Source organism: Saccopteryx bilineata, chromosome 10 (assembly GCF_036850765.1).
Source record: "Saccopteryx bilineata isolate mSacBil1 chromosome 10, mSacBil1_pri_phased_curated, whole genome shotgun sequence".
NCBI lineage: Eukaryota > Metazoa > Chordata > Mammalia > Chiroptera > Emballonuridae > Saccopteryx > Saccopteryx bilineata.
The window spans coordinates 73,846,943-73,919,031 of record NC_089499.1 but is presented as its reverse complement, the minus strand read 5'-3'; the positions used below and the strand labels follow the sequence as shown (position 1 = coordinate 73,919,031).

Genomic DNA, 72,089 nt, shown 5'->3' with positions numbered 1-72,089 from the left:
GTAGGTCAGGGCTTCTCAGCAGTGGCATTATTGACATCTGGGGCTAGATATTTCTTTGCTGGGGGTGGGAGTGAGGCTCTCTTGTGCCCTGTAGGATGTTTAGCATCCCTGGCCTTCCCACAGCTAGAGCACTATATCCCTTCCCTCCACTGCCCACCCTCATCATGACAATCACGGTGTCTCCAGACACTCCCACATGTCCTTAGGAGGCAACCTCACTCCGAGTTAAGACCCACGGACCTATGTTGAGGCCTCAGAATAGTGGTAGGCATGCAGGAAGTACTTACTACATCTTATTATAATTGTTTATTCCTCTATCTCTGTTCTTTCTTCTTTAGAAGATGTCTTTTCTTTGACCCTCTTCTATATATCTCCACTTTCATTTCAAACTGCCTCTGAGGAAGGGACTTGACAAATGCATTTATATTGGGAGGGTTTCCATTTTAATCTGGGTGCAGCACTCTAAGCCACAGACCCCCATCTCTAACGACTTAAGTGTAAGCACAGTGACCTGAATGACACAAGTTTTCTTTGTAACTTCTCAGAAGGCCATTGATGCCAGTGGTTATTATATGCCAGCCATGTGTCAGATGTAAATTAATGGTTCCCAAAGTGTGTTATTTGGAATACTAGTTCTCAGTGGGTGAAAATAGATGTTAACATGATAGGGTTCTATGATTAAGTGAATTTAAATTAAACAGATCTCTTTACTGTACTTCACAGGCTTTCACAGAATCCTTAAGGTACAACTCTGCATCATTGATTATTCATAAAAAGATATGGTTTGCAGTTTTTCACAAACTCATTTTTACCTGGCACCAGTTTTTAAAGGTGAGGGATCAGTAAACTATAGCCTTTGACCAAATCTGGTCTACCATCTATTTTTGTAAATAAAATGTTACTGGAATACAACGATTTGCATATTGATTATGACTGCTTTCATATTACAATGGCAGTTTTAGCAGGGACAGAAACCCTATAGCCTGCAAAGCCTAAAATCTTCACTATCAGGATTTTTTTTTTTTTTTTTTGGTGGGGGGAGGCGGCAGGGAGAGAGAGACAGGAACACTGAGCTATTCCTGTATGTGCCCTGACTGGGTAATCCAACCAGCAACCTCTGAACTCTGGGTCGACACTCCAACTAACCAAGCTTTCTGACCAGGATACTGTTGGGCTTTTTACAGAAGTTTGTTGACCTTATTAGAGGCTGAGTGGTCTGTGGAAGAAACTCTGAGGAGCACTGTTTATAGAACCTCAATGTTGGAAAGTGTTTCAAAGGTCACTTAACCCATCTGTGGCAGTGTGACTTCAGAATGACCAGATCCTCCAGAATCACCCAGGGAGTTTGTTAAAAATGTAGATTCATAAGATCGTATCCTGAGCTCTGAACCAGGATGTTGTCTAGGGGGAAAGCCCAGGATTTGGTGTTTAACCAGCCACCCACCAGTTCTTAAGCACAGCTGAATTGAATGCCCCTGATCTAATCTGACTGTCAATCCTTAGCTGCCTTCATACCTTCAATGGTGAGAACTCATTACTTCCCAAACAGATTATTCTACTCTTCATCTGGAATAGCTGTCGGCAGGTTCTGTATGTTGAACATGAAATATCTGCTAGAAATTCTACCCATTGATTTTGATTTCCCTCTACTCCCACTCATTGCTAGCTATATAGTATATTTAAGCAGAAGGGCAGAGGGCAAAGTTACCCACAAAAACCTACCTTTTTTTCTTCCCTGGTTCTAGTATTCCTCAGGGGGAAGTTCCTGACTGCTCCAGGCAGAACCAAGCACCTCTTGCCCCATACTCTCAAAGGGCACGGAGGTTCCTCTGTGAATTCTCCACATTTGTGTCATGTAGTGTTGTAGTGAAAGGCACAGACATCTGACAAAGTCAATAAACCTGGGGCCATTCACTTTTGGCTTATGGGCCTTTGGGAAACTTACTTTACCATATGCCTCCATTTTCTTATCTGTAAAAAGGGTACAATAATAGCATCTACTTGGGGGTAGTTCTGAGGCTTTAGTATCACAGGTACAGGGCTTGGCTTCAAGCTAGTTGACAGGAAGCACTCAATCAATGTCAGCAAGGAGGAGATGAGGTTAATATGTCCCCACTTGGTGCTGAACTTCACTAGGGAATGGACCACTGATAACTTATCTTCCTTTGAATCCCCAGTGCCCATCACACAATAAAAGCCTAAAAAGAGAAGATTTACTTGACCCTGGCTGGTTTGCTCACTGGATGGAGCGTTGGCTTGGCGTGCAGATGTCCTTGGCTCTATTCCCGGTCAGGGCACACAGGAGAAGTGACCATCTGCTTCTCTCCACCCCCTCTCCCCCTTCGCACTTTCTTTTCCTCCTGCAGCCAGTGGCTTGATTTGTTTGAGCATCAGTGCTGAGGATACCTTGGTTGAGTAGAGCATTAGGCCCAGATGAGGATTGCTGGGTGGATCCCGGTCACGGCGCATATGGGAGTCTATCTCCCCTCCTCTCAGTTAAAGAAAAACAAGATTTACTAAAGGAATGCTTAATTACTGAGAGAGAGAGCAGATAAAGCAGTGGCCACAAACAGTGGGACTGGAAGACAGTTGCTTACTTTCAGATCCTTTTAGCCCCTGTGCCTTCATGTGTGGTCTTGAGCTCTAGGTTTGAGTTTACTCCTGGGCAAATGAAGCTCCTCTGAGGGTGGTTGTGAATTTTAAATAAGATGGTGCAGGCAAAGCACTTAGCACATCACAAAAACTCAATAAGGGCTATCATTATAACTACTATTACCATGATGTTCTGCCGGTGCCGAGGCCAGGCAGGCTCACGTTGGATTCCGGCCGACAGTAGAGGAACTACAGACCCAGAAAGCATTGGCTATTCCCATATATTGGACGTTTGCAGAGATGGGTGAGTGAAGAAACAAAGGAAAACCGCTTTTTGCAGTGTAGGGCAACAGATCAGGAACACAGCCCCTCATAGTGGCGGCTGAGGGAATCAGGGAACTGTACCTTGCAGTGGTGGGACAAAAATCTGGGAGAATCACCCCCAAAGGAAAGCACCTGTAGCTTTTTATAGAGACACACATATGGCTTTATGCCATGTGCTCATGCACTAATTTTGCTAAGTGTTTGCAGCTGGGAAACCAGTGAGCAAGGCTAACAAGGCTGTTTTCCCCACATACTACCATTATTATTAATAGTATCCATCAGCATATCCCAGTGGCTTGTCTGGGAAAAGATGTCTTTGCTCATAGATGTCTTATCTCTCTTTCTCTACTTCCTATCCTTAGATGTCTTAGGAAATGCAGAGTTTGAAATTTGGGACCAGGCTACTGGAGGCCCATGCAAATCCATCCTAGAAGTATACATTTAGTAAATCCTGTGGCTGTGCTAAGCTGTGTACAGTTAACATTTCCCCTCAGTGCCATGAACCAGACACCCCTTTTCACACCAACTGTTTGCAGCATGTTAGGTACAGACTTAATTAAACTCCTAGACAAGGAAATGACAGCACGCAAAGGAGATGGAGGAATGTCTTGTGTCCAAACCAAATAAAGGAGAAAACATAAATACCAGGGCTCAAAGATATCAGCATTTACATTCAGAAAGCTCTTGTTACTGCTAAACCTGACTCTTTAATCCTTCAGAAATTAACTCTTGATTACCGCCCTCGGAGTTGAGACTAATGGCCAATCCTGAGCACCTGGAGTTTTTATCACACCTGCTTCTAAACAGGTCAAGTAAGTTGAATGTCCCACTCCCTACTTGATGAGCTGGACACTGTTCCAGGCCCTGGAAGCAGAAGATAGATGCACAATTTTGGTTTTAGGAAGCTCATAGTTCAGTGGGGGAGATGAATATCAACAAAAGAATCCCACTCGTAAGTGTAAAATTAAAAGAAATGTGTTATGAAATAAAGTTTCAGGTCTTTTTGAGAGTATATAATAGTTATTTGTATATAAGGAGGACAGAGAAATCTTCCATTGGGAGCTAATGAAATCAGTAGAAATCTGGTTAATGGGCAAAAGTTATTTAGAAAAATGGAGCAGGGTATATAATTTTGGAGAGCAATGCTGGCAGAATGAATAGCATGTGTGAAGGCCTTGTGACAGGAGGGCAGAAGGCATGTGAGAGGGAAAGTCTGTTTGATTATAAGAGCAAAGAGTACAATACACAATGAGGTTGGAGAAGACAGGGAAGATAGACTATGACAACACATAGCCACCGTAACAAATATGGTCTTTATTGTAGGAGTAAAGAGAAACAATTGAAATTCTATAAGTAATAGGTGATGAAATTTGCATTTCAAAAAAGATCAGAAGAGATTCGATTGAAGAGTCCAGTTAGGAGTCTATTATAGGTAGTCTGGCAAAAGATGGTGGTGGCATGGACAGCTGTGATGAGCAATGCCGGTGAACAGAAGTGGATCATGGACCTAAAAGGTGGACCTGAGATGAAAAAACAGCACTTTAGATCAGAAATGAAGAAATGCATAGCTCTATCCTTCTAAAAAAATTACTTGTTTTCTATTTAAAGGTAGAAAACAGAAGGTTATTCAGTTGTATTGGGCATTTATAAATATATACTGCCATACTGCAGACTTAGTTTAAAAACTGTTTGCATAATTTTTAAAAATTTTTCTTTAGAAAATTAAATTTAACGGGTGACATTGATGAAGAAGAGTACATAGGCTTCAGGTAAATGTTTCTATAGCATTTGAACTGTTGATTATGTTGTATACCATCATCCAAAGTCAAATTATTTTCTGTCACCATATATTTGTCCCTCTTTACACCTTTTCCCCACCCCCTCACACATCCCCCTCCCCGAGTAACCAGTTCACTTTTATCTATGTCCACGAGTCTCATTTTATAACCCACCTATGTGTGAAATCATATAGTTCTTAGCTTTTTCTGATTTACTTATTTCACTCAGTATAATGTTCTCAAGGTCCATCCATGTTGTTGTAAATGGCACCATGTCACCCTTTCTTATGCCTGATAGTATTCCATTGTCAATATGTACCACAGCTTTTTATACAATTCTCTATCAAAGGGTTGTCAAGATCATTTAATGGGGGAAAGGACAGTGTTTTATAACAAAAGCTGATGAGAAAACTGTATATTCTGATACAGTAAATGAATTGAACCCTTACCTAACACTAAAGAAAAATTAATTCAAAATAGATAAAATCCTAAATGTAAGATGGAAGAATAGAAAGCTCTTAGAAGAGAACACAGGGAAAAGCTTCATGACATTGTATTTTTTTTTTCTGTATTTTTCTGAAGCCGGAAACGGGGAGAGACAGTCAGACAGACTCCCGCATGCGCCCGACAGGGATCCACCCGGCACGCCCACCAGGGTCGACGCTCTGCCCACCAGGGGGCGATGCTCTGCCCCTCCGGGGCGTCGCTCTGTTGCAACCAGAGCCACTCTAGCGCCTGGGGCAGAGGCCGAGGAGCCATCCCCAGCACCCGGGCTATCTTTTGCTCCAATGGAGCCTCGGCTGCGGGAGGGGAAGAGAGAGACAGAGAGGAAGGGGGGGGGGTGGAGAAGCAGATGGGCACTTCTCCTGTGTGCCCTGGCTGGGAATTGAACCCGAGACTTCTGCACACCAGGCCGACGCTCTACCACTGAGCCAACCGGCCAGAGCCCATGACACTGTATTTGGTGATAATTTCTTAGATATGACCCCAAAGACCCAGGCAACAAAAGAAAACAGAGACAAATTGGACTTCATGAAAATTCTAAATTTTATGCATCAAAAGATGCTATCAACAGAATAAAAAGGCCATTCACGATATGGGAGGAAATATTTGTAAATCATAAATCTGATAAGGTAAGAGCACACAGTGGAGTAAAGACAGTCTCTTTAACAAATGGTGTTGGGAAAACTGGACAGCTACCTGCAAAAAAATGAAACTAGACCACCAGCTTACACCATGCACAAAAATAAACTCAAAATGGACAAAAGACTTAAATGTAAATCGTGAAACCATAAGTATCCTAGAAGAAAACTTAGGCAGTAAGCTCACCGACATCTATCGCAGCAATATATATATATTTGCTGATTTATCTCCACGGGCAAGTGAAATAAAAGACAGGATAAACAAATGGATCTCTATTAAACTAAAACGCTTTTGCACAGCTAAAGACAATAAGAACAGAATAAAAAGACAAAACACACAATGGGAGAACATATTTGACAATACATCTGATAAGGGATTAATAACCAAAATTTATAAAGAACTTGTAAAACTCAACACCAGGAAGACAAACAATCCAATCAAAAAATGGGCACAAGAAATAAATAGACACTTCTCCAAAGAGGACATACAGATGGCCAATAGGCATATGAAAAAATACTCAACATCACTAATCATTAGAGAAACGCAAATTAAAACCACAATGAGATACCACCTCACACCTGTCAGAATGGTGCTCATTGACAAAACAACACAGGATAGGTGCTGGCGAGGATGTGGAGAAAGGGGAACCCTCCTGCACTGCTGGTGGGAATGCAGACTGGTGCAGCTACTGTGGAAAACAGTATGGAGATTCCTCAAAAAATTAGAAATGGAACTTCCCTTTGACCCAGCCATCCCACTTATAGGAATATATCCCAAGGACACCATACCACCGACTGAAAAAAAGAAATGCACCCCCATGTTTATGGCAGCATTGTTCACAATAGCCAGGATCTGGAAACAGCCCAAGTGTCCATCAGTGGACGAGTGGATTAAAAAGCTTTGGTACATATATACAATGGAATACTATGGGGCTATGAAAAAGAAGGAAATATTACGTTTTGCAACAATATGGAGGGACCTGGAAACTATTATGTTGAGTGAAATAAGTCAGGCAGATAAAGAAAAATATCATATGACCTCACTCATTTGAGGAATCCAAGGAATAATGAGAACTGAGGAACAGAATTGAGGCAGAGGAGAGAGCAAAGGGACCAGAGGGAAAGAGGACAGAGAGAAAGGGGATGACAAGATGGGATAAACCTGAATGGAAGGGGGGAGGGCACTGTAGGGAGGGGGGCAAGGGAGATGTTGAGGGGAATAGGGGGGAGGGGGGAGGCATCAGGGTGACCCTAGAATCTATGCAAACACAATTAATTAAATAAAAGAAAAACTTTAGATTAATCTGATAAAGGATTAAAATGTGGAATGGATAGAGAACTCCTAAAACTCAACAACAAAAACAAGAAAACTCTACAAATAATCTGATTAAAAAATGAACCAAGGACTTAAATAGATGTTTCTCCAAAGAAGATATACAAATGCTTAATAAACACATGAAAAGATGCTCAACAGCACTAATTATTAGGGAAATGCAAATCAAAATTATAATGAGATATTATCTCACTCCCATTAGGATGACTACTATCAAAATAACATTTTAAAGAGGATGTAAAGAAACTGGAACCCTTATGCACTGTTTATGGAAATGACAAATGGAGCAGCTGCGGTAAAAACAGATGATGGTTTCTTACAATAAATGACCGTATGATCCAGCATTTTCACTTCTAGGTATGTACCCAAAAGAACTAAGAGTAGGGTCTCAAGAAATATTTGTACATTCACGTTCGTAGCAATATTATTCATGATAGCTAAACATGGAAGTAACTCAAGTGTTCATTGACAGATGAATGGATAAGCAAATAATGGTATGGACATACAATAAAATATTATTCAGCCTGAAGGAAGGAAATAAATTTTGACATATGCTACAACATGGATGAACCTTGAAGACATTATTTTAAGTGAAATGAACTAGTCACAACAATACAAATCCCTTATGCTTCTATTTATATGAGGTACTTAGAATAGTCAAAGTCACAGAAACAGGAAAGAAGAAATGACTGCTGGGGCCAAAAGGTAGGAGGGATGGGGAGTTATTGTTTAGTAGGTATAGAGTTTCAGTTTTGTAAGATGAAGAATTCTAGAGATGGTAGCACAACATTATGAGTGTATTTAATATCATTGAACTTTATACTTATTGGTTAAAATCATAGATTTTTAATGTGTATCTTGTCACCATAAAAATTTAGAAAAAAAAAATCTGTACAAACTCAAGGTTTCCTTGAAGGGCACAAAATGGAGCTCTACTGCATATACACTGGGTAATTAGAACATATAATTCCACAATAAAAAATTCAAGTTAAAAAAGAAACTATTCACAGTAGCATCAAGGGTTTATCATAGCATCAAAGTCAGAAGAGAGTGGATTCTAATCCCAGCTCAGTCACTTCCTGGCAAGTGACTAGTAAAACCTTGTCCTGACCCTCAGTTTTCTCGTCAGTACAAAGGAAGTGATGAACCATGCCTTGCAGGGTTATTATGAGGCTGGAAGGATATGAGATGAGAATTAAATGTTGATATAATTTGCCTAGTACTGAGTCTGGTCTACATATATGTTAGCTGTTATCTTCATCGATGAGACACTCCTTGTAGGAACAAACACAACAGAATGACTTCTTTGAAGATGGAAAAGTTGTACTATGTCTCCATCCCTAGCAGAATGGAAGGTCATCTCCCACAAGAGCTGGTGGATTTACAACCACAGGGGTGAGCATCCTCTCAGAAACCAAGGATAGGGCAATGTGTTTCAAACACTATGGATCTCAACCCTAAGAAAGAATATTTTTTGCTGTGATCTGGTAATATACTCTGCTATTTTCCATTTGATTTGATTCCATTTCATTTTTTTTTTTTTTAATTCTGGTCATGACTCACTAAAGTAATTTCCTGATCCCTGGGTCATGATCCACAGTTTGAAAAACACTGGGTTAGGCAATTTGCATGCAAGCTCTTTCAGGAGGGCTTCCTGGAAAGCCTTACCCTGTGGCAGCTGTTCCTACACTGACTTTCCTTGGCAAATACAATTTCAGGCTGTGCCTTGCCATGTTTTTATAACTTGTCTCTCACCTCCCTCAGGTACTTCACTGTTGGTCTGTATTTCCCACTCCGACCTTCTAGCCTCCTTCATTACTTTACATCCAAGAGAGTTGATTTAAGAATCTGGGACAATTTAATATTCATTTATGGTGGTGGAGTAGAAACAGGTGGCCAGGGAACCTAGCATCTAGTCAAATTAGCCTGCGCCACTGAGTTGGCTCAGCGCCTTGCCCTGCCTGAGCTGAGGAAGTAGATGGTGCTCTTTCAGATTCCCAGCGCCCTCGAAGCTGGGCACAAGCTCACAGAGTGGGAGCAGAGCACAGGACCTCAGTGTGAAGCCTCTGCGGGCTCCAGAACAGAGATGTGGAATGAGCTGAACTTTGACTTGTGCCGAAGAAGCTTCCTTAGCAATGAAACAAAACTCTATTGTCTCAAGTCAGAAGAAGGCACAGATGTCCTTGCCTGGCTCAACTTTCTGAAATAAGCCTTTTCACTGAAAGTTCACCCTCACATGTGACATTCACAGAGAATCAGGTAGTGACTCTATACAGGTGCTTAATTCCAGCAGTCTGGAAAAGGAACTGACCTTGTTTCTACGTGGTTCATCTGGAGCATTCAGTGAGATGATGCACATAAGGCCCCCAGTATAGTCTCAGGCACATCATAAGCCTTTAATAAATGTGATCCAGAGTTTTCAACACTCAATACAGCATAACTAAGGGGAAAAGACAGTCACCTAAAACAGCTTTTCCTTCATCAAGCCAAAAGAACATAGTTTCCTAGTGAGAAAATGAGGCCCTGACTGCTCCTGGCATGGAAAGAGATTTTATCTGAGGACCCTCTGTGTCATGCTAATGTACAAATCTGATGTAGCTGAGAATCACCTATTAGCACTGCAGATACTGTCTTCTGGCTCCTGGGCCAGCAGCTTTGAAGAGGGTTCCTTTGGTGTCAGCCACCTCCCCTTTGGGGACCTCCCAGGCTCAGAGACTTCAGCCAGCATCAGAACCCTTTAGATAGAAAGTTCTCCTGAGGGCCTTAGGTGTCTGCACCCCCCCACACTCCTCTAGCTTGCCCATGTGAGCCCCAGCTCTACCTGCTTCCTGGGAAAGCACTCCTCTGGGCGACTGGCTGCATGCTCCAACTCTAAGCAGCTCCACAGGCCTTTGCCCCCATGCAGCTGCCCCTGAGGTCTGCAGCCTATGTCTTCAGTCTTTCCAGTGAGGTCTTCCAGAGAAATTTAGCATCTGATAGCAGTGTTTCCAACATAAATATGTAAGTCAGATACGTAAGCTTAGTTTTTCTAGTAGTCACTTTAAAGAAAGTAAAAGAAATAGGTACAATTGACTTAAAAAAAAAATCTATTCTGAAGTCTGGTGTGCGCCTTACACTTACAATGTTTCCCAGTTTGGACTGGCCACATTCCTGTGCTCAGTAGCCACTTGTACCGAGCAGATTTTGAAAACTTAGTGCCAGAAAAAAAAGTAAACTATTTTAATAATATTTTTCATATTGATTAGATGTTGAGATGATAATAATTTGGCTAGATAAAATATATTGTTTCTATTGACTCTTTCTAGCTCTTAGGAGGCACTTTCCTGGTCCTTTTACTAGAAAGCAAAGGCTGGGGCCACCCCCATTCACCTTATGCACTTCCCACAAGGAGCCCGCCTCTGGGGCAGCGGAGAGGGAAAAAGAAACCCCCACAGCGATTTCCCTCCCTTCAAACCACAGTTCCTCAGTTCAGAGAGGCTTCCCCTCCGCAGGGGTTCTCAGCAGGCTGCCTGAACTGCTGCTGTGGCCCCTGACCAGGATTGCTGCTGCTGCCAGGAGTGAGCCCTGCTGTGGGCTGGAGTAGGAGTGGAAAGAAAAACTAAAGGAAAAGCCCAGGGGCTGTCCCCACTCTCTCTGTCCCATGGACCAGGAGCAGGGGCTTCTCTTGGGCTGTCTCCTTCTGCACTCAGGGGCTGTCTCAGGACTCGCATCAGCTTGGGCGCAGACTAGGAGACCTGGGAGTGAAAACCCCAGGAAACTCATGGTCCTGTTAAGCCAAATTCGGAGGGACACAAAACATGAAAGACAGGAACAAGGTCCGTCGTTTACGCATCAAAGCTTTATTGTCTAGCTTGGCAAAGCCGCGCAGCTCCAACAGAAATCTGAGGGAGAGCGCGCCAACCCTTTGTTCTACCTAGTTTTTATAGTTTTGTAAGTGGGAAGTACAGAAGCAAAAATTGTAATTAAGAGCCCTTTACCACTATTGGTTATAGTCATATGCCCTTTAACATGATAAGACCATGTTCAATTTGCAAAGCCATACATCATTTTGGAGAAAACAAAGTTTACAAGCCAACAAAATAGTGGAAAGATGTCTCTTTACATATTAAAGGCATTCCTATATTATCTAGTGTTTATCTGCTATCTCTCTGTCCAGAGTCACACACACATTTACATAGGAGAGGTAGTTTCTGTGCAGACAAATGCCCGCAAATGGCCCATTGCTATGAGAAAAGGTTTATTTTGTTTTTTCTCTTCCTGCACCTGGCTAGCCATTCACCCCTTTCCCCACAGGCGTGGTGGAATATCTGGGGATCCATGTTTTCCTTCCCTTTGCATTTACAACACAATGCCAAGGGCTATCCTGACTATGCCAATCACACAGTACAGAGACTATTGTCACAATTTCTCTGCACACCTTAACCCAAATTAATAAAATGTTCTCCAAGCCTCTTATAATATTAATACTAATTCTGTAGCCTTTGGTACTTTACAACACCTGCGGGTGAAATGGCTCAGTGGCTCCTCAGTCCCACTTACTTTTCAGAGTCCTCCGAGAGAAGTTCTATGCATTTTGTCCAGAGTTTTGAGTTGCTGCATGTTAACCACAACCAGAATCTTTGCGAGATGTTTTGTTTTTCCACATGTTGTACTGCATTCAACCTCTGTGAAGGTTGAACATCTATAAATGGTATCTATAGAAATTTGATTGGCTCAATTAGAATACAGTATACCCAGACCATGCCAAGTATCCCTGATATTCACATATTTAGAATGAGAGAGACCTGCTTTATACGCTGAGAACAAAGGGATTTGAACACTTGTAATGAGTCAGAAAGGAACTAGGAATAGTGGTTGATCTTTTTTCTTCGTGAAATGTTTAAACATCTATTATCCCACATACTAACTCTGTCACATTAGTATTTAATTAGATAATGTACATGACCTCCATCTTTTCAAACTGCATTTTTGTAAACATCTCACTTGATAAGGCAGTGTGGGTTTAATTTACTTGGAACTTCCAATTTTCACTCTTAGTACCCATAAGTTTCCTTTATGGTGACAATAGATTTTAAAGTTAGGTAATTAGGGTGTGTTGCTGAGAAATATATCCATGTATATGGGTCAACTAATTTCCAAAGTATTGTCCTTTTGACCAAAAAGGAAGTAATCTATAACTCTAGAAATCATTAGAGGGCAGTTATTACTTTGGACACAGTATGTGCTCAAATATTCACATAGAACTTATAATGCACTGATAAGGATGAGCTAAATTCCTGAAAATGTTGTGAAATAATCTGGTGATTAAGAACTTCAGAAAACAGCAGTTATTGGAAATGATATTGTGGATATTTGCATAGTTGTCTGTACTCTACAAAATGTTTTTACTCCATTAATTATTCATTCTTATGATCATCATTTATTGTCTATGATGTATCATTGGTTTTGAGTAACCCCAGGTGTACTCTACTTTAACCAACCCTTCTACAAAAAAGTCTGAATTGACAGAACAAATATAGTGTGATCTATACAAAGATAAATTATTAAGGTCTTAAAACAATAAATTTTAAAATGTTTCCATTTATAAATACTAAAACTGTACACATTTGAGGAGACTATAAATTCTAAGTATTAGAAGCAAAAGACATGGGTTTTTGAGTCAGAAACACCTAGCTTCAAGTCTTTGAAATGAACTTAAACCATACTTTGTCATCTGTAGCTTTTAGAATATAACAGTATCTACGCAAAAGGATTGTGGCCAGATATACATGACACAATGCAGCTCAAATTTATAGCACAATCAAGTACATGGTAAGCTCTCAGTATTCATGTATTAGAACTACTGTGTAACATAAGATTTATTTTCTTGTCATATAAAATAAATTATTTCTTAATGGTTGAAATATAGATGTGTATTTTAAATATATGTTTGTTCTATCACCTATGATGTGTATGAAGAATGACCACATTTAGGAATAGGTGTGGGGGTTGCAAGAGGGAAAGGGGGTGGGGCCAGTAGAGGAGGGTAGACAAGGGATAGATGGTGATAGAGAGGAACTTGACTTGTCACAGTCCAGTATATAGATGATGTATTATGGAGTTGTACATCTGAAATCTCTATTATCTTATTAACCAATGGAACCTCAATAAATTCAATATAAAATAAAATTAAGTAAATTGAAAAAAGGAATGCTATTCTTATCATTTCACTAAACATCCAAGTGTTTCATTACACTTAAAAAAAAAAAGAAAGGAGGCCCTGGCTGGTTGGCTCAGTAGTAGAGCGTCAGTCTGGCGTGGAAGGGTTCCCGGGTTCGATTCCAGGCCAGGGCACACAGGAGAAGCGCCCATCTGCTTCTCCACCCCTCCCCCTCTCCTTCTTCTCTGTCTCTCTCTTCCCCTCCCGCAGCCGAGGCTCCATTGGAGCAAAGATGGCCCGGGCGCTGGGGGTGGCTCCTTGGCCTCTGCCCAGGCGTTAGAGTGGCTCTGGTCGCAACAGAGCGATGCCCCGGAGGGGCAGAGCATCGCCCCCTGGTGGACAGAACGTCGCCCCCTGGTGGGCGTGCCGAGTGGATCCTGGTGGGGCGCATGCGGGAGTCTGACTGTCTCTCCCCGTTTCCAGCTTCGGAAAAATACAAAAAAAAAAAAAAAAAAAAAGGAAAAAGTTTGCTAGGAAATATGCCAGCATCAAATATTTAAATTGTCATGTTTTTACAACTCCTATCCCTTAAATGAAATCATTTTAATACTCATCTTATTTTCTGAGCTATTTTTATCTTTATCACTTACTAAGCACCCACAATGTGCTTGAGGAGCTACAGAACCATGTAAGGATCTATAGAATCCCTGCTCTCACCATTTATCTGTCTAGGGAATATAGCCAATAACATTGTGAGAAGTATGTTGCCAGGAAGGTACTAGAATTATCAGGGGGGTATCAGTTTGTAAATGATATAATTGTCTAACCACTATACAGTATACTTGAAGCTAATATAATATAATATTGAATGTAAAATAAATTGATTTTAAAAAGATGTGTTTCAAAAAGGCAATCTTTTGTAATGAAGATTATTTGTGTTGCTAAACTTTGTGCCAGAAAGAAGTCAGGTTCACTCACTCCTCTTTTTATGTGTCCCTCACTGGGCAATGGTTCTAATGAGATAAAAACTGCTTAACCATTTTCTTGCACATTCGAGGTTGAGTCTTTCATTTGAGTGGGCAGAAAGCAAAGATGAAATGTCATCATATGGTGACAGTTTAGGAAGACCATAATCACTATCAGTGATCTTCTAAATATCTGTTATCTACTGAGGGCTGGGTTCTTTGCTAGGTATTTTCACATTTGATCCACACAATAAGAATGCATTATTACTTCTATTTCACCTTTGTGGTCAATGAAGCTTAAAAATGCTTAATAATTTGACCAAAAGCAGAAAGCAAAACCCAGATTTAAACTCAGAATGTCTGTTCTTTTGATATTAGACCTTAGCTCAGCTCAAGAATATATGATGCTATAGAATGTAAATGTCTTCTCCCCTTGACTATTTTCCTTGTCATCCTTTCTTCAACAGGTAAAGCTATAATGATTCATGTGGGCACCTGACCCACAATCCCCTCACTTCCATTTTTGGGAGGCATTGCTAGCTGCCAACAATGCTCTTTTCTGAAGAAACTGGACTGAGCCTCCAAATCCTTCTCCACTTAGCATTACAAAGCAGTCAGTCTCAACCAACTGACCATAATTCACAGTAAAAATCTATTTGACATCTCTTCCTCAACACTTTGTTAATGACTTAATTAATAACATACTATAATTTGTTTCATTTGTTTGCTACCCTTTTAGTTTTAGCTGTAAGACTTCAGTGACAGGACCATTCCACTTCCTAAATGCAGACACATGGATGCAGTCTACCACACAGCACAGTCGGCACCCTGTAAAAGTTTTGTTGGATTGAATTTAACTAACATGTTTAGTGTAAACCTATTTACCAAATGATAAACATGTTATTCGTTAATAATTACAATGACTACCATTTATTAAGCATTTACTATATTAAGCAGTTTACGTATATTAATTTATTTAACTAAACAATGATCCCGTGAGAGGAGAAGAAAGATGGCAGCGGAGTAGGCGGACGCACAGATGCCCAGCTCTCACCACCAAACTGGAATACAAATCATTTTAGGAAAAATCAGCATGAAAAACCAACTCTGAACTAGGAGAACAGCTCTCAAAAACCAAGGAGCAAAGAAGAAGCCACAACAAACCTGGTAGAGAGCACCTGAATCTCCCCTGCTTACAAGAATGGAGGGGGGTGAGGCTGAGAGCCCAGAGGGGATCTCACGCAAAGGAAAAGAGCAGAAACTACTGCTCACAGCCACTTACCTGGCAACCAGGGAGCAAGGTGTGTTGAAAAGAGCAGCTTATCTCCCAAGTGGAAAGGAAAGAGAGAGGGACAGGCTGTGAGGGGCTAAGGAATGAAGGAGACGACCTAAAAAAGCTGACTCATCCGTGCTGGAGGAGGCCATAGCTGGGGGAGGGACTGAAACTTTCAAAAAACAGAGCTGAATTGCTTCCGGATCAGAGATCTCCAGACATCTCTCCAGCTCCAATCAGCGCAACAAGACACAGCTGAAAACAAGAAGTAGAGAGGAGGGGCAGTAACTCAGAGATCTGAGATACACTTCACCCTACTGAAGCTGAGAAAACACCCTGCCCCCAGAAAGATTAGTTGGTGAAAGATGCCTTCAGAGTCTCAGGTAACACCCATCACATTCCTGGATACAGTTTCAAGGAAGCCCCCTGCTGAGATCAGTAAACAAGACTATCACCTGTTAAGAAAACAAACAAATCAAGACTTCAAAGCTGCACAAATACAAAAGTGGATTACAAATAATAGCTGATATCAACCTAAGAAGACCTAGACATAACACAACTGAAAACGGGAGGCAGACAACACCAAGCCTAGACTCAACCAACTCTACAAATAAAACACACAAAAACAGAAAATGAGAAGACAAAGAAGTGCAATCCAAATGAAAGCACAAGAGACACCTTCAGGAGATAAACTGAGTGATATGGAAATAATCAAACTTCCAGCTGCGGAGTTCAAAGTAATGATTGTAAGGATGCTTAGGGATCTTAGAAAAACAATGGATGGTCATTATGAACACCTAAATAAAGAAATAGCAAGTATAAAAAAAGAATCAGTCGGAGATGACAAATACAATATCAAAAATAAAGACAACAATGGAAGGAAATAAAAACAGGATAGATAGAGCTAAGGATCGAATCAGTGAGTTGGAGGACAACTGGAATGAAGGCATGAAAGCAGAGAAGAAAAGAGAAAAGAGACTCAAAAAGTCTGAGGAAACTCTTAAGAGAGCTCTGTGACAACATGAAGAGAAATAACATCCGCATCATAGGGGTTCCTGAAGAAGAAGAAAAAGAACAAGGAATAGAGACTTTGTTCAATCATATCATAGCTGAAAACTTCCCTAAATTAATGCAAGAGAAACTCTCACAAGTCCAAGAAGCACAAAGGACTCCATTAAAGAGAAACCCAAAGAAACCTACACCAAGACACATCATAATTAAAATACCAAAGCTAAGCGATAAAGAGAAAATATTAAAAGCTGCAAGAGAAAAAAAAGTTATCACCTATAAAGGAGCCCCCATAAGGATGACATCTGACTTCTCAACAGAAACACTTGAGGCCAGGAGGGAATGGCAAGAAATATTCAAAGTAATGCAGAACAAGAACGTACAACCAAGACTACTTTATCCAGCAACGCTATCGTTTAAAATCGAAGGAGAAATAAAAAGCTTCCCAGACAAAAAACAACTCAAGGAATTCATTACAACCAAACCAATGCTGCAGGCAATGTTAAGGGGCCTGTTGTAAACAGATCAAAGTGGGAAAAGAATATAGTAAAAGAGAAATACACCTTTAAAGAAAAAAAATGGCAATAAACAACTACATATCAATAATAACCTTAAATGTAAATGGATTAAATGATCCAATCAAAAGACATAGGGTAGCTGCGTGGATAAGAAAACAGGACCCGTACATATGCTGTCTACAAGAGACACACCTTTGAACAAAAGATACACAAAGATTGAAGGTAAAAGGATGGAAAAAAAACATTTCATGCAAATGGAAATGAAAAAAAAGCTGGGGTAGCAATACTTGTATCAGACAAATTGGACTTTAAAACAAAGGATATAGTAAGAGATAAAGAAGGCCACTACATAATGATAAAGGGAGTAATCCAACAGGATGATATAACTATTATAAATATCTATGCACCTAATATAGGAGCACCCAAATATATAAAGCAGACTTTGATGTATTTAAAGGGCAAGATCAATAGCAATACTATAATAGTAGGGGATTTCAATACCCCACTAACATCACTAGATAGATCCTCAAGAAAGAAAATTAACAAAGAAACAGTAGACTTATTGGAAACACTAGATCAACTTGATTTAATAGATATCTTCAGAACCTTTCACCCTAAAACAGCAGAATATACATTCTTTTCAAGTGCTCATGGTACATTCTCTAGGATAGACCACATGATAGGGCACAAAAGTGCTCTCAACAAATTTAAGAAGATGGAAATCATATCAAGCACTTTCTCTGATCACAATGGCATGACACTAGAAATGAACCACAACAGAAAAGCTAAAAATTCTCAAACACATGGAAACTAAATAGCAGGTTGTTAAATAACGAATGCATTAAGAATGAGGTCAAAGAAGAAATAAAAAAATTCCTAGAAACGAATGACAATGAGCATACAACAACTCAAAATTTATGAGACACAGCAAAAGCAGTACTGAGAGGGAGTTCATAGCACTACAGGCACACTTTCAGAAGCTAGAAAAAGCTCAAATAAACAACTTAACACTGCATCTAAAAGAATTAGAAAAAGAACAGCAAGTAAAGCCCAAATGCAGTAGAAGGAAGGAAATAATAAAGATCAGAGAAGAAATAAATGACATAGAGGCTAAAGAAACAATACAGAGGATCAATGAAACTAGGAGCTGGTTCTTTGAAAAGGTAAACAAGATTGATGAACCTTTAACTAGACTCAACAAGAAAAAGAGAGAGAGGACTCAAATAAATAAAATCAGAAATGAGAGAGGAGAAATAACAACTGACACACAGAAATACAAAATATTGTAAGAAAATACTATGAAGAACTGTATACCAAAAAACTAGACAACCTAGATGAAATGGACAAATTCCTTGAAACATACAATCTTTCAAAAATCAATCTGGAAGAATCAGAAAACCTAAACAGACCGATTACACCAAATGAGATCGAAACAGTTATCAAAAAACTCCCAACAAAGAAAAGTCTGGGGCCTGATGGCTTCACAATGGAATTCTACCAAACATTCAAAGAAGAACTAACTTCTATCCTTCTCAAACTATTTCAAAAAATTCAAGAGGGAGGAAGACTTCCAAGCTCCTTTTATGAGGCGAGCATAATTCTGATTCCAAAACCAGGCAAAGACAACACAAAGAAAGAAAATTATAGGCCAATATCTCTGATGAATATAGATGCTAAAATCCTCAACAAAATATTAGCAAACCGGATCCAACAATATGTGGAAAAAATCATACACCATGATCAAGTGGGATTTATTCTGGGGAGGCAAGGCTGGTACAATATTCACAAATCAATCAATGTGATTCATCACATAAACAAAAGGAAGGAGAAAAACCACATGATAATTTCAATAGACGCAGAAAAAGCATTTGATAAAATCCAGCACCCGTTCATGATCAAAACTCTCAGCAAAGTGGGAATACAGGGAACATACCTCAACATGATAAAAGCCATCTATGACAAACCCACAGCCAACATCATACTCAATGGGCAAAAATTAAAACCAATCCCCTTAAGATCAGGAACAAGGCAGGTGTGCCCCCTTTCACCACTCATTTAACATAGTCCTGGAAGTCCTAGCCACAGCAATCAGACAAGAAGAAGAAATAAAAGGCATTCAAGTTGGAAAAGAAGAAGTAAAACTATCATTATTTGAAGATGATATGATATTGTATATAGAAAACCCTAAAGTCTCAGTCAAAAAACTACTGGATCTGATAAATGAATTCAGCAAAGTGGCAGGATATAAAATCAATACTCAGAAATCAGAGGCATTTTTATATGCCAACAATGAACAGTCAGAAAGAGAAATTAAGAAAACAATCCCCTTCACAATTAACACTAAAAAAATAAAGTACCTAGGAGTAAACTTAACCAAGGAGACTAAAGACTTGTACTCGGAAAATTACAAAGCATTGATAAAAGAAATCAAGGAAGATACAAACAAGTGGAAGCATATACCGTGCTCATGGTTAGGAAGAATAAACATCATTAAAATGTCTATATTACCCAAAGCAATCTATAAATTCAATGCAATACCAATTAAAATACCAATGACATACTTCAAAGATATAGACCACATATTCCAAAAATTTATATGGAACCAAAAAAGAACATGAATAGCCTCAGCAATCTTAAAAAAGAAGAATAAAGTGGGAGGTATCACACTTCTTGATATCAAGTTATAGTACAAGGCCTTTGTACTCAAAACAGCCTGGTACTGGCATAAGAACAGGCATATAGATCAATGGAACAGAACTGAGAACCCAGAAATAAACCCAGACTTTTATGGACAACTGATACTTGACAAAGGAGGTAAGGAAATACAATGGAGTAAAGACAGCCTCTTTAACAAATGGTGTTGGGAAAATTGGACAGCTACCTGCAAAAAAATGAAACTAGATCACCAGCTTACACCACTCACAAAAATAAACTCAAAATGTATAAAAGACTTAAAAGTAGGCCGTGAAACCATAAGCATCTTAGAAGAAAACATAGGCAGTAAGCTCTCCGACATCTTTCGGAGCAATATATTTGCTGATTTATCTCCACGGGGAAGTGAAATAAAAGACAGGATAAACAAATGGGACTATATCAAACTAAAAAGCTTTTGCACAGACAAAGACAACAAGAACAGAATAAAAAGACAAACTACACAATGGGAGAACATATTTGACAAAACGTCTAATAAGGGGTTAATAACCAAAATTTATAAAGAACTTGTAAAGCTCAACACCAGGAAGACAAACAATCCAATCCAAAAATGCGCAAAGGAAATGAATCGACATTTCTCCAAAGAGGACATACAGATGGCCAATAGGCATATGAAAAAATGCTCAACATCACTAATCAGTAGAGAAATGCAAATTAAAACCACAATGAGATATCACCTCACACCAGTCAGAATGGCACTTATCAACAAAACAACACAGAATAAGTGCTGGCAAGGATGTGGAGAAAAGGGAACCCTTCTGCACTGCTGGTGGGAATGCAGACTGGTGCAGCCACTGTGGAAAACAGTATGGAGATTCCTCAAAAAATTGAAAATCGAACTGCCTTTTGACCCAGCTATCCCACTTTTAGGAATATACCCCAAGAACACCATAGAACAGCTCCAAAAGGAGAAATGCACCCCCATGTTTGTGGCAGCATTGTTCACAATAGCGAAGATCTGGAAACAGCCCAAGTGTCTGTCAGAGGATGAGTGGATTAAAAAGCTTTGGTACATATATACTATGGAATATTACTCAGCCATAAGAAATGATGACATCGGATCATTTACAATAACATGGATGGACCTTGATAACATTATACGGAGTGAAATAAGTAAATCAGAAAAAAACTAAGAACTATATGAATCCATACATAAAGGGACATAAAAATGAGACTCAGAGACATGAACAAGAATGTGATGGCAACAGGGGTGGTGGTTGAGGGGAGAGGGTATGGGGCAAAGAAGGAGAGAGGGGTTAGGGGAGGGGAGGGGCACAAAGAAAACGAGATAGAAAGTGACAGAAGACAATTTGACTTTCGGGGAGGGGTATACAGTACAATGAAATGTCAAAATAATCTAGAGATATTTTCTCTCAACATATGTACCCTGATTTATCAATGTCACTGCATTAAATTTAATAAAGAAATTAAAAAAAAAAAGAGGGGCTTTGAAAAAGGAGATCCACTTAAAGTGGACCTGTCTTTTTAGCCCTTCCCCCATAAAAAAAAAAAATGATCCCGTGAGATATTGTATCCTCATTTTATAAATGATGATACTGAAATCCAGAGAGATTAATGATATCAATGATTTGTACAAGGTCACAGGTCCCAACTCAAATATTTTGAATCCCAAATCCACCTTCTGGTTTTTTGTTGTTGTTGTTGTTGTTTTTGTATTTTTCTGAAGTTAGAAGTGGAGAGGCAATCAAATAGACTCCCACATGCGCCTGACTGGGATCCACCCAGCATGCCCACCTGGGGGCAATGCTCTGCCCATCTAGGGTATTGCTCTGTTGTGGCCGGAGCCATTCTAGCACCTGAGGCAGAGGCCATGGAGCTGTCAGTGCCCAGGCCAACTTTGCGCCTATGGAGCCATGGCTGTGGGAGGGAAAGAGAGAGATAGAAAGAAAGGAGAGGGGGAAGGGTGGAGAAGCAGATGGGCGCTTCTCCTGTGTGCCCTGGCCGGGAATCAAACCTGGGACTTCTACATGCCATGCCGACGCTCTACTGCTGAGCCAACTGGCCAGGGCCCAAATCCACATTCTCTCTCTCTGTCTCTCTCTGTCTCTCTCTCAGACACACACACACACACACACACACACACACACACACACACACATATACACACACACGCGCGCTTGTGAATTAACAGATGAGAAATGAATAAAGGTCCTGAAGGAGTCTCTCATTACTGGCCAGTGTGACAGGTGCAGTGAGGTCCACAGATGAATAAGCCACATTCCCCATCATCAGGGTGTTGTTCACAGTTTAGTGGGGAGACAGCCACATAATGACAATGAGGCTGTCATTGAGAGAAGCAGGTGATGCCATGGTTGAATTAGAAGGACACACAGCTTTGCTTATTCTAATGTGGTGAGAAGATTTATCTGGGAGCAAGGGAAGGAAAGGAGAACCGTAGGAGAAGAATGTGCCACACTGCGTTCCTAAGTCTAAACCCAGCCATTCCAGGGAATGCTCATGGACTTCAAAGTCCTCAGCATGTACCTTTTATCCCTTTCAAAATGATTTGAGACTTTCCAAATAGAACCCCAGGAGGTCTGCTCTGGAACTCCAGAGTTCCAGGTGCTGAGCCTACCATTATACATACATACTTCCTCCACCAACACATGGAAGTATTCTATTGAGTTATTATTTTAATGCAGTGATTGATCATGGTTGCTGAAGAGGATCATAAGTTTTTGAGGATTTTAGGGTATCTTCTACATACCCTGAGAGTCCAACTTCTGAAATCAATGAATGCTTTGCAAGCATGTTCTTTCAGAACTGAAACCTTTAAAAAGAGGCACATAACTTCCCAGTTTCCTATAAAAGACATTATTCAAGTGTCCTCAAGTGACAAATGGTCTAATAATCTGCAAAAACGTGTTCCTTACACTCTGAGGTCAGCTCTGTTTTCCTTAAGAGTTTTTACTCACACAAGTACCATCTGGAGCCCACATCCTCTATCTTAAGCTTCAAATAAATCCTGATTTACCTCCATAATGTTTGCCAAGAATCTGCTTGCTAGAAAAATGACCAGTTTCTCCTCTTTGAGGCACGCCTTTCCAATCTATGACACCTAAGAGGCCCTTAATAAATGACTGACCAAGGGGATACTCTTTACGATGCTGTAGAAGAGAACTGTTGGGAACAAAGGATGGGGCACTGCAGCTAAATCTGTGTGTGTGTGTGTGTGTGTGCATGTGTGTGGTGTATGCATGTGTGTGTGTGTGTGTGTGTGTGTATGCATGTAGTAGGGGCAGTTTGGCAAGATGACACGGTTTTGATTTAGCTGGAGCATCCTAATCTGAGTTAAAGCTGCATGTGTTAACATTCTGACTTAACACTGCTGAAATTGCTATGCCAAACATCTTTTCAGCTCTCAGGATTTGTAAATCTGGGGTACATTTTGATCTGATGATGTATGTGTACAGAAGAAGAATGGATGGATGCTTAAAGATGGCCTTCAAATCCTGAAGGGATCACGTGCTATGTGTTCCTTGAAAAGCCTGAGAAATGCTTTTGTTGGATCTGCCCCATAGTGTGCCTGTGGCATGTTTGTGGCTAACACCTTGCAAAGTGGAAAGGCGGCTTTGTTGCAAATACTTTCTCTCTGGGATAAAAACCAAGGCGCATATAGGATTTCAATAATACTTCCAAGGTGTTGGGTCCAATGCACTCTGGAAAATGCCTTAACTGTTTGAGTTAAGCCCTTGAGAAAGCAAAGGAAACTAATCCAGCTCCTTTTAAAATATATTTTATTGAATTTATTGGGATGAAATTGGTTTAAAAAATTATATAGGTTTCAAGTATACAATTTTATAACACATCATCTTTATATTGTATAGTGTTCCCCACCCCAAGTCCAGTCTCCTTCCATCACCATTTATCCCTTTCTACCCTCCTCTACCTCCCCCACCCCCTTTCCCTCTGGCAATCACCATATTGTCGTCTGTGTCTATGAGGTTTTTTTTTCTTTTGCTTTGTCCCTTCACCTTTTACATCCAGATCCTCAACCCCCGCCCCTCTGACAGCTGTCAGTCTGTTCTCTATATATGAATCTGTTTCTATTTTGCTTTTTATTAGATTCCACATGTGAATGAATCATATGTTACCTGTCTCTCTCTGCCTTATTTCACTTAGCATAATGCTCTCCAAGTCCATCCATGCTTGCAAAGGGTAAAATTTCCTTATTTTTTGCAGTCAGTAGTATTCCATAGTGTAAATAAATGTCCTACAGCTCTTTCATCCACTCATCTACTGATGGTCACTTGGGCTGCTTCCAAATCTTAGCTATTGTAAATAATGCTGTAGTGAACATAGGGTCTATGTATTTTTTCGAATTAGTGTTTTGGGTTTCTTTGGATATATTCCCAGAAGTAGGATTACTGGGTTGAAAGGCAATTCCATTTTTACATTTTTTTAAGGTGACTCCATACTATTTTCTGCAGTGTCTGTACCAGTATGCATTTTTATCAACAGTGCACAAGGGTTCCCTTTTCTCCAAATTCTTGCCTACACTTGCTTTTTGCTGATTTATTTATAATAGTCATTCTGACAGATGTAAGGTGCTCATTGTGGTTTTAATTTGCATTTCTCTGATGATTAGTGACATTGAGCATCTTTTCATGTCTATTGGCCATCTGTATATCCTCTTTGGAGTGACTATTAAAGCCCTTTGCCCCTTTTTAAATTGGATTGTTTGTTTTTTGTGGTGTTGATTTTTTATGTTCTTTAAAACTTTTGGATATTAACCTCTTATCAGATGGATTATTGGGGAATATGTTTTTCCATTCAATGTTTTGTCTTTTTATTTTGTTGATGATTTTCTTTGCTGTGCATATAATTTTTAGTTTGATGTAGTCCCATTTGTTTATTTTTTCTTGTTTTCCTTACCTTAGGCAATATATCAGAAAAAAATGTTGCTATAATAAATGTCATAGATTTAACTGCCTATGTTTTCTTCCAGAATTTTTATGGTTTTGAGTCTAACATTTAAGTCTTTAATCCATTTTGAGTTTATTTTTGTGTATGGTATAAGAAGGTGATCTAGTTTCATTTTTTTTGCATGTATCTATCCAATTTTCTCAATGCCATTTATTGAATAGACTATCTTTACCACATTATATGTACTTGTCTCCTTTGCCAAACATTAATTGACTATAAAGTCATGGGTTTATTTCTGATGTCTCCATTCTATCTATTGATCTATATGCCTGTTTCTAAGCCAGTGCCATGTTATTTTGATTACTATGACCTTGTAGTATAGTTTGATATCAGGTAACATGATTTCTCCAACTTTGTTCTTCTTTGTCAAGATTACTGTGGCCATTTGGGGTATTTTGTCGTTCCATATAAAGTTTTGGAATATTTGTTTTAGTTCTACGAAATATGCCATTGGTATTTGGATAGGAATTGCACTGAATCTATAGATATCTTTGGGTAGTATGGACATATTAATGATGTTACTTCTTTCTGTGAACACAGTATATGCTTGCACTTAGTTATATCTTCTTCAATTTCTTTCTTCAGTCTTTATGTCTTTGGTTAAATTTATTTCTAGGTATTTTATTTATTTATTTTGATGCAATTGTAAATGGGATTGTTTTCTTAGTTTTCCTTTATGATAGTTCATAATTTCTGTATGAAATGCAATTGATTTCTAGATATTTATTTTGTATCCTGCTATTTTACTGAATTCATTTATCAATTCTAGTAGGTTTTTGGTGGAATCTTTTTTTTTAGTTTATTTATTTATTTATTTATTTATTTTAGAGAGAAGGGAGAGAGAGAGAGAGAGAGAGAGAGAGAGAGAGAGAGAGAAGGGGGGAGGAGCAGGAAGCATCAACTCCCATATGTGCCTTGACCAGGCAAGCCCAGGGTTTTGAACTGGCAACCTCAGCATTCCAGATCGACGCTTTATCCACTGCGCCACCATAGGACAGGCAGTTTTTGGTGGAATCTTGAGGGATCCCTATATACTGTATCATGTTGTCTGCAAATAATGACAGTTTTACTTTATCTTTTCCAATTTAGATGCATTTTATTTTTTCTTCTTTTCTGATTGCTTTGCCTAGGACTTCCAGTACTATGTTGAATTGAATGACAGTGGTGAAAGTAGACATCCCTGTTTTGTTCCCTGTCTTAAGGGAAATGTATGTAGTTTTTTCCCATTGAGTATGATGTTGACTGTGAGTTTGTCATATACGGCTTATATATTATGTTGAGGTGTGTTTCCTCTACTCCCACTCTGCTGAGAGTTTGTAGCATAAGTGAGTGCTGGATTTATTCAAATGAATTTTCTAAATCTATTCATATAATCATATGGTTTTTCTCTTTCATTTTGTTTATGTGCTTTATCATATTTATTGATTTGAGGATATTGTATCCCTGGAATTAGTCCCACTTGATTTTGGTGTATGATCTTTTTAATATGTTGTTGATGAAGTTTGCTAATATTTTGCTGAAAAATTTAGTATCTAAATTTATCAGAATTATTGGCCTATAATTTTTTCATTGTAGTGTCTTTATCTGGTTTTGTAATTAGAAAAATGCTGGGCTTGTAAAGTAAGCTTAAGAGTCTTCCCTCCTCTTGAACTTTTTGGAATAGTTTAAAAGAATAGATATTAGTTCTTCTTTGAATTTTTGGTAAAATTCACCTGTGAAGCCATCTGGTCCAGGATTTTTATTTGCTGGAAGTTTTTAAAAATTTTTTTTTTATTACTGCTTCAGTTTCACTGGGTTGTAATCTATCTTTCCAGATTCTCTGATCCTTCCTGATTTAGTCTTGGAAGATTGTATGTTTCTAGAAATTTATTCATTTTGTCTTGATTGTACAATTTGTTAGAATATAGTTCATAATATTTTCTTTTTCTTTTTTTTAAATTTTATTTATTTTTTTAGAAAGGAGAGAGAGAGGGAGAGAAGAGAGAGACAGAGAGAGAGAAGGGGGAGGAGCAGGAAGCATCAACTCCCATATGTGCCTTGACCAGACAAGCCCAGGGTTTCGAACTGGCGACCTCAGCATTTCCAGATCGATGCTTTATCCACTGCGCCACCACAGGTCAGGCCAGTATTTTCTTAAAATACTTTGTGTTTCTTTGGTATCAGTTGTTACTATTCCTCTTTCATTTCTAATTTTATTTATTTGGGTCCTCTCTCTCTTTCTTTCTCTCTTTTTTTATGAGACTTACTAAAGGTTTGTCAATCTTGTTCATCTTTTCAAAGAACCAGTTCTTGGTTTCATTGATCTTTTGTATTGTTTTTAAACTCTATTTTCTTGATTTCTGCTCTTGTCTTTATTATTTCCTTTTTTCTACACACTTTGGGCTTTGTTTGTTTTCTAGTTTTTTTTTTTTTAGTGTAAAATTAGATTGTTTATTTGAAATTTTTCTTGTTCTTGAGGTAGCCCTGTAATGCAATGAATTTCCTTCTCAGGACTGCTTTCGCTGTGTCCCATAAATTTTAGGGTTGTTGTGTTCTCATTTTCATTTGTTTCAAGATGTCTTTTGATTTCTTCCTTGATCTCATTGTTACCCATTCATTATTTAGTAACATGTTATTTAGTCTCTATGCCCTTATGTGTTTTTCAGTTTTTATCTTGTGATTTATTTCTAGTTTTATACCATTATTGTCAGAGAAGATGCTTGATGAGATTTCAGTCTTTTTAAGTTTATTGATAATTTTTTATGTTCTAACATGTGGTCTATCCTAGAAAATGTTTCATCTACATTTGAAAAGAATGAATATTCTTCTATTTTGCAGTGAAATGATCCAAAGATATCAATTAAATCCATCTCATCTTGTGTGTCATTTAAGGCTGCTGATTACTTTTTGATTTTCTGTCTGGAAGATCTATTCATTGATATCAATGGAGTTTTTAAAGTCTCTTACTATGACTATATTACTGTCTATTTCTTCCTTTATGTTCATCAATATTTGCTTTATATATTTAGATGCTCCCATGTTGGGTGCATACATGTTTATAATGGTCATATCCTCTTGTTGGATTGCTCCCTTTCATCATTATATAGTGTCCTTCTTTGTCTCTTGCTATAGCTTATGTTTTAAAGTCAATATTTTCAGATATAGCCTGACCTGTAGTGGCGCAGTGGATAAAGCATCGACCTGGAAATGCTGAGGTCGCCGGTTCAAAACCCTGGGCTTGCCTGGTCAAGGCACATATGGGAGTTGATGCTTCCAGCTCCTCCCCCCCTTCTCTCTCTCTGTCTCTCCTCTCTCTCTCTCTCTATGTCTCTCCCTCTCCTCTCTAAAAATGAATAAATAAAATTAATTAATTAATTAATTAAAAAATATATTTTCAGATATAAGTATTGCTACTCCAGCTTTTTTCCTTTCTATTTGCATGAAATACCTTTTTCCACCTCTTTACTTTTATTCTATGCATATCTTTAATTCTGAGGTGGGTCTCTTGTAGACAGCATATATATGGGTCTTATTTTGTTATCCATTCAGCTACCCTATGTCTTTTGATTGGAGTATTTAAGTCACTTATATTTAAGTATTTATTGATAAGTATGTATTTAAGGCCATTTTAATATTTTAGTTATGTTCCTCTGTTTCTTGTTCTCCTTCTTCTTCCCTTCTTCTTCTTCTTCTTCTTCTTCATTTTCTTCTGCTTCTCAAAGAAGGCCTTTTAATATTTCTTGTAATACTGTTTTAGTGTAACAAACTTCTCTAGCTTTTTATTGCCTGAGAAGCTCTTTATTTCTCTTCAGTTTTAGATGATAGCCTTGCTGGGTAAAGTAGTGTTGGTTGTAAGTCCTTGCTGTTCAAAACTTTGAACATTTCAAATCCCTTCTGGCCTGAAATGTTTCTGTTGAGAAATCACTTGACAGTCTTATGGTAGCTCCCTATCATATGGCAGCAAGAGAAATACAGAAGGTAACTATCTTTCTATTTCTACATTTAAAATTTTTATATAGGATGATGTCAGAGAAATGGTGCTGTAAGAGGCGATACTGATTAATCTCCCCAAAAATTCAACAAGATCTTCAACCAGAGACAGAAAAATCTATCCTTGGAGCCTCCAGAAGTTCCACACTAAATGCGAAGGTATGATTGAGCGAAAAATTGACTAAATATATAATCAACCCTGAAGGAAATAGGAAGAAGAAACACTTCACCTTCCTCACTAACCTAAATACAGGCTGCTTTCACTGGGAACTGAGAGTATAGGAACTAAGGTGGGCATAGGGTGTGAATAGAACCAAACTACGGCACAAATGTCCAAACCAGGCTGTGGCACGGACATCCAAGCCAAGGAAAAACTGTGCTTGTGGCAACCTAGTCAACACAAACTAACACTTGCGCCAAACCCAGACAAAGAAAGGAACTTGAGACAGCCATCCGCCCCGATCTCCTGGTTGGCGTGCGCAGATAGTGGGTGAGAGGTTCCTCCTAGAGCTCCGGGAGTGGGCGCCCGTGTTCCTGGACAGAGGGGCAGGGTCAGAAGCCTTTCTGTGGGCTGAAAGTGGAATCTTGGGGTTGCCCCTTTGCCCTGAAAAAGCGGTGCACGGGGAGTGAATGGGAGTGAAATTCCCTACGCTCGAACTTCTCTGTGTGGGTGGGGTGCCTCACCTGGAGTGAGAGGCAGCCGGCCTGATATCCTGGTTGGCATGAGCAGGGAGTGGGTGAGAGATTCCCCCGGGAGTGGGTGCCCGTGTTCCCGGACAGAGGGGCAGAGTCAGAGGCCTTTCTGTGGGCTGAAACTAGAGTCTTGACGTCACCCCTGCGCCCCAAAAAGCAGCATGCGGGGAGTGAGTGGGAGCAAAATTTTCTACGCTGGAACTTTACCGTGCGGGCGGGGTGCCTCACCGGGAGTGAGAGGTGGCCGGCCTGATCTCCTGGTCCGCGAGCGCAGATACTGGGTGAGAGATTCCTCCAGGAATAGGCGCCTGTGTTCCTGGACAGAGGGGCAGAGTCAGAGGTCTTTGTGTGGGCCAAAGCCCTGCCTGATTATACTAGCGGCTCTGACTGATTGAGCCTTACCCAGAGCCCTGCACTGAGTGGGAATAGAGTGGGGATTTGCCAGCTCTTTGAGCCTCTTACTCTCCAGGCAGAAGCAGCAGCAACCCCATAGCTGAATGATCAGGCTACTAATTCAGGAAGGAAAGACTAGGAGAGAGGCTCCAGGAATATGGACTCTCTCATTGGTGGAGCCTGCAAATGCTAATGAGCCTCGACTGCCAACAAGACTGAAGCCCAATATATGACATCGCCATAGAGACTTATCAACTGCAAACCTCTACCTAAGTGTGCCACAGGGGCAGAACCCGGGGTACAGAGTCACTGACCAGGAAGAGGGAGAGAAAAGTAAAAGCAAGAAGATAACCTCTAAAAATCAAGAATAATCCACAGACTTTATAACCTATCCCACCTTATATTTGTGCATTTGTTTCTCTTATCTTCTTGTCTTGATTATTTTCTTCCTCTGCCAATTTGGTCGTTTAATTCTCTGCCAGTCTTACTCTCTCCTCTCCTTGAACTACATTACCCATAGTGTTACATCTCCCATTATCTTTTCTTTCTTCTTCCTTTCTCTCTATGAGGGTTGCACTCCAAAACCATTAACTCTCTCTTTCTCTCTCTCCTTTTCTTCTTTTTTTCTTCTTTTTTCTCTCTTTAATTCTTTTTTTCTCCCTCTATATTAGTTTCTTCTTTTGTCCTTTACTTTTCCTCTTATTTATTCCTCAATCATGAACAAATGACTTTATCTGGGACTCAAATTTTTCTTTGTGGCACTTTGGGGTTTTTTTACTTCACTTTTTAAACTCACTAGCAGTGCTCCCAACCCTTGCTCTCTATTTTATCTAGTTCTTGCTCCACTAAATACAATACTAATTTTTAAATTTTCCCCCCATTTTTCCTGTTTCCCTCTTATTCCTCACATCATATCTCTTAGTCAACCATCACCTAAAAGCAAATCATTTTATTCTTGACCCAAATTTTTTCCTTTTTTGCATTTTGTGGGTCCATACCCCCTTTGTTGCCCCTTTATCACTTCTCCCCAACTCAGGCCCTCCCTCCATTATAGGTAGTTTTTGTTCTATTTAGCACAATATAATTCACAGTTACCACAAGATTTTCTCAAGAAGGAGGAGAGAGGAGAGGAGAGGGAAAAAAAAAAGGAGGGGAAGAATAATAATTTTGTTATTTCTTCCTTTTAATTTTTATTTTTAACTTTTTATTCTTTATTAATTCTCATAATACTATCAACAAAACCACCCTCAGCTTCCATTAAGGAAAAAGAAATCGAATATCATGGATACAAAAGACAGAGAGGTAGCACAGATAGGTGAGAAAAATCTATGGAGAAAAAATTTAATATTTTGGAAACCTTGGAGTTAAATGTCAGAGAATTTAAAATAGAAATCCTAAAAATACTCAGAGATATACAAGAAAACACAGAAAGGCAATTTAGGGATCTCAGAAAACAACTCAATAAACACAAAGAATATATGTCCAAGGAAATTGAAACTATAAAAACAAATCAAACAGAGATGAAAATCTCCATTCACAAGCTGAAAAATGAGTGAACAAGTTTAGCTAATAGAACAGGCCAGATAGAATGTAGGATTAGTGAAATAGAAGAGAAGCAACTTGAGGCACAACAGAGAGAAGAATAAAGAGACTCAAAAAATTTAAAAAAAAAAATGAGAAAGCCCTACAGGAATTGTCTGACTCCATCAAAAAGAATAACATAAGAATAATAGGTATATCAGAGGGAGAAGAGAGAGAAAATGGAATGGAGATCATACTCAAACAAATAATAGATGAGAACTTCCTAAGCCTGTGGAAAGAACTAAAGCCTCAAATTCAAGAAGCAAACAGAACTCCGAGTTTTCTTAACCCCAACAAACCTACTCCAAGGCACATCATAATGAAATTGGCACAAACCAACAATAAAGAAAAAATTCTCAAGGCAGCCAGGGAAAAGAAGAATACAACATATAAAGGAAGGCCCATTAGATTATCATCAGATTTCTCAGCAGAAACTCTACAAGCTAGAAGAGAGTGGACCCCAATATTTAAAGTCCTGAAAGAGAGGAACTTTTAGCCACGAGTACTATACCCATCAAAGCTATCCTTCAAATACGAAGGAGAAATAAAAATATTCAGTGATAAAGATGAGGGAATTTATCATCAGAAAACCCTCACTCCAGGAATTACTAAAGGGGGTTTTCCAACCAGATACAAAGAACAAAACAAAACCACAAGTAAAAGCTCGAACAAGAACACAATAAAACCAAATTTAAACTGTGACACCAACAAAAAAAATGGGGGGGGGGAGAGGACAGAGATTAACAGTAGCAAAGGACGATGGAGTGCAAAAGTACTCACAAGATAGTGCACTACAATGAACAGAGTAGGAACCCTTTTCATTACTTAATGGTAACCACCATTGAAAAAACCACCACAGAAACACATATTTAAAAAAGATAGCAACAGAGGAAAGATGTATGAAATACAACCAAACAAAAAAAAAGATAGAAAAACTAAAAAGAAGAATCAAACAAGACACAAAACTAACAGAAAGCAATGTATAAAATAGCAATAGGGAACTCACAAGTGTCAATAATTACACTAAATGTAAACGGATTAAACTCACCAATAAAAACGCACAGAGTAGCAGAATGGATTAAAAAATAAAATCCAACTGTATGCTGCCTACAAGAAACTCATCTAAGCAACAAGGATAAAAACAAATTCAAAGTGAAAGGCTGGAAAACAATACTTCAAGCAAATAACATCCAAAAAAAAGCAGGCATAGCAATACTCATATCTGATAATGCTGACTACAAGACAGCAAAAAGACTCAGAGACAAAAATGGTCATTTCATAATGATTAAGGGGACACTGAATCAAGAAGACACAACAATTTTTAATATATATGCACCAAACCAAGGAGCACCAAAATATATAAGACAGCCACTTATTGACCTTAAAACAAAAACTGACAAAAATACAATCATACTTGGAGACCTCAATACACTGCTGACGGCTCTAGATCGGTCATCCAAACAGAGAATTAATAAAGATATATTGGCCTTAAACAAAACACTAGAGCACCTGGATATGATAGACATCTACAGGACATTTCATCTCAAAGTGAGAGAGTATACATTTTTCTTCAGTGTACATGGAACATTCTCAAGAATTGACCATATGTTGGGCCACAAAAACAACATCAGCAAATTCAGAAAAATTGAAGTTGTACCAAGCATACTTTCTGATCATAAAGCCTTGAAACTAGAATTCAACTGCAAAAAAGAGGAAAAAACACCCACAAAAATGTGGAAACTAAACAACATACTTTTAAAAAATGAATGAGTCAAAGAAGAAATAAGCACAGAGATCAAAAGATATGTACAGACAAATGAAAATGACAATATGACATATCAGAATCTATGGGATGCAGCAAAAGCAGTGATAAGAGGGAAGTTCATATCACTTCAGGCATATATGAACAAACAAGAGAGAGCCCAAGTGAACCACTTAACTTCACACTTAAGAAACTGGAAGAGAAGAACAAAGACAACCCAAAACCAGCCAAAGAAAGGAGATAATAAAAATCAGAGCAGAAATAAATGAAATAGAGAACAGAAAAAGTATAGAAAAAATTAATAGAACAAGGAGCTGGTTCTTTGAAAAGATCAACAAAATTGACAAACCCTTGGCAAGACTTACCAGGAAAGAAGAGAAAGAACTCATATAAACAAAATCCAAAATGAAAGAGGAGAAATCACCACGGACATCATAGATATACAAAGAATTATTGTAGAATACTATGAAAAACTTTATGCCACTAAATTCAACAATCTAGAAGAAATGGATAAATTCCTAGAACAATACGACCTTCCTAGACTGAGTCAAGAAGAAGCAGAAAACCTAAACAGACCAATTAGTAGGTAAGAAATAGAAAAAACTATTAAAAACCTCCCCAAAAGTAAAAGTCCAGGCCCAGACGGTTATACTAACGAATTTAATCAAACATTCAAGAAGACTTGGTTCCTATTCTACTCAAAGTCTTCCAAAAAATTGAAGAAGAAGAAATATTTCTAAACACAGTTTATGAGGCCAACATAACCCTCATACCAAAACCGGGCAAGGACGGCACAAAAAAAGAAAACTACAGACCAATATCTTTAATGAATACAGATGCTAAAATTCTAAACAAAATACTAGCAAATCAAATACAACAACATATTAAAAAAAATAATACATCACGATCAAGTGGGATCCATCCAGAATCTCAAGGATGGTTCAACATACGTAAAATGGTTAACGTAATACACCATATCAACAAAACAAAGAACAAAAACCACATGATCTTATCAATAGACGCAGAAAAGGCTTTTGATAAAAAACAACACAATTTTATGTTTAAGACTCTGAACAAAATGGGTATAGAAGGAAAATATCTCAACATGATAAAGGCCATATATGATAAACTATCAGCTAACATCATATTAAATGTTGGCACAAAATTGAAGGCTTTCCCCTTAAATCATGAACAAGACAGGTTAATCCACTCTCTCCACTCTTATTTAATGTGATGCTAGAGGTTCTAGCCAGAGAGCAATCAGACAAGACAAAGAAATAAAAGGCATCCATATCGAAAAAGAAGAAGTAAAGGTATCAGTTTTTGCAGATGATATGATCCTATACATCGAAAACCCCAAAGAATCTACAGGAAGACTACTAGAAACAATAAGCCAATACAGTAAGGTCGCAGGATACAAAATTAACATACAAAAGTCCATAGCCTTTCTATATGCCAACAATGAAACATTTGAGAACGAACTAAAAAAAATAGTCCCTTCATGATTGCAACCAAAAAAAAAAAAAATACCTAGGAATAAACATAACAAAGAATGTAACGTAATATACCATATCAACAAAACAAAGAACAAAAACCACATGATCTTATCAATAGATGCAGAAAAGGTAGTCGATAAAATACAACACAATTTTATGTTTAAGACTCTGAACAAAATGGGTATAGAAGGAAAATATCTCAACATGAGGACTTATGTAATGAAAACTACAAAGCATTGTTAAGGGAAATCAAAAAAGATACAATGAGATGGAAGAATATTCCTTGTTCTTGGATAGGAAGAATAGATATAATCAAGATGACCATATTACCCAAGCAATATACAAATTGAATGCAATTCCTATCAAAATTCCAATGACATTTTTTAAAGAAATGGAACAAAAAATCATCAGATTCATATGGAACTATAAAAAACCCTGAATAGCCAAAGCAATCCTAAAGAAAAAGAACGAAGCTGGGGGCATTACAATACCTGACTTCAAACTATATTATAGGGCCACGATAATCAAAACAGCATGATATTGGCAGAAAAATAGACACTCAGACCAATGGAACAGAATGGAAAGTCCAGAAATAAAACCACATATATATTGTCAAATAATTTTTGATAAAGAGGCCAACAACACACAATGGAGAAAAGAAAGCCTCTTCAACAAATGGTGCTGGGAAAACTGGAAAGCCACATGCAAAAGAATGAAACTCGACTGCAGTTTGTCTCCATGTACTAAAATTAATTCAAAATGGATCAAAGACCTAAATATAAGACCTGAATCAATAAAGTACATAGAAGAAGACATTGGTTCTAAACTCATGGACCTTGGTTTTAAATTTTAAAGAGCATTTTATGAATTTGACTCCAAAGGCAAGGGAAGTGAAGGCAAAAATAAATGAATGGGACTACATCAGACTAAGAAGTTTTTGCTCAGCAAGAGAAACTGACAACAAAATAAACAGACAGCCAACTAAATGGGAAATGATATTTTCAAACAGCAGCTCAGATAAGGGCCTAATATCCAAAATATACAAAGAACTCATAAAACTCAACAACAAACAAACAATTCAATAAAAAAATGGGAAGAGGACATGAACAAACACTTCTCTCAGGAAGAAATACAAATGGCCAACAGATATATGAAAAGATGTTCATCTTCAGTAGTTATTAGAGAAATGCAAATCAAAACTGCAATGAGATACCACCTCACACCTGTTCGATTAGCTATTATCAACAAGACAGGTAATAGCGAATGTTGGAGAGGCTGTGGAGAAAAAGAAACCCTCATTCACTGTTGGTGGGAATGTAAAGTAGTACAACCATTATGGAAGAAAGTATGGTGGTTCCTCAAAAAACTGAAAATAGAACTACCTTATGACCCAGCAATCCCTCTACTGGATATATACCCCAAAAACTCAGAAACATTGATACGTAAAGACACATGCAGCCCCATGTTCATTGCAGCATTGTTCACAGTGGCCAAGACATGGAAACAACCAAAAAACCCTTCAATAGAAGACTGGATAAAGAAGATGTGACACATATACACTATGGAATACTACTCAGCCATAAGAAATGATGACAATGGATCATTTACAACAAAATGGTGTGATCTTGATAACATTATACGAAGTGAAATAAGTAAATCAGAAAAAAACAAGAACTGCATTATTCCATACATAGGTGGGACATAAAATTGAGACTAAGAGACATTGATAAGAGTGTGGTGGTTACAGGGGGGGGGGAGGGGAGGGAGAGGAAAAGGTGGAGGGGGAGGGGCACAAAGAAAACCAGATAGAAGGTGACGGAGGACAATCTGACTTTGGGTGATGGGTATGCAACGTAATTGATTGACAAGATAACCCGGACATGTTTTCGTTGAATATATGTACCCTGATTTATTGATGTCACATTAGTAAAATTAATAAAATAAAAAATAAAATAAATATTTTATATTTATTTTTTAGTGAGAGAAGGGGAGGCAGAGACAGACTCTTGCATGCACCCCAACCAGATTCCACCCAGCAAGTCCATTAAGGGGTGATGCTCTGCCCATCTGGGGCACGTGCTCCATTACAACTTGAGCCATTTTTTATCACCTGAGATGGAGGTCATGGAGCCATCCTCAGTGCCTGGCGCCATCTCACTCTAATCAAGCCATGAATGAAGGAAAGGAAGAGAAGAGAGAAGAAATAAAGATAGAGAAATAAGCAAGAGGGGCAGGGGTGGAGAAGCAGATGAGTGCTTCTTCTGTGTACCCTGACCAGGAATTGAGCCTGGGACTTCCACACACTAGGCTGATGTTCTACCACTGAACCAATCGGCCAGGGACTTTCTCTTGCTACTTTTAAGATTCTCTCTTTATGCCTGATTAGGCAGTGCTGCAGTAGATGCAGGGTTGGACTGGGATGCCTAGGACCCAGGTTCAGAGCTTCTAGGTCGCTGGCTTGAACACAGGCTCATCCAGTTTGAGAACAGGCCCATAAGCTTAAGCATGAGGTCACTGGCTCAAGTGTGGGATCATAGACATGACCCCATGATCACTAGCTTGAGCCCAAAGTTTGCTGACTTGAAGCCCAAGGTCGCTAGCTTCAGCCCAAGGTCACAGGCTTGATCAAAGGGTCACTCACTCTGCTGTAGCCCCCCAGTCAAGGCACATATGAGAAAGCAATCAATGAACAACTAAGGTGCCGCAATAAAGAACTGATGCTTCTCATCTCTCTCCCTTCTTGTCTGTCTGTCCATATTTGTCCCTCTCTCTGAAACTCTCTCTGTCTCAGTAAAAAAAAAAAAAAAAAAAAAAAAAAAATCTCTTTTTGTCTTTACTCTTTTCCATTTTAACTATGCTATGTCTTCATGTGGGCCTCTTTGGGTTCATATTGTTTGGGACTCCGTATTTTCTCAACATGTGGTTTTTTTTTTTATTTCCTTCACCTGTTATGGAAGTTTTGGTCACTATTTCTTCAAATACTTCTCAAACCCTTGCTCTCTCTCTTCTCCTTCTGATACCCCAGATGCAGGTATTATTATGCTTCAAATTCTCTCAGTTTTCTTAAACTATCCTCATTTTTAAAAATTCTTTTTGTGCCTGAGCTGTGGAGGCACATTGGATAAAGGGTCGACCTGGAACACTGAGTTCACTGGCTAGAAACCCTGGGCTTGCCTGGTCAAGGCACATGTGGGAGTTGATGCTTCTTGCTCCTTCCCCTTCTCTCTCTCTTTCCCTCCCTTCTCTAAAATATAAATTTAAAAGAAAATCTTAATAAAAAAAGGAAAAGAATTCTTTTTGCTGCTCTGTTTTTTTCTACCTTGTCTTCTAACCTGCTGATTCAATCCTAAGCTTCACTTAACCCAGTGATCCCCAACCTTTTTTGGACCACGGACCGGTTTAATGTCAGAAAATATTTTCACGGACCAGCCTTTAGGGTGGAATGGATAAATGCACAAAATAAAATTATGCGATTGGTGTAAAAACTGTGGTTTTTTAAATATAATTGTCGAACTTAAGAGACAAGAGTGAGTCTTAGATGGATGTAACAGAGGGAATCTGGTCATTTTTAAAAAATAAAATATCATTCAGACTTTAATATAAATAAAACGGAAATAATGTAAGTTATTTATTCTTTTTCTGCAGACTGGTACCAAATGGCCCATGGACCAGTACTGGTCCGTGGCTTGGGGGTTGGGGACCACTGATTTAACCTAGTGTTTATTCCTTCTAGTATATTCTTCATTTCAAATACTGCATTCTTTATTTCTGATTTGTCCTTTTTTATGATTTCTATGTCTTTTCTCATACTGTTGAGTATTGTTATAACCATTGCTTTGAACTTTATATCTGATAAACTGTTTGCCTTCATTTTATTTATCTCTTTTTCTGGATAATTCTTTTGCGTTTTCACTTAGGGCATGTTTCTTTGTCTCCCCATTTTGGCTATTTATTTTTGTTTGTTTATGTATTAGATAGGTCTGCTATGACTACCAATCTTGGTGGATGGCCTTATGTATTAGATGCTGGTGTCCAGGAATGTAGTCTACTTGATTACCTGAGCTAGGTGCTCTATGAATGTCCCTTGTGTGGGTTATGTGGGCCTTCCTATTGTAATTGAGTTTTTTGTTTTTATAAATAAATTTTTATTAATTTTAATGGGGTGATATCAATAAGTCAGGGTACATATATTCAAAGAAAACATGTCCAGGTTATCTTGTCCTTCAATTATGTTGCATACCCATCACCCAAAATCAGATTGTCCTCTGTCACCTTCTATCTAGTTTTCTTTGTGCCTCTCCTCCTCCCTTTCCCCTCTCCCTCCTTCCCCCCCCCCATAACCACCACACTTTTGTCCATGTCTCTTAGTCCCACCAATGTATGGAATCATGCAGTTCTTGGTTTTTTCTGATTTACTTAGTTCACTCCGTATAATGTTATCAAGATCCCACCATTTTGCTGTAAATGTTCCGATGTCATCATTTCTTATGGCTGAGTAGCATACCGTAGTGTGTATGTGCCACATCTTCTTTATCCAGTCTTCTATTTTTTTTTTTTACAGTGGTTAAAGCCTTTAAACAAACTCTTGGCCAAATACAACAACAATCCATAAAAGAGTAGTGTCCTTAACATGTTCACCAAGTCCAAGTTGGCACCAACACCATTCCAGATCCCTGCGAATGCAACCCAACCCCAGTTCAGTCCGTTAGGAGCTATCACAAGGAGCAGGTGTCCAGGAAAAGTCCACATCCAGGAAAAGTCTGCATGGCACTGAAATTGGTGTCACAATTCTATACTTTGCAGCTCACATCCAAGTCCCAATGACCGCTGCTTCTAGCTGGTAATGATTCAGGTAGACTGGAAAAGCATCTGCAGCATGCGTGGAGATGGAGCTTCTGTTCTCCTCTGCCTAGAGAGATGAGACCAGGGTGCTTTTCCCTGGAGCTCTGCAACTGTGGCATGGTAAAGAGAACCTTGGGATACACTAAACTGGATGGCAAAGGTAGATTCATAATAGAAGTTGGCAAAAGGGGGAAAGAGAGCTCTAAAGTAGGAGTAGGTCCCAGCCTGAAATATGAGTGGGGCACTGAGGTAGGAGGAATAAAGGAAACACTATATATTAAATAAAGCAGCAGAAAAATGGGACTATCAACACCCACAACAGAGATCTTTGAGGGAAGAATAAAAAACCTGACTATTCAGTCAAGTCATAGTTAAGCGGCCCTTGTGCAAATGAGATCAGTTTACCTGCTTCTTGGAAGAAATACTCTAGGCTCATCGACAGTGTCATAGATGGGGCCGACGGCCCTGGGCACCTTCAGCCTTCAGTGGCAAACCCCAGCATTCTGGGCAAGGTTAGGTCATAGGTGGCTGGAGCAGGGCTGGAAGAGACTGAACCCTCCCTTAAGAAGTGAGGGGGAAGCCTACCTTCCAGTGTCCCTGTTCCCTCACAGCAAAGGCATGTAAGCCTGGCAGGCTTCAGCTCAATGACCTTCCTTTCCACTATTGAAGCAGGACCCAGATGGATTCCTATGAGACCCCTTTGGGGCGTTGGAGGCTTTAAGGGTGTATCTTAAAATCTGGTAGTTTACCTGATCTCTATTGGGCTTTTTCTGCCTTAAAAACCATGCTCAGAATATCTTGCTGAGGGGTTGAGGATCCCCATCGGCCTATGAAACCTTTTCTGTATATATGGAGCTATTTGGAAAAAGACAAAACAGTGTTATTAGCTGCATCAAATAAAAGAAGGTAGAAGTTTGCAGGAGAAAAAAATTAACTGGCCATCCAGGCAGCACCTAAGGCTTAAAAAATCCAAAGTACCTTCTTAATCTTCCCAATGTAAAAAACTAGAACTTTGTTGAGGGGATTTACTCTGCCCTATACCTTGTAATTTTGTGGCTGCTGCATGAGTGGGCCAGGAAGGAGGCCAATGTAGCTTAGCAATAACAGATACATCAGCTCCAGTATCTAAAAGTCCTTTAAATTTATGCCCTTATATTGTTAGTTCCATTTCAGGGCATTCCTGACCTATTTTTTTAGGAGCCAAATCACCAATTTTCTTTGGGCCCTTTTTGCAGGATGTGGCCTGAGAAGTAGAATTAGCATCCTTATACTATTCTTCTAACAGCCTTAATTAGCCCTGAGACAAATTCTTTTTTTTAAAATTAATTTTGTTGAGGTGACATTGATAAATCAGGCTACATATGTTCAGAGAAAACATCTCTAGGTTATTTTGACATTTGATAATGCTGCATTTCCATCACCCAAAGTCCAATTGTCTTCTGTCACCTTCTAACTGGTTTTCTTTGAGTCCCTCCCCTCCTCCAACACCCTCGCTCTCCTCTCCCCCCCTGTAACCCCCACACTCTTGTCCATGTCTCTGAGTCTCATTTTATGTCCCACCTATGTATGGAATCATATAGTTCTTAGTTTTTTTCTGATTTACTTATTTTGCTCAATATAATGTTTTCAAGGTTAATCCATGTTGTTGTAAATGATCCTATGTCATCATTTCTTATGGCTGAGTAGTATTCCATAGTATATATGTACCAAAGCTTTTTAATCCACTCATCCACTGACGGACACTTGGGCTGTTTCCAGATCTTTGCTATTGTGAACAATGCTGCCATAAACATGGGGGTGCATTTCTTCTTTTCAAACAGTGCTATGGTGTTCTTACGTTATATTCCTAACAGTGGTATAGCTGGGTCAAAAGGCAGTTTGATTTTTAATTTCTTAAGGGATCTCCAAACTGTTTTCCACAGTGGCTGCACCAGTCTGCATTCTCACCAGCAGTGCAAGAGGGTTCCCTTTTCTCCACATCCTTGCCAGCACTTATTCTGTGTTGTTTTGTTGATGAGTGCTATTCTGATTGGTGTGAGATGATATCTCATTGTGGTTTTAATTTGCATTTCTCTAATGATTAGTGATGTTGAGCATTTTTTCATATGCCTATTGGCCATCTGTATGTCCTCTTTGGAGAAGTATCTATTCATATATTTTGCCCATTTTTGTATTGGTTTGTTTGTCTTCCTGGTATTAAGTTTTACAAGTTCTTTATAAATTTTGGTTATTAACCCCTTATCAGACGCTTTGTCAAGTATATTCTCCCATTGCGTAGTTTGTCTTTTTATTGTGTTCTATTGTCTTTAGCTGTGTAGAAGCTTTTTAGTTTGATATAGTCCTATTTGTTTATCCTGTCTTTTATTTCCCTTGCCTGTGGAGAATAATCAACAAATATATTGCTGCGAGAGATGTCAGAGAGCTTACTGCCTATGGTTTCTTCTAAGATGCTTATGGTTTTATGGCTTATATTTAAGTCTTTTATCCATTTTGAGTTTATTTTTGTGAGTGGTGTAAGTTGGTGGTCTAGTTTCATTTTTTTGCAGGTAGCTGTCCAGTTTTCCCAACACTATTTGTTGAAGAGGCTGTCTTTGCTCCAATGTATGCTCTTACATCCTTTGTTAAATATCAGTTGTCCATAAAAGTCTGGGTTTATTTCTGGGTTCTCAGTTCTGTTCCATTGATCTATATGCCTGTTCTTATGCCAGTATCAGGCTGTTTTGAGTACAATGGCCTTTATAACTTGATATCCAGAAGTGTGATATCTCCCACTTTATTTTTCCTTTTCTGATTGCTGAGGCTATTTATGTTCTCTTTTGGTTCCATATAAATTTTTGGAATATGTGTTCTATATCTTTGAAGTAAGTCATTGGTTTTTTAATCGGTATTGCATTGAATTTACAAAATTGCTTTGGGTAATATAGACATTTTAATGATGTTTATTCTTTCTAACCATGAGCATGGTATATGTTTCCACTTCTTTGTATCTTCCCTGATTTCTTCTATCAATGTTTTATAATTTTCCGAGTACAAGTCTTTGATCTCCCTGGTTAAATTTATTCCTAGGTACTTTATTTTTTTAGTTGCAATGGTAAAGGAGACTGATTCCTTAATTTCTGTTTCTGACAGTTCATTGTTAGTGTATAAAAATGCCTCTGATTTCTGAGTATTAATTTTATACTCTGCCACCTTGCTGAATTCATTTATCAGGTCTAGTAGTTTTTTGACTGTGATTTTAGGGTTTTCTATATACAATATCATATCATCTGCAAATAATGATAGTTTTACTTCTTTTTTTCCAATTTGGATGCCTTTTATTTCCTCTTCTTATCTGATTGCTGTGGCTAGGACCTCTAGAACTATGTTGAATAAGAGTGGTGAAAGGAGGCACCCCTGCCTTGTTCCTGATCTTAAGGGAATTGCTTTTAATTTTTGCCCATTGAGTATGACGTTGGCTGTGGGTTTGTCATAGATGGCCTTTATCATGTTGAGGTATGTTCCCTGTATTCCCACTTTGCTGAGAGTTTTGATCATGAATGGGTGCTGGACTTTATCAAATGCTTTTTCTGCATCTATGGAAATTATCATGTGGTTTTTCTCCTTCCTTTCATTTATGTGATGAATCACATTGATTGATTTGCCAATATTGTACCAGCTTTGCCTCCCAAGGATAAATCCCACTTGATCATGGTGTATGATTTTTTTCATATATTGCTGGATCCAGTTTGCTAATATTTTGTTGAGGATTTTATCATCTAAATTCATCAGAGATATTGGCCTATAATTTTCTTTCTTTGTGTTGTCTTTGCCTGGTTTTGGAATGAGAATTATGCTTTCCTCAGAAAAGAAGCTTGGAAGTCTTTCTTCCTCTTGGATTTTTTGAAATAGCTTGAGAAGGATAGGAGTTAATTCTTCTTTGAATATTTGATAGAATTCACTTGTGAAGCTATCAGGCCCAGGACTTTTCTTTTTGGGGAGTTTTTTGATAACTGTTTCAATTTCATTTGTTGTAATTTGTCTGTTTAGGTTTTCTGATTCTTCCAGATTAATTTTTGGAAGATTATATGTTTCAAGGAATTTGTCCATTTCATCTAGGTTGTCTAGTTTTTTGTCGTACAGTTCTTCATAGTATTTTCTTTCAATATTTTGTATTTCTGTTGTGTCAGTTGTTATTTTACCACTCTCATTTCTAATTTTATTTATTTGAGTCCTCTCTTTTTTTTTTTTTGGTGAGTCTGGTTAAAGGTTCATCGATCTTGCTTACTCTTTCAAAGAACCAGCTCCTGGTTTCATTGATCTTCTGTATTGTTACTTTAGCCTCTATGTCATTTATTTCTGTTCTGATCTTTATTATTTCCTTCCTTCTACTAGCTCTGGGCTTATCTTGCTGTTCTTTTTCTAGTTCTTTTAGATGCAGGGTCAAGGTGTTTATTTGAGCTTTTTCTAGCTTCTTGAGGTATGCCTGTAATGCTATGAACTTTCCTCTCAGGACTGCTTTTGCTGTGTCCCATAAATTTTGAGTTCATGTATGCTCATTATCATTTGTTTCTAGGAATTTTTTTTTATTTCTTCTTTGATCTCATTGTTTACCCATTTATTATTTAATAACAAGCTATTTAGTTTTCAAGTGTTTGAGTATTTTTCAGTTTTTCTATTGTGGTTGATTTTGAATTTCATGCCATTGTGATCAGAGAAAGTGCTCGATATGATTTCAATCTTCTTAAATTTATTGAGGCCGCTTTTGTGCCCTAACATGTGGTCTATTCTAGAGAATGTATCATGAGCACTTGAAAAGAATGTATATTCTGCTGCTTTAGGGTAAAAGGTTCTGAAGATATCTATTAAGTCGAGTTGATCTAGTATGTCCTTTAAATCTGCTGTTTCTTTGTTAATTTTTCTTCTTGATGATCTATCTAGTGATGTTAGTGGGGTATTGAAATCCCCTACTATTACAGTATTGCTGCTGATCTCTCCCTTTTAATCCATCATTTAGGTGCTCCTATATTAGGTGCGTAGATATTTATAATGGTTATATCTTCCTCTTGGATTGCTCCCTTTATCATTATGTAGTAACCTTCTTTATCTCTTACTGTAGCCTTTGTTTTAAAGTCCATTTTGTCTGATATAAGTATTGCTACCCCAGCTTTTTTTTATTTCCATTTGCATGAAATTTTTTTTTCCATCCTTTTATCTTCAGTCTATGTGCATCTTTTGTTTTAAGGTGTGTCTCTTGTAGACAGCATATGTATGGGTCCTGTTTTCTTATCCACGCAGCTACTCTATGTCTTTTGATCGGATCATTTAATCCATTTACATTTAAGGTTATTATTGATATGTAATTATTTACTGCCATTTTATTCTTTAAAACTGTATTCCTCTTTTGCTATATTTTTTTTCTCCTTTGATCTGTTTACAAAGGGCCTCTTAGTATTTCTTGCAGCCTTGGTTTGGTTGTAGTGAATTTCTTGAGGTTTTTTTTGTCTGTAAAGCTTTTTATTTCTCCTTCAATTTTAAATGATAGCCTTGCTGGATAAAGTAGTCTTGGTTGTAGGCTCTTGTTCTGCATTACTTTGAATATTTTTTGCCATTCCCTTCTGGCTTTAAGTGTTTCTGTTGAGAAGTTGGAAGTCATCCTTATGGGGGCTCCTTTGTAGGTGATAGTCTTTTTTTCTCTGGCAGCTTTTAATATTTTCTCTTTATCACATAGCTTTGGTATTTTAATTATGATGTGGCTTGGTGTTGATTTCTTTGGGTTTCTCCTTAATGGAGTACTCTGTGCTTCTTGAACATGTGAGATGTTTTCCTGCCTTAATTTAGGGAAGTTTTCAGCTATGATGTGCTTGAACATAGTCTCTATCCCTTGTTCTTTCTCTTCTTCTTCAGGAACCCCTATGATGCAGATGTTATTTCTCTTCATGTTGTTACAGAGCTCTCTTAGAGTTTCCTCAGACTTTTTGAGTCTCTTTTCTTTTTTCTTCTCTGCTTCCATGCCTTTATTTATCTTGTTCCCTAACTTGCTGATTCGATTCTCAGCTTCATCCATCCTGCTTTTAGTTCCTTCCATTGTGTTCTTCATTTCTGATATTGTATTTGTCATTTTTGACTGATTCTTTTTTATTATTTCAATGTCCTTTTTTATATTTGCTATCTCTTTATTTAGGTGTTTGTAATGACCATCTATTGTTGTTCTAATATCTTTGAGCATCTTATCAATCATTATTTTAAACTCTACATCTGGTAATTTGGTTATATCTGATTCATTCAGGTCCTTTTTTGGGGATTTCTCTTGATTCATTTGTGTTGCATTTCTCTACCTTCTGATTTTCTCTCTGTAAAGGAAGGTGTCAGCCACTGGAGTCTACTGGGTGTGGCCTCTGTTTTCTATGTATGGTCTGTCTGCAGGCCTGCCACCCCCTCTGCTGTTGCTGCCTAGGCCATTTGGATATCGGCATTGCTGGTGCCTGCCCACTGGGCCTGTTGCTCTGATTTCTGCCTCTCCTTCATGGGAGTGGCTTTGATCACGTGCTTGGGTGTACAAGCCTTGGTTGCCTTGGCCTTTGCCCTGCCTTCATGGGTGGCTTTATGCTCGGCCCTGAGGGCAGTGGTGAGCACCTTTGCCCAGCTGCAGGTCTCCTCCTGTTTCCGGGCTTTTGCCCCACCCTTGCAGGAGGAGCCCGCTTGTGGGACGGCTGCAAGCCTTGGCTCTACAGGCCAGGTGGGACTGTGTGCCCACGCTCAGTAGCAGGACTCTGCCTGTTCTGGGTTTTTGGCTCCACCCCCTACGGGAGGAGCTGGCTTTCAAGTCAAGCCACAAGCCGTGGTTTTGTGGGCGGGGCAAGGCTGTGCTCCTGCACCCTTGCTCAAGGGTGGGTCTCCATCCCTTCTGGGATTCCCATCCTTCCCCTGCAGGCTGGATTACAGATGGCCTGCAGCTGGGCTTGACTACTTTTGCACACCCCTTCTTCCCCAACCGGGCAAGACTGAGCTCACACCTGGGCCCAGTGGTGGCCAGCTGGCTTCCACCCTTGCCGACAGAATTGCGCTTCCACGTCCTGCTGCCGCCCGCTCTCTGGCAAGCCCTCAGCTGTGTTGGTGGGGGCACTGCATCTCAGACCCTAAGACTCACTACTGTAGTCCTGAAAGCTCCCTCCTTCTAAGTGACTCTGCTCTGAGTGCCGCAGGAGAGCTTGTTTGGCTGGTGTCTTGCTTCCCTTTGCTGGTATTGCTGTTTCCAGGGGAAATATTCACTTCAGATTTGGGGATTGACTTGTCCCAGGGGTTAGGGTGGCTGTCTCCCAAAATGTTTCTCCCTGTGCCTCCTAGATTACACTCTCTTCCTTCTACTCCAGTCCTCTCCTCTCTCCCTGTACCTCAGAGCCCTGGGTGAGTTGTGAGAAAGGTGTTCTGTGCAGTCCCTTTAAGAAGAATCCTGTGTCTGAGAAATCAGTCTCTTTTTCACAAACAGTATCCTGTCTTGTTTCCAGCTAAATACTGTCCATATACCTCTTCTAGGCTCTGGGGCTGCAGGCTGGGGCTTTGTTCCTGGGATTCAGGACCGTCCCCTCTCTGCTAAACTCACTTCCCGCCACTCGAGTCTCTCCTGGCTGCCGTTCACTCCGGGGAGCTGGGCAGCCCTCTCCGCATTTCCGCTTTTCCTACCAGTCTCAGTGTGGCTTCTTCAGTGTTCCTTGGTTGAAGAGTCCTCTTAGTTTAGTCCAAAGTTGGTTTTTCCCAATGATAGTTCTTAAAATTAGTTTGTAATCCACTTTGGTTCTGGGAAGTGGAGGTTGTTACGTCCGCCTACTCCATCACCATCTTGTCTTCTCCTGTAATTGAGTTTTGATTCCTATTGGCCCTTTTGTGCATGGGGTTGATCCTCAAGCTGGCTGACTGAGGATCAGTCTCAACCATGGCATGTGAGCTGCTTTTCAGGTGCTGACCACATGAAAAAAATTTGCTTCAACAAGATCTGGTGCCTGTTGGGGTCTCCCTTGGATATGCCACTTGTGAAGCTTACTGTATCTGCTATGGCATTGCCTGAAACTGGTCATTGGATGTGTTGGTTCTGGGTCTTTTGAGGGACTATGGTGCAGGCCAATGTCAGATGCTGCCTATGACTGGCCCTGGGCCACCTGTTTAGATCTACAAACGATCCATAGTTTGTGGCTGCCTTTGCTGGGCTTGGGTGTGTTCGAGAAGGACCACACTGCACACCAAGGCTGGCTTTTATTAGCACTGGGCCCAGGAGCAGGTTATCAAATGTACCCAAGGCACCCTGAGGTACATTTCCACTTTCCTCTGCCTGCTGGTGGCCTGCTAGTCTCAGTCACTGAAATACCTTATTTCTCCATCTATAAGACACATCTTTTTTGGGGAAAATTTGGGGTCTAAAAATTGGGTGCATCTTAAACAGTGATTGTAGTTTTTCTCTTTTTTACTTTCATTTCCCATTTTTTCGTGCTTGTTGTCTTTGTACTCATTGTTTTGCTCTTGTTACAGTTATTCATCATCAGATGCAGATGAGGACAAGGTAATAGATGGGAGTTTTGACAGTAATGAGGAGTTGCATGAATTTTATGATGAATAAAACTTAAGTTCAATATTTATGTAAACCTGACCTGTGGTGGCGCAGTGGATAAAGCGTCAACCTGGAAATGCTGAGGTCGCCGGTTTGAAACCCTGGGCTTGCCTGGTCAAGGCACATATGGGAGTTGATGCTTCCAGCTCCTCCCCACCTTCTCTCTCTGTCTCTCTTTCCTCTCTCTCTCCCTCTCTGTCTCTCTCTCTCCTCTCTAAAATGAATAAATAAAAAAAAATATTTATGTAATACATTTTTTTTTCAAATTTTGGGCCTCAAAATTAAGGTGCATCTTATGCATGGAAAAATATATACTTGAGGAAGAGCAAGTGGGGTTCACCAGATTGATACAGATTCAAACTTGCTGCCAGTGCTAGGTCTGAAACTACTCAGAAAATTTTCCCAGGTATATCAAGTCTAACTCCACCCACTGGGTGCTTGTATACCTCTGTGTTGGTGCAGAGTATCAGAGTCATCAGGGTAAGACTAGCAGAGTTGATCAAGCTCAGACAGACTAAGATTTGGCCATGTGAAGGGAAGCTTCTACTTTAATCTGAGGTGGAAGGGAAAAATAGCCCCTTGTCTAGAGTCACACAATTCAGTTTGTCCTCAGTAGGGTGGAACCACTGGAAGTCAGGAGAATGTGGCTAATGGATCGCCCATGAGGGGGAAGTGCCAATCAGGTTCATAGGAAAGTGGAGAGAATGGCCCCTGCTATGCAACTCAGTCATTGACACCCCCTGAGTCTTCCCAGACCTCCACACCCTAGTCAGTGGAGCTGACTCCTCAGCAAGACATAAGCTCTGCAGAGGGAGTCCAGAATATGGTGCTATTGCTTTGCCCTAGGCTGATGCTGTATGAAGGGGAGTACTCCATCCAAGGAAGAGGGTGTCTCTGGTATGGGAGAATGACTCAGTACAGGGATCCTGGATGCTATCTGGTTAGCTCTCTACCCAGAACCACAAACCACAGACTCTCCTGTCACAACTTTAGTCCTCTCCACTCTCCCTCCGCTGGAGCCCAGAGTAAGTGACTGTGAATAAAATTTTGTGCATTGGCCCTTTAAGAGGATGCTTGTCTCTGTAGTGAACTCCCATCTTTCTCTGGCAGGCAGAATTTCCAGTGACTTTCACAGCCAGATGTTATGTGGGTACCTTTTCTTAGCTCTGGTGTTCTGGGTTGGGGTGCCCAGCTTCAGGTTGAGACTCCACTCTTCTCAGGGGGAACCCCCTGATGCTGAGATATTCCTCTGGAACCTCAGGAGTAGCCCATGGGAGTGGGGCCAGTCTTTTTCATGTCTCTGCCCTTCCTACCAGTCTCAATGTGGCTTATTGTGTAAATTCTTGGTTATAAGATTTCTCTTCAGCTACTTTTCAGTAGGTTATTCAGGATAATTATTCTATAAGTTAGTTGTAATTTTAGTTTGGTCCTGGGAGGAAATGAGTGTGGCTTCCACTGCCATCCTGAATTCTCTAGCTCCTTTTTCTTTCCATGCCAGCCTCACAGATGCTCGGAGCACAGGCTCACTTGCCAGGACTGGAAACGGACCACTCCTGTACTTTTACACTGACGTTCCCTGGAGAGCAGGAAAGCAGCCCTTTCCTCTCTAAAGTAGACCTGGATGTGGAGTCAAAGAGTTTAACCTTTTTCAAATGTGATTAGCAGTATTTTAAGTCAATTCCTGGTATTAGGTGTATCTTAAATATGTAATGTTTTTAAAAATAGGGAAATGAGTAATTTGGACCAGGAAGAAAATTTGAAACTTTGCCAGTTGTTTTTTTTTTTTTAACCTTTTGGGGCAATAATATATTATGTCATTAAGTAGAGATGGCTTCAGTAAGGAAGACTGAGTTCTGAGTCTCCCACTAATCAACTAAATTAGTATGAACAATACATAAGTAATTAATATTATTGCATTTATTGAGCACCTGTTACGTAGCAGTTACTTTGCTAAGGGCCTTCTCTGTATTATTTTTCATTAATCCTAGAATCCCATCAGCTGGCACTATTATTATTCCTATTTTGCAGATGAGGATACAAAGGTAAAGGAATGTTTACTACTTAAGCTCACATAATGAATATGTGAAGTTGATCTGCCCTATTTCCACTTGACCAGATTGAGTTCCTACCTGTCTCCTTCAGCTATTGAAAATATGGTTTCCCTGTCAAGTTTCCCTAATGCCTGGCTAGTTTAGCACCACTCCCAGTATTAGCACCAACTATGACATTCCTCCCTCCTCTTCACCCTTCACACCTCTCCGTAAATGCCAGTTGCTCTTGGAAGTCCTTTGTACCCCATTATATATTCCCTTAGCAACTTACGTTTTTATTTAGAACATTTATGGGGATTAATTCTTTTTAAATTCTGAGTTCAATATCCATCTTCTCTGCTAGACTGAAGCTCCAAGATGCTGTCACATCTGTATCACACCCCACAGTCTGAATAATTGATTCATTAGTGACTTGTCCTTTCCAATTCTTCAACCATCAATATGGTCAGCTCCCATCAGCTCATTTCTAATTGTGTAGCTTTTAGCATGACAAAGAGGAAGGACAAGAGATGAATGAAACTGCTCAGCAAAATTGTAGGACTTCAGGTGAGTAATCTTGGGAAGGAAGGTGTTTTGAAAACCTCATCCAGACTATGCTTCTTTTAGAACAAGAAGCCTGAACAATTTTGCCAAGAGAGTATGTGAATGGCTTGTAAAGGGTCAGGGGAGCTGTTGTACTCACAGGACTTCTTCAGCAACACGAAGCTTTCAGCTCACAGAACTATCACCAATCAAAAATGCCAGGTCTCAGCCATGGGGCTTAGCTTCTCCTACCATGGGGAGTCAGGGTGGAAGAGGAGGGTAAGTGATTCCTAAGCAAAGCTTTACTTCAAAGTTCACAGTATACACTAGCACATGAGAGAAGCCGAGAGGTCCTACAGGAAAAAAAAAAATCTCATTTTGCTCAGTTCCTCAGTTGATTTGGCCATGTTGGGCCATAGGATGCTGTCTTGGATTAGATTGTGGCAGAGACAGATTCTGAGATAAGAATTTAAGTACAAGCACTTTAATTTGGAAGGACAGTTTATAGAAAGCATCAGGAGAGAAAACAGGAAGTGAGATTGGAAAGGAAAAAAAGCCAGTCTAGGACACATTATGAGCAGATTTACCTCTGTGGGCAACTGGGACTCAACAGTGCTAGAGCCAATGGCAAGAATATGCCACAGAAGAGTCCCATCTGAGGAATAAGGAAGCTGGGAATTTATTCACCAGCTCTCATCAATTGAGGGCTGCTTCTGGGTCACTACCTCCCTGGCACTTCCAGTCTGCCCTGCGTGGCATCAGGCAAAAAATAGCAGACGCTTATGAGAGAGCACTCCTGTGGTCTTGCTCCAGGTGGTGAGTGCTGAGGGGAGGTGAATGAAATTACTCTATTTCCCCATGAATAAGATGCACATTTTTTCAAAAAATTTGGGGTCTAAAAACTGGCTGTGTCTTACACAGTGGTTGTAGATTTTTTACTCTCATTTTCCACTTTTTTGTGTTTGTTTTTGCGCTCATTGTTGAAGACAGTGATTCGTCATCAGACACAGATGAGGACAAGCTAATGGGTGGGAGTTTTGATAGTGATGAGGAGTTGTACGAATTTTATGATGAATAAAACTTGAGTTTAATAACTTTATGTAATACATTTTTTTTCTAATTTTGGGCCCCCCAATTAAGGTGCATTTAATACATGGGAGTATCTAATACATGGGGAAATATGGTACAGTGTCTGATACACAGCTGTCCCTTCTACCTTTTTATTTTTTATTCAGGACACCTGGTAGAAGTAGTACTTGCAAAACAAAATTTGGAAAACAGAACACCCATGGCATTCAAGCAGTTTGATAAATTCTGACAAGCTATCACTGAGCTGTATATACAAAGCCAATGTTATGCTATAGCTGATAAAACTCCAAAGGGAATTCCCATAAATGCCACCAGATACCAAACATATAAATCTCAAGGCTCAGCAGAAATAGCCTTGGGAAATCATAACCATGGGATGCTACATCAAAGGACCTTCTCGGGACTCCAACTTAGAATCAGGTTCTAACTTGCTTGTCTGTGAAAATAAAGCCATCTTTCCCACAGCCATGGGAACAGAGGATGGCATACCAACCCTATCCTGTGGATGCAGCGACAGGCTCCATCCACAATAAGCTCGGCTGCTGTATAGAGACATAGGCATAGACGTAGTCAAAGACATAGAGGCTCATGGATTCCACTCTTATGGAATAGGATAGTGTCACTAAGGCTCACTTCTTGTTTGAAGGAAGTCTCCTGACTCTACCCTATCTGACCTCACTGGTTGCCTCAACCCAGTCACTCCAGGCTGCCCCCAGGTCCTCTTCTGGACTGCCATTCAGTGACTCTAGACTGCAAAGGTTCCTAGTAGTGCAACCGCAAGGCTCAGCCAAGCGCGGCCCCTGAGGACGATGTTGGAGGGTCTGTCAAAGGAATGCACTTAGCCTTGATAGTAAAAGGCTGATTCCTTACTTTCTTCACGCTCTGGCAATACGAGGGTCGGGAGAAAAATAAGGACAGGACCTTTGGGGATAAGCACATCACAGCCGATGGCTCTGTCATCCAGCAGAGCATCATCTGGGAGCCTGGACAAGCCTCGATTCTATTTCACAATGGTTATTGGGCACCTGGCAGAGGCTGAGAAGTGTGTTCCTACAGAAGCCAGTGAAGCTCGGGCCCTCCCCTCTTGGTGTGATCTTCTAGAGACTCACACTCCTAGGAATAGCAGCCAGAATGCAGTCAGTGTCAAAAGAGACATTTGAACAGAGAACTTCAGGAGAGTGGAGGGGGAAGAGAAATTAACGAGAGCACTTGCTTTCTCTGGCTTGATGATGGTTAATTGGATGGACCAAGTATGTGTGGAGTTACATGTTTCCTTTGTCACACCTGTGAGTGAGGCTGTTTCAGGCTCCGGAAGAGGCAGCACTATGTCGGGCAATGAAGCACTATTATCAGGAGACATAGGGAAGTGAGCAAAACAGGAAGAGAGCTCACAAAGAGCTGACACAAAGGTCCCGGTCCCTTGGCAGATGGCAGCTCTGAGGGCTGGGTATTGGGATGTTCTCTGAGAAGAGCTTTCTCACTCCCTCATTTTCACTGCCTTCACCTTTTGTTTATTCCATTCCCTGTACATCTGGGTCTTTCTGTCAGGATCGTGCTTTCAAATGCCCCTCAACAGACACTGTTTGAGTGTGAAGATGAACTCTTAATACTTGACTCGAGCAGATTTTTTCACTTCTGTGTGCTTCAGTTTCCTTATCTGTAACAGGTAGATATTAATAATACCTACCCTATATGGAATTATTGAGGATTCAATGACTTACTACACATAAACAGGACAATGTTATTTCTATTGTTATGCTGGGGTGATTATATCTGGTCCCCTAAGTGTAGCCTAGGTAGCAGGCTTTTGTGGACAAACTGGCTACTTCCCAGTGTCTATTTAGTTGGAAGGCAGCTAGGGGTATTAGATGCAAGGGCTCCTGGGTGCTTAGAATCGCTGATTCCTTTCCTGTATATCATAGTATGATTCAAAATAACTTTTTACATTTTAAATGTTATAAAACAATGTAGCTTCATTCGAAATTATTTACAAAGAAAAGGTCTAACAGAAAGTAGGTGAAAATCACAGAGTAGAGATTTTTTTCTATCTGCATCCTTCCCTTTGGGAACCACTCTCCAGATTGCATGGCAATTTTGTTCAATCTGTGCGCTCTGCATGGAGCTATCCCTGCAGCAGACCAGGCGGGGGGGCCAAGCCACTGACAGACTTCTGTTGGCGCTGCTGACAGATGCTTCTTTCTGAGACACGATTAATATGTTTGAAGCTTCTGATGGTGACAAATAGAAATGAAAGCAGATTCTGGCTTTCTGGATAGAAAGACAGAAGGACAGGACTGAGAGATACCCAATGACTGTTTGGAGATCTGGGCCCAGTGGTACCTGAAACTACCTCTTCTATAGATGGGCCAAAATGTTATACAAGCCAATATGTTTCTTTTTATATTTTTATATTCTTTCACTTCAACTAGTTTCAGCTGAGATTCTGTTACTTATAAGTGAAATACTTTTGACCCACTATCCAGAAATGAGCCCGGTTCCATTTGTGTATATATCCTTCCAGTCTTTTTCCCCTTCTCATTCTCTCTGCATAGTTTTCTAAAAATGAAAGTGGGTCTTTATCTACAAATTTTAATACTTCTTTTCTTTCTAATTCTGTACAAATTTCCCTGCCTGTGGTCAGCATCTAAGTCTTTCTGAGAGCTGGTAGAGTAGCTTCTGCAGCCCTGACCCTACCCCTGTTGCCCTTCTGCTTCCGGGAAGGTATTTCAGAGGGCAAGGGGCTAGCCCATGACAACTAGGACCTGGCAGTTTTTCCCACGCTCAGTTCTGTACTGCTGGGCTGCAGACCATCAGCTTCCATAGAGACTTGGGTCTTAGGTCAGCTTGGACTCCTGCCTGGTCTTTCAAAGCACTTTCTTTTTAAAGTCTCCAAACCCAGCATTTTCCATAAACATCTGCCATTTTTTATAAAGAGGAAAGAAATCCAAGGAGAACATACTGTATATTAACAATGGTCTAGAAAAATGCAGCACAGATAATAGTTTCAGGAATCCACAGAGATGCACAGAATGTGTTTGACTGCCAAGTAACCATTTGATGTGTAATTGAAAATTAAGAATGCTGTAATAACAGAGTGGGAATTATATCTGTGATTCCCTCAGAAAATCTGAGGTGCCTTTGCTTTATAACTAGCACGAGGAGATAATAGAGGCTGAAGAACGTTTGCTAGCAATTATGGCGTTTGCTTGCTCTGCTTATAGCTCAAAAATAACAGCAAAGTTTGTTTTGCTAATTTCTCCTCTGGATTTGTGAATTATTTGTTTCATTATCTTTAAGATAAACTGGAAAGAAAAATCCAATGCAGGGGGAGTTTTTATATGACAGAAGAGTCAAGTTGTCTTTGGATGAGGACACCACATTTAATTTAATAAAAACCAAGACAGACCAAGACCAGACTGGAAGCTGCAATGGAGGAATGTGTGTTTACAACAAGGGAAAAGCCACAGGTCAGAAAACAAGCATGAGCTTTGAAACCAAAGGGACGGTCATGCCGCTGCTACTCCTTATTCTGCTGGGTGATTCCAGGCAAGTCATTTCACCTTCCAGGATTCTAACTTCCCACCTCTACCTAACAGTGGTGATCATACCTGCTCTGCCTACCTCAGAGCCTATGAAAAACACAAAGGAGATAATATGCTTTCAACTATTTATATTTTTAAAAATAAATACAAGTAATAAACTATAGCATAATTGCAATATTCAGATAACACTCTTTAGAATGTATAGGATGCTCATGCATCTAATGAATGGTGTGACTGTTATAATTCTTAACCTTCCTCCATCTCTGTCCATTACAGATCTCAGCTGTTGGTAGTGCAAAACCAGATTTCAGTTGAGAATCAGACAGTGAGAACAAAATCTTAGCTCTGGTTATGTGATCTTGGGCACGTTAGCAATCTCTCTGGTCTTACATACATCCTCTGTGCAGTGGGGATGAGGCAACACCTGCCTAGCTGCCAGAACCTTTCTGGGAGGTAGGAGATCTGCATGCTTTTGTTACAATAAGCAATAATACTCAAATATTATTTCAATCCAATAGATTGATAGATGAGTATAGCACTGAATACAACATCATAAGAGTTGTTGTTTTTGGACCACTTTCTTTGCTTTAAGTGCCACTCTAAAACCTTCAGAAGGTTTAGCACCTTTGAGAAAGTGTAAAGCTGAGCCTGCCCCTCAGTTTTATTTTACTCCACAAGCTAGTCTTATGACAAATAGCTGATACACTTGCTAGCGTGCTCTTTCCCACACCCACTGTGGACATTACTAGTCATGGTGCTCTTTCCTCTGAGCCTGGAAATGACCAGTGGATCCTTCTATACAAATTCTCTTGCAGCCACTACTGGTCAATAGCAGCTAACATTCAATACCAGCTGACATGCAATGTCCTATCTATTAGCTACTCCTGCTACAACCTTCTGATGAACACCTTTGTCTTAATGGTGATAGTAAAAAAATAAGTAATAGTCAACTCTGCTTGCTGTGAGATAAATGCTCCTTTCAAAGACTGGTAACTCCCAGAAATGGAATGCATCTTAGATGTGATGGTTCAGAGGCCACAGCCCAACCGCTACTTGTAAAGAGAAAGATGATGCCATGTGAAGAGCTCCGGGCTCTCTGCCACCAAGCCAGTTGAGAAGCCACCATTTCCAAAGTCTTGATGTTGTTGTGATGGTCTGTTGCTTCCCACAAGAGGAAAGCTGTACTCCACACCGTGCCAGCAGCGAGGCTAGAACCCGGCCTCCCCGGGAGGGGTTAGGGTTCACTATCAGGCAGTGCGCACTCACAAGCGAAGGCCCGTGGAGCCTGGGAGTGCCCTGGGGTCGTGACAGTGCACAACATTAGAGAGCAACAGGTCATCTCCCTGGTCCTCAGCCCGTAAACCAAGCCTAACTGTTTCCTTTCCTTGTGCCCCCAGCCTCTCACCATTTACCTTCCAGCTCATAGATAATGATGCTTTTTTTATTTTCCTTTCTAGGGAGAAGGATTTAAGGCCGCACGGACACACCCAAGGCCCTGTTAGTGAAAGTTCAGGAAGAGACCAGGACTTAGTTAGGAATGAGCCGAATCAAAATTAGAGTAAGAAGGGGAGGAGGAGGAAACATTATGCTTTAAACATGCCTATTTCTAAAATAATAGAACTTGTAGACCTCACACATAGGATCCCAAAATGTATTAAACACCAACATTTCCCCATCCTTGTCAGACCCAGCACAGAACCAGATTATCAAGGTCAAATCAACCTGAAGAGAAGGAAAATGCTACTCAGAGTGCATAAACAAAGCAGGGATGTGACAAGCTTGGATATGGAAATTAGAGGGGTGACACATAGGAGGAAAGGGAAACAAGTGACAGTCTGGAGCAGATGGCCTGCAGGAGGGAGGCAGGTTGAAAGGCATTAGTGTCATGTGCCATTATGAAGAATGGAAACTGGATTTCTAAACACTGATAAGGGTAGTAGCTAAGAGTTTAGACTCCAAAGCCCAACTGTGAATACTGCATTTGAACTCACCTCCTGCTAGCTGTGTGGTCTTAGGCAAGTCACTTATAATCTCTAAGTCTCAAACTCTCCGTCTTTAAATGGGAACATTAATAGCACACGTCTTATAGAATTCTGTTAGATAATTCATGTAAAGTGCTTAGCACAGAGTCTGGCACCTAAATAATTTAATACATGTGAGTCATCCCTATTATCTAAATATGTCCATAATATATTGCTGAGATTTTTAAAAGGTACATAATACTATTTATTAAATGATATATATATATACTTGCTTACAAATAAAAAAATAAACACCAAAGTTTCAAAAACTGCTAACCATAAGTGACAGAATGATTTTTTTCTGCTTTACATATTTCTATATCATTTGGTATATATCTTTATAATGACAATATTATTTTTATAATAAAATAAAGATAAAATTATAAAAAAAGAAAATTATATGGCTTCTGACCATGAAACTAGGATATAATGTGATGTCTAAAGGACCAGAGTAAGCACATGCTGCCCCGCCAAGACCAGCCTGAATGACAAGAAAGAAAGACTACTTGGTAAAGAGAATGAAAAGAAGGATAGAAGCACTTGGTGATACAAAGTGGAACAAAATGTACAAGATGTGAAATGGCCACACTACACCTAGTATTTTTCATGCTGAGAGTAGATGTCTTCTGGCCCAGGCCAGTTGGCTCAGTGGTAGAGTGTCAGCCCAGCATGTGGAAGTCCTTGAGTTCAATTCCCTGTCAGGGCACACAGGGGAAGCGACCATCTGCTTCTCCACCCCTCCTCCCCTTTTCTATCTCTTCCCCTCCCACAGTCATGGCTCAAATGGTTTGAGTGAATTGGCCCTGGGCGCTGAGGATGGCTCCATGGCCTCACCTCTGGTGCTAAAATAGCTTCGTTGCTGAGCCACAGTGCAGTAGCCCCAGAGGTGCAGAGCATCCCCCAGTAGGGGCTTCCCGGGTGAATCCTACTCAGGGCGCATGCGGGAGTCTCTCTCTCTGCCCTCCCTCCTCTCACTTAAAAAAAAAAAAAAAGAGTAGATATCTTCCACTTTCCACACTTTTACCGAATAAGTATTTCATGTTGTCTTCCATCAAGATAAAGTTTATTCCTTTGTTCATGCCTGTGTCTGGACTCCATATCAGGTGCTTGAAGTTTGAAAAAGTAGGAGTGCATCTTGAAGGGAAATGTCAGAGCTTTTTGCCAAGTGAAGATAGATTGATATACCTGCCTTTGACTGAATTATTCTAAGCACTAGAAAATAATTGTTAAAAGTGTGAGCCTGTTGATTGGGCTGAGGTTTTTGACATTAGCAATTAATCCAAGAGCTGATTTTTTTTTTTTTTTTTTTTTTACAGAGACAGAGAGAGTCAGAGAGAGGGATAGACAGGGACAAACAGGAATGGAGAGATGAGAAGCATCAATCATCAGTTTTTCATTGCAACACCTTAGTTGTTCATTGATTGCTTTCTCATATGTGCCTTGACTGTGGGCCTTCAGCAGACCGAGTAACCCCTTGCTTGAGCCAGCCACCCTGGGTCCAAGCTGGTGAGATTTTTTGCTCAAACCAGATGAGCTCACGCTCAAACTGGCGACCTTGGGGTCTTGAACCTGGGTCCTTGGCATCCAAGTCCAGCGCTCTATCCACTGCGCCACCGCCTGGTCAGGCCCAAGAGCTGATTTTAATTGAATGGAGAAGGAGTAAGGATTTTTTTGCATTATTCTCATTGCAATAAGTATTCAAAGTATGATTTTTCAACCAACATTTGATGAGTGAAAATAACTTTCTGCTTTTCTAATGTTTGAAGAAGATGTTGACAAGGTATAAAGTATCTAAAAGCTTCTCCATTGTATTTCAGCTTCTGCCTGGTCAGTGGAGCCGTGAATATAGTGCTTTTGACTAACTGGCTGGATGATCCACTTCCCACATGACTAGTGCACATGGCTACTTGATGGTGCTGGCAGAGGCCAGTCCCTTCTCATGTGGGTCCTGCCACAGAGCTGCTTGTGCATCCTCCAGCATGGTGGTTGGATTCAGCCAAAACAACTTTTCCATGGAATTAAGGCAGGAACTTTAATGCCTATTATGACAGCCTAAAAGTTACACATAAGCCACCCTTGATTCAATGTAAAGACAAATATACAAAGGACTAAATAAGAGGAGGCAAGGATTATTAGGGGCCATCTTAAAGTCTCACTATTGTAGGCACCAACACATTCTGACGGTTTTTAGAGCCCATTGGGAACAATGTTGGATAGAGATGACACTCTTGGCAGAGGTTATCAAAGCCTGGGTTAAGTGTTGGATGTTTTTAATAAACACAAGGCCAGATTATGAGTCAGGGGATAGACAATTTGGCCTCAAAATTATATTTGTGCTCTACGTTGAACCCATTTTGTAGTTAGTTCTAAGCTTGAGACCCTCTGCCGAGGATCAAATGGAACATCAGTGAATGATTGATTTCTTCAGCAGAATATCTATGTCAGACCCAGTGCTAGGCCTGGAGACGCTGCCTCTCTCTAACAGTGCCTGGCCCAGTGAGGACTGTAAATACTTCACCTGATTAGTGAATTATAATCTATTCCACAAGGAAAGTATCACAGGATGCCATGAGGACTAACATTAGCCAATCTGTATAAGGGAAGTGGTATTAAACTGAGAAATGATGAGCAGGAGATATCCAGAGCTGTGGAAGTGGGAGGGGGCATGGTTTCAGGTAAAGGAACAGCATGTGCAGAGGCTGTGAAGTGTGAACACGATCATGTACTCCGAGTCCTGAGCTGCCAGCTTATACTTAGGAAGTTACTGATAACTGCAATTCACTTGACTCAGTGCTTGATTGGGAGAGAAAGCTTTATCATTAACTATGAAATGATTTCTTCTTTCAGTACAGGACAAAGACATGTAAGTTGCTCCCCAGATACCCAGAGAAAGCATCAGGGCAAAGTTGTATAGTATGTCTTGGGATAAAAAAAACTTCTCTTACATCTCATAGAATAAGGAAAATATCTGAATTAGAATGGAAAATATAACTGAATCTTCTATTGCTAAAAGCTGTGGTTGCTTCCAGTACCTGAAAGTAAACTGAACAGTTCAAGAATTATGGTAAAGTGGGTATTAAATCTCATGACCATTGACATCATAGCTATCAATTTACACAAGCAAATCATTCGAAGGGGATACTCTGCTATTTGAATGGATGACCAACTTTATGCTCTGAAATAACCTCAGATATAAAAATCATAAATGAACAAAAGTAAAACCATGTAATGGCCTCTTTAGGATAAAACTGGCAGTGTTTAACTAGAAATTACTGTCCCAGAAATGACATTCTGTGTTCTGCAACAAGGAGAGCATTTTGTGTCTTCTTCCCTCCCATTCAGTTACAACAAATGAGTCACCACTCCCTGCAAAGCTAGACATGTAGATTCACCTCTTGTGCCAGAAAGGTAAGACACTAGTTGGCTGGGATTTAAAATGAGAAGGGTAAAAATGTTTAATTTACAGATTTAATTAAACATGAAAGCTTCCAGGGAAGAAAACATGTCCCCAACCCCCAATAAAAGGGAAGCCATTTAAAAATGCCTCTACTGATCTTCATTCCAAAGAGCCTACATACATTAGAGACTAATTTTTAATGATGAGTGTAAAGCATCAATGTGCCCCAAATCAGAAGGCCTATGTAATGAGGACTGGTAGAGACAAAATGCTTCAGTTTAGTCTGACCAAACCACGCCTCTGAAGGACACTTATTTAAACTTGCTTGTATAAAGGCTGTCTCTGTGCCCACCTGTTTTTGGCCTCCATGAGGCACAGGGAAGGTGAGGTAGTGGAAACTCAAGCTCAGAGATTTTCTAAGTATATGGTGATTATGTACAATGTACTCCAGGCCTGAATTACTGCCTAAGACAACCCCTCTCCCCAACCCTCTTCCCTCAAACCAGGTCTTTCCAGCCAAGAAACCTGATTCTTATTTTCATAATGCTTCAGGCATGCAGAGCAAAGAGCGACTCTTTGGGCTCTTAGAGTTTAAACAAGACCTTTCCATTTGAGCTGAAAATTTAGAGTTTCCCCTCTTTGTCTTTGTGAAACTGAGCAGTCAGAAAGAAAACAAGAGGGTAAACTTATCCTACATTTTCCAAAAATAAAGGAAAAGTGAATAATGAATGTAAGCACATACTTTTAAAAGTATACCTTTAAGAAGCAAATGTGGACATGTAGTTCAAGAAATCCATTGAGTTCTCTGGGCACGGATGGACTGCCTTATTCTCCTGTCTCTTTAGTGCCTGCATATTCAACTCTAATGATGTTTCAAGTCCTGAGGCCAAATTTTCTCAGTTTTAATGAAATGTGTTCAAACGTGACTCACATGGCTAAGGGGTGGTGGTAAGATGATGATACTCTGACTGCTGCCATGAGCTGAACAGAGGGGGATGTAAACCCCAAGTGAAGAGGAAGCACATTTTTTGTAAGAACCAATGAATCTCTTTTCTAAGAACAAGAGAAACTGTAAGTGGGATATTTTTTAGTTTTAGTTTCTCTAAAGGGATTTTTCAGGGGCATGTCATTTTGCAGAAAATATTACCTAGATGAGATCTTTTTAAATTCTGTGTTTTGCACTATTGATACTTAACAAATGTGCAGCCATATTCCAACAATGATAAGTACATTCATTATTCCAGTATCTCTGCATTCAGGGTTGCCGTTTGGACACAGAGAGTCATAATGGCCAAAGGCTGGCACTTTAAAAGAGGTATTTGTGTTTGAGTCTGCTTATACAGTATATTTCTTTCATAGCAGCTGCAGAAAGATTCCTATTCTTTTTTTGAATTTTCTGTTAAATTTCTCTAATATCTTGGAGCTTCCTTATCAGCTGTTCATCATTATTTTTACAGAGATTATTATGTATTTCTCAAATTCATTCCCAGAGAGAAGACTTTAGAACTAGAAAGACACTATGATTTTGTCATTCTCTCTGTTTAGCATGCCTCCCTTTATCAAAAAAGAATCCCCTTTAATTTGGGAAACATTCCTTCCTCAGATTTTGGTTCTAATGGAGGTTGCCAATCAGTTTAACCCACCTACCCATTTACAGGATAAGCATGTGACCAAGCTTAGCCAGTCATCATTCCCACTTGTGATTGGCCCCAGAGAGCCCCATGTGATCAATGTAAGCCAATGAGGGTCTTCCTATTTGGAGTTGATAACAGAGGTGCCCCTGTGACTCTGGGAAGAAATGAGTCCAGAAGCTACCATCCAACCTGCTTTTGTCCATGGGGGAAGCTGATTAAGGAAATGAGGCCAATACTCAGAGAGAGGTAGAACCAAGAGAGGGAGAGTATAAATTTTGAGGCCCATCTCTGACGTTGTACATTCAGTTCTTCAAATATGAGAGCTACCCAAGATGCTTCCTGGTGGTGACCTTTCACTCCTCTGGCAGCTCAGGTTGGGTTTCTGTCACTTTCGGATGAAGGCCGGTCCTAATGGCATGAAGCACCTTGCACAGTGCCCTGCACAGAGCGGTACCTACTGTAAGTGGGTAAATTAAAAGGCAATTTCTTAAAACAAACGAATGAGAAAGCAAAGAAGGAATTTTTAGCTGGACAGCTATCTGCATTTCATTGTTATTATTAGCACTGTTACTATGTCAGGCCTTTCAGGTCTTACTGAAATGTCAGGGCACCTGACAGTTGAATCAGTTGAAGTTATTTAATCTATCAAAGTGATTAAAAATATGGATCAATGAGGTCCAATGGAATTATAACTTGAGCTACATATATAATTTTAAATCTTCTAGTATCCACATTTTAAAAACGAAAAAGAAACAAGAAAAATTAATCTTAATATTTTATTTCATTTAATCCAATATATTAAAAACTTTTTGTCATATAACTAATATAAAATTATTAATGGGATATTTTAACATTTTTCTTTGTACTATGTCTCCAACCCGGTACGCATTGTACACTTATAATATTTAGTTCGGGTCCACCACAGTGCAAGTGCTATACAGCCAGTGTGGCCGGGGCTGCCGCACGGACGGCACAGCCGTGTCCCTGACTGGGACTCTCACGTGCGGCACAGCAGTGTGGCCGGGGCTGCCGCACGGACGGCACAGCCGTGTCCCTGACTGAGACTCTCACGTGCGGCACAGCAGTGTGGCCGGGGCTGCCGCACGGACGGCACAGTCGTGTCCCTGACTGGGACTCTCACGTGCGGCACAGCAGTGTGGCCGGGGCTGCCGCACGGACGGCACAGTCGTGTCCCTGACTGGGACTCTCACGTGCGGCACAGCAGTGTGGCCGGGGCTGCCGCACGGACGGCACAGTCGTGTCCCTGACTGGGACTCTCACGTGCGGCACAGCAGTGTGGCCGGGGCTGCCGCACGGACGGCACAGTCGTGTCCCTGACTGGGACTCTCACTCCATCACTAACTAGTGCTATCACCTTGAGAGACCTATCTGATTTATTTTAGCCTTAGTTTCTTTGTCTGTACTATGGTGATGATAATAATCATCCCTTCATCGTTTTGTGGGTAAAAATCCAGGTAAGTGGTTGAATAAACTTCATGAGCACACTGAGCTGTGTCCTAGTGTAGAGTATGGACACTTCCTGTTATAAAAATAGGTAAACAGGATGTCTGGTTGTGCTAAATGTAACAGGTTATTGAGATAACAAGTAACATTCAGGGGATGGAGAGAAAGGGGCTTATTAGAGAGGGCAATCAAGGTGGGCCCCTCTAAGAAGGTGATCAGTTAGTTACCTGTGTGTTCAACAGTAAAACAGAGCCAGGCACATCACTGTCAAAGGCAGGAAGCCAGGATCTATGTTCCAGTGAACCCTCAAATTTTCTTCTGAAAAGAAAACAGAAATAAGCATCAAACCAAAAACTCCTGAACTGTAACCCTCATACCAGCTGTCAGGCCCAAGTCACTTCCTAAGTTTCAATGCGGTGAAATGCTGGTAACAGCTGGTGGGAGTCCTGCCCGCTCTTCTCAGGCAGCCGCTGCATCAGTTCACCCCCCTTGAGAGAGAATTAAAGGGAGAAAACAAGAAGGTGATGTGGGCCGTGGTAATTTCAGGCCACTGTGGGTTTAGAATAGGCTGGTGCAGGCGCCCTGAGGCAACCCCAGCAGATCTTCCGCATGAGCCCAGGGTTTCAGGACGGTCCTGAACTTGTGAGGTCCTGTACAGACACACTCTCCGGGCGGTGCACCTCAGCCCTCACTGCTGCCAAGTGCCAAATTGTCCTGGCTCAGGGCTGGGCCCGCTGCTGGCTGTCTTGTTTTTATTCTCTCTGCCTGTTTCTCTTTGAAAGCAAATTGTCTCCCTAGGCTGTTTATGACATGTCTCAAGCAGCTGGCCTAGCAGCCCCAGAGTGGTTTTGGATTTACTGTACAGGTAAGAAAGCTTGAGGTGGTTACTGGCCTCTCACAGCAGTGGGGGGTGGGGGGCTGGGGTTCAGAAAAGGCTTTGTGCCAAGCCTTTGCTCAGTGCCTTATATATATCAACAATATCAAGAGAGAGGTTGTACTACCCACATTTTACAGTAAAGAAAACTGAGGCTCAGAGAGGTTAGGTTATTTCCTCAAAACCACATGGCAATTAAGTGGTGCCTTCAAACTCAAACACTTCCCCTGCTCTGTGCTGAATGGGAGAAATTTAAGCTGCAGATAGGGTAAGGACATGGAGTGTCAAGTGACAATCTATGAGTTCTTCACAGCTAAGAAACTCAAACAAGGGAAGGACTTGAACTTGATTCTACCCAGACTCTGACTTCACACGCCCAGGTCACTGTGTGTTGACTTTTTATTTTGTTCCCAAGTCTACTCCAAAGACAACAGATAACGTGTGGAAAAGGCACACTTTAAGGGCAGAGGGAGTGCACATCACTGGGAACAAAATCCAGAGAAAGGGAAGGAGGAATTTGGACCAGCACTCCAAAGCCAGATGCTAAATTCATTAATAGATGCCTTTAGGAGTTTTTAGAAGCACAGGATCATAAAATTGCAACCAAAAATCAAACGAGAAGTAAAAAGTAAAAAACAGATTGTGCTATTCATCCTCGAGAGGTCAAAACTTCCCACCTGCAGCAGTAATTGCAGTTTAAATTTAGTTGCATCATCTGCACACATACACCCATTGAAGCCTCGATGCCTCCCCCCCACCTCTCCCCCACCCCACTCAGCCTACTCATCCTGCTCCTTTCCATGTTTGCTTTTTCCTTGTCATCCTTGGTTGTATTTGATCTCCCTGCCGCATCTATCATTGCTTGTCACTCCCCTATCTCAATGCTGTGTCCTCTCTTGCCTTCTGTGACATCACATAATAGTCTCTTTGTTCCATGCTGCTATGTAACAAATTAGTCCAAAACTGAGTGGCTTAAAACAACATACATTTCTTAGACTATTTTTAGGGTCAGGTAGCCAGAAACAGGTTCACGGAGTCTTCTGTGTCAGAGTTTTTCACAGGCTACAATCAAGGTACCAGCGGAAGCCAGGGCTGGATCTGTTTCCAAGCTCAGCGGTTGGTGGCAGGCTGCAGTTCCTGTAGGTGGTGGGGTGGAAGCCTTCAGTCATTGTTGGCTGATCACTGGAGGCAGCTCTCAGTTCTTTGCTGTGTGAGCCCTCCATAGGGAGCTTCAGGAGAACAAGGGAGAGAGCAACAGCAGGATAGAGCCATGCTCCTGTAACAGAGTCATGGAAGTGACATCTCATTACTTTTGCTGTATTCTGTTTGTTAGAAAGAAGTCATCAGATCTAGCCCACACTCAAGGGGTGAGGGTCCATAGGGGTATAAATATCAGGAGGTGGGAACCATCGGGGGTTGTCTAGGAAACCTGCCATCACAAAAATCATGCGCGATGACTCTATTTAGTACCATACCTGAGACGTTGAATGCCTGGTAAATGATGGCCATGTCTGACATTACATTCTCCCACTGCCCTTGGGTTCACCTCAACAAGATGGCACAATCATTGTGACATAAGAAAACTTAAATATATCTGTCCCCACCCATTCCACACACACATACTTTCCCCCTACACTCTGGGAAGCTAGAGTAATCTTTCTAAAACCCAAATCTGATCATGTCACCTCCATCTCAAAACCTTTCAGTGGGTCCCCAACATCTTTAACATGGCTTTGTCATGGCTTTGGAGGCCCTGCCTGTTAGACCCATATTTACCCTTTCAATCTCATTTCTGTCCACATCTTCACTCTTTTTATGTTTCAGCCGTATTAACTTTTTAAAAACTCTTTAAACATGTTGTTTTCTCTCCTCTTCCTAAGCGTTTACCAGATGTACCCCCTCACTTCAAGCCTTTGCACCCTAAGCAAAGGAGGAGTCCCTTCTCTAATCTAGAGCCTCCATGAGGGCAGAGATTATACTGATGAGGTGGTCACCCCATCTTTGGTGGTCAGCACAGCATGAATGGCAGAGAATGGCTATGGGGGGGGGAGACTGTACCTTATGGAAGATAGTGGCAGTGATTTAGTTTGCCTTGACACCACCCTGTAGACAGAGAGGCTATAGGACTTGCTGGGTAAAGGATTTGCTTTGCAATACCTGCCTCCTGGACTCTACCTCACCCCTGATGCCCTCAAAGAGCAGTGACACCATAGCTTCAGGGTACTGTGCTTTTAGGAGAGCAAAATGCATAAGGCAGCATTTATATCATGTTCTTTATGAGGGTTCCTGACATATGTTTTTGAGTGAATGAATAACTTAAGAGATCCAAATGCAAATAACATCCACCAATCTTGCAAATGATAGTAGCCAGCATTCATTAAATACTTAAGATATTTCGAGCACAGCTCTAGGTGGTTTACATGTAGTAGTCCCTCATTTAATATTTATAATAACATCGTGACTTGACATAGCTATTCTTATTTCACAGATGAGGAAATGAGGCTCAGAGAGGCACAGTTACCTGCCCACAGTAAGCTGAACTTGGACAACATAATGGTACCTACTATTTACTAAGCCTTTACTATAAGCCAACCTTTTACCAGTACTTGATATGAGTTCTCTTACTAACAACCGATTCCAATGGGCACTGTTGTTATCCCTGAATGAGAGATAGAAAAACTAAGGTTTAGGAAATTTATGAATATTTTCCCTGATTATACAGCTAGAAAGAGGCAGCACTGGGATTTACTTTTTTCAGCACACATTTTATTGCAGTGATATATATATATATATATATATATATATATATATATATCTATCTATCTAGAGAGAGAGAGAGAAAGATATATCTTGATATATATATCTTGATATATATATCTTGATATATATATCTTGATATATATATATCTTGATATATATATCTTGATATATATATCTTGATATATATATCTTGATATATATATATCTAGATATATATATCTTGATATATATATCTTGATATATATATATCTTGATATATCTTGCAAGACAGAGACAGACAGGCAGGAATAAGAGAGATGAGAAGCATCAATTCTTTGTTGCAGCACCTTAGTTGTTCATTGATTGCTTTCTCATATGTGCCTTGATTGGGGGCTACAGCAGAGCCAGTGACCCCTTGCTCAAGCCAGTGACCTTGGGCTCAAGTTAGCAATGTTGGGCTTCAAGCCAGTGACATTTGGGCTCAAGCCAGCTACCATGAGGTCATGTCCATGATCACACACTCAAGCCAGCAACCCCATACTCTGGCTGGTGAACCTGCGCTCAAACTGGCGACCTTGGGGTTTCAAACCTGGGTCCTCTGTGTCCCAGTCCGATGCTCTATCCACCGTGTCACTGCCTGGTTAGGCTGCAGTGATATTTTAACAAAGAATTTTATTTCCAAATATGAAATATATCGGTAAGTATGTTAAAACTCTAAGATGATAACAATAGCCAAGATAGCCTTTTTCTTCCTCTAAGAAAAAAAGGCTGGTATAAATATTCAAGAGACTTGATATCATCACTTTAGGAAAGACATAAAATATATCTTATGGTGAGTTTTAGGTCTACTTGATAAGTGAAATTGAGATTAATTTATAGCCAGATATTAACATGTTCTCTCACCGGCATGTTATTCAAGAAAATAAAAATATATTAATAAACAAGAATACTAATGTGTTTTACACCCTGTTGTCCTGAAAACAATTACTAAAATGTAATTCAGGATGTTACTTCTCCAACCTGGCTTCTCACGTGTACCCTGAAGCTGAGGGCACAGACCCGAACTGTTCAGGATGTCATGACGCATTGTTTGCAGCTATCCAGTGTCCTGGCGGGCCCCTCCCCAGCACTGGGATTGCAGCCAGGCCTGCTCGGTGCCCAGACTGATGCAATGATCACCACACAAATCAACTAACCAGGCCACTTTACCAAGTGCAAGGCATGGGGAAAATGTGTCCTTCAAATGCCAAGTTGTTTGAAAGCTGATGGGTGCTTTCACAAGGAAAGGCCACAGACTCTAGTTTCCAGAAGTAATTACAGCAGGCTCTCCGCTGAGTCCCCGGGAGAGTTTCCCCAGCTCTCACAGCAGCATGAGATCGTCAGACTCAGCTGAAAGGTCCTAAGACCCATATTCTGAAGGTCATAGCACACTGTGGACTCAGAATCTCCAGGCCCAGGGCTTAGGAACCTGATTCCAGAAGCTCCTCAAGATGGCCAGACAGATGTGAGCTGCCAGTTGCCCTGCGCCCTAGGACAGCCCCAACCTCGAGGCCCTGCGCTTGCCACCTTCCCTGTATGAACTCTGAAGGAGGGGCTCCACTGCCCGCTGGCAATTAGGAACAAGCAAGTTTAGCCTGAAGACTAGCAGGAGGACTTTCCATCTTCTTGGAGAGATTTTTCATTAACCTACCCTGTCAGATAGCAAGTCCTACGCTTATTTGATGTGATTTGACCAAAACACATATTCTTGTCCAAATACTGCTTATAAACTCCTTTTTCTAACATCAAATATAAGATGATGATGATAATGATATCTATAATGATTTATGGGATACCTACTATGCTTTCTATAGGTTATCTGTAATCTCCACAACTCTTACAAGGTGCATTATATACTCCCCAATTTGCACGTAAGGAAACCAAGTCTCATTGAGGTTCATTAACTTCTCCAAACATGTCCATACAACAAATGGCAGAACCAGGCTGTGAAGCCAGATGGTTTTAACTCTAGAGTCTAGGTTCCTTCCAGTCCTGACCAGCTAGCTGTGTCATCTTGGGCAAGTATTGCCCCTCGTTACTTCTTTACCTGTGCAAAGAAGAAGACAAAAGTACCCAACTCAGCATTGCTGCTTAGGTTAAAAGAAATAATTTGTTTAAAACTCTTAGCACAGTAATGTCAGATACCACAGTAGTTGTTTTGTATACCAGCGTTCCTCCAACATGCTGCAGAAAGCCCGCCTCCCTTCAAAATGAAAAGCTGTAAAGAATTTCAGCATGTTCTGCCAACTATGTCTGCCTCTCAGTGGTTCTCGAAGCTTGTCAGTGTGTTAGACTCTGAGAAGTTCCCCAGTACAGAATCTAATTTCACCCTACCCCAAGCCAGAAGATATGTTTATTTAAAATCACTTAATTCCCACCTAATATTTTCTTCCTACCAAGAAGAAAAAGGGTCTTTTACGCTCAATTTAGAATGGAATTGCTTTAATAATCTCAGCCTCTGCTGGCACTTGGAAAACACCCGACTAGAAGAACATACTATTAAGAAGTACTTGCTTTGATACTGGCTGCTAATCCCATGGCCCAGCTTGACATTGTCTCCTAGCAACATTCTGTCCTTTCCCCCTTTTCATTCTTGTGCCTCTGAGGACACTTCCTCTCCTCTGGTTTCTCTTCAGCCTCTGGCTTAAGCCTCGTTTGCACAGGGAGAAGCGGGAGCTGAAAGCCCTGTGCACGTATTTATGTTAATAGTACCAAGGGGAGAACAGCCAGTTCTGGGGCTGCTTTCCAACTGTCACATAAATCAGTCAGAAAAAAAAAAGTTACTCTTTATTGCCAGAGCAGAGAAGCAGGTCTTGGCAATGCATCCTCCCTCCCCCCCCCCCCCGCTCCCCACCTCCCACCCCCACCCAGATCCCTTAAGCGCGCCTTCCGCACTGTCTCCCTCACTTGTCGGAAAGAGGGGATACAGGATTTCATGGACGCTAAAGGTTTCTAAGTCAGAAGGGACCTTTGTGATTGTCTAGTGCTAAATCACACGGAAACATCTAGTAATACCTGTCTGTATCCTTTCCCCAGCAATCCTGGTGCTGTTGCTCGGAGGTGGGGCACTGGAAAGACTGTTAAAACTTTCCCAATGCACAGTGAGAGCTAGAAGTGCTGCCACCATCATAGGCCCATGAAAAGACAGGACCAGATTAGACAAGGCATCCTTCACTGGCTCAGGGAGTTGATATGGCAGAGTTCTGGCACCCAGTCACGTTTTATTCCATGATGTGTGGTCACCAGGCTGTGGAGTAGAGCAGCAGAAAGAGAAGGCAGTGGTCTGATTAGAGTTGTGCAACTCATTCTTACACCATCACCCCAACCCCCAGACTGGACCAACTGAATAAGAATCTCTTGGAGGAAACCCAGCACACTGATTTTGAAAAAGCCCCCAGGGCCATTTTGACCTGGATTCCAGTCTAAGATTCCTGATAGGAAGACCACCCACTTTGGAGTTAGAAAACCTCGGTTCAAATCTGGGGTCTATTAAATATGAACTGTGGTTGCTTGGGCAAGTTTTGGGGCCTCTCTGAGCTTCAGATACTTCATCCACAAAATGGGACTACACTGCTACCTCTCACCCATTCTCCATTGAGTAGTTCAAGTGGTTTTTCTGTGGAAGTCATGGCTGAGCTTTCTCAGGGGTCCCTGTCAGGTATGCTCACAGATAGCACCCCAAATTTCCCCTTTATAACACTGACCAGTTCAGCTACCAAAGAGCCAGAGGCCTAGTACATGGCTTTTTAGTGAATGAATAAGTAATAATGATTAACTGTATGTGTGAGGAAGCCCTCACTCTCAGTCTCCACCACCAGTATTGAAGTTCAGTGAGATAAAGGGCTGAGCTGCCTTAGTCACTGCTGCATCCACAGTGCTCAGTGTGAGCCCAATACACAATAGACTTGGTAGAAAAAATGGCTGAACAAATGACTAATACATATAAAGCACCTGGCATGTTGTAAACATACAACAGATTTTGTCTGTTATAAAGTCGATGTAAAAAATGTCTAAACTTGTAGAGAATTTTTATGAGTTTATTTGAGCCAAACTGACAATTGCCAGGAAACAAAATCTCAACAGATTCAGAAAATATTCCAAAAAATTGCACTTTTGCTGCTTATTTTATACATAAGAATCAAAGGAGGAGATGTAAGAAGGGTTACATGAAATCCATTGATGGTAAATTAAGGGGGCGGAAGAAATCAAAGCAGGGAAATCTCTGGGACTGGATGAAAAGTAAAACAAGAGATGCATACCTTTTCTCCATTGGGTGGGCACAGGATAGTTAGTTAACATTTCCAGCACATCCAGCTTGAGCTGTGGTGGCGCAGTGGATAAAGCGGTGCCCTGGAATGCTGAGGTCACCAGTTCAAAACCCTGGGTTTGCCTGGTCGAGGCACATATGGGAGTTGATGCTTCCTGCTCCTCCCACCTCTCTCTCTCTCTTTCTCCTCTCTAAGATGAATAAATAAAATCTTTAAAAAAAAACATTCCGGGAACAAGGTAACAATGAGGAATTCTGTGGTGTCTGCTCTGGTGCGTGGTGTACCCTGAGGGCTCCGAAATGGGAGATTACACTGACATTTCAAAGCTATGTTATCTTAGATGCAGAAGGAAAATAGACAGGCTGACTCAGGGTAAACACTGACCTTTGCCAAGGAAGCTACAG

General features: G+C 40.3%; 1 long non-coding RNA gene across 1 annotated transcript; it reads left to right on the top strand.

The window, feature by feature from the left end:
* Positions 1–26,709: 26,709 nt before the first annotated feature.
* LOC136314094 (uncharacterized) lies at positions 26,710–56,522 on the top strand. The gene is made up of 3 exons (XR_010727273.1): positions 26,710–26,847; positions 28,730–28,859; positions 55,005–56,522. It is a non-coding gene; the product is annotated as an uncharacterized lncRNA (long non-coding RNA).
* Positions 56,523–72,089: the final 15,567 nt, after the last annotated feature.